Below are 72,089 nucleotides of genomic sequence, written 5' to 3'. Positions count from 1 at the left end.
AAACAAAAAAAGAAGACTTAATTAATGACTAAAGACTTATAGGGCAATAAAATTATTCTTCTTAATGTTACATATTTTACATGCTATTTTTGATAACCTTAACATATTCTAGAACTTTGTTTATTGATCTTAATTACTAGTTATTTTATTGCTACTCCCTTTTGTTTTCTCTAAGTAAAAAACACAGTGTCTTAGGTTGCCTTTCAATCACACACACAAAAAATAATTTAATTAGGAATTTTAGTTACTTTAGTACCAGTTAGCCAAGATTTTACCTTATTAAATTTCTGTGGCTATTGGAACTTTCTTATCCGTCTAGAAGAAAATTCCCATAGTCTGAAAAATTGGCTGCTTGCCTGGTGGGATTGCAAATAACATGCTAATTGTAGTATCTTCTCTAATACGCCAGGTGGCAGTATGTAAAGAAACCTCACAATGGTGTTCAGACTGGGGTATTAGGCTTGGCAAGAAAGAAAAATTAGTCTTCAATTATTACAGTATAAAAAAACAAACACAAAAGAGATAATAATTTCCATGAACCTCAAGTTTAAAGTACTACCTTCAAAGCATCAAGAAAAAAAGAAGCACAAAATGCCGTAGAACTATTAGAATGGGTAACCTGTCTTGTACAAATGCTGAAAAATCATTTTGATACAATTCATGTTTTGTTAAGTATTTCAGAAATGGCACCTTATCTGAGAATGCTATTAAGACTTCATTTATGGAAAATAAGACAAAGTAGACTGAGTCAATTTTTTTTTTTAAGAATTTGTTTTCTTGCAGTGGAAGGATTTAAGCATTGCCCAGAGTCTGGATGGATGTGACTACAAGGTTCCATGGTAAAAATAAAACAAAACACACATACACACACACACACACACACACACACACACACTTCCATGCTAGTTAACAGAAAGGATGAGAATTGGGACTGGCTTTATTTCTTCGGCTTGAACTATTCCAGATCTCCATTGATTGGGCATCAACAATTTTCCCATAGTCTTTGTCAGGTGAAAATAAAAGTCCACAGCACCTCAATATTTCTAGCACCTGTGGTCCCTTGATCTTTTGAAAATGGGCTACTAAAATTCTTCAGTGCCTATGTTGGCAAGCCTTATACTATTCCCAATCTCTAAACCTATTTTAACACTTAAATACTAGCAAATAATGAGTACAAAAGGCCTAATGTATCTATGAGGCAAAACTAAGACCTCTTTATTAAGGGTAGTATTCAGAAAGTTCAGTTCATCAGAAAAAAGTTACTTGCAAACACTAGGATACCTGGGCTCTAGTCTCACCATTAACCTGGGTGACTCCTTTGTTCTCTCTGGATCTCAGTTATTTCACCCCCCAGGCCCCTAAACACACTCATCTCATGTCTAACAGCCCTTCCCAGTTCTCCTTGGCAGTGTCTATAGAGTAGGCTCCGTACCTCACACCCCCCTCCCTTTGCCCCAATCACTCTTTAGGACCCTTTATCTATTGTTTTTCCATCATATCAATTAGCACCCTCTGAAATGATCTTATTTATTTGTTCACTTATTTATTTTCTATCTTCCCTTTGCAGGAGATGGAGGAAACCTCTGTCTTCACCCTCTTAGGTTCTACACCCAGGGTCCTGGAAATTTAAACTGACGAAAGGCAGATTAACAAGGGAAAATGGTTTGTTTCAAATGCTTATGAAAAGGCTTTAAGAAATGAAGCAAAAAATATCAAAAAGCAGTGAGACCATGGGGCTTATATACCGTGTTAACAAAGATTAATAAATATATGGAATACTGACAAAAAGGAAAAGGGGCTTCGGCGTTAAGGAGCAGTAAATTGTGGGAAGTAGATATATGGGGAAACTGGCAGAAAATAAGATTATTTTAGTGAAATTTGTTTGTTCAGATTCATCTTGGCTCAGTCTTTACTTCGAGAAGAAGGCTGGTTTGCTCCTCCTGGTACAGGTGAAGGGAGAGGGGATACCTTCACAAAGGAAATTTTATACTCTGCCTTTAGACAGAAGAGGGAGGGTAAAGAACTTTTATTTGCATCTGCTGTTTTTTAATTCAGTTCAAAATAATCTCTATGCCAAAGTGGCATATTTTCAGATAGCGTATTCTGATCCCCTTCGATTTCTAGAATACAACCTCTGGAACATCTTCTACAATGCACTCGGGAACCCATTTTGTTCACTGCTATATCCAGAGGACCTGTAACAGTGCCTGGTATGTGGGAAGACCCAGAAAGTAATGTTGAATACATGAAAGAATGAATTTACAATTTATGGTTTTTTGCTCTTCTAAAAAGAGTTTTCTCCAATATCTTTTGTTAGCAGATGAGTTGTGAGAAGAGGAGGCCATCCAGCATTTGTGCTCTGCAATAATGACATTCATTTTGTTCTGATTTCTGTTATATTTCCTTGCTTGGGTGATCAATGTCACATTCCACCATCCTTGAACTGGTGTAGACTTTCTTGTTTAAACTGGAACCAGCTCAGGCAAATTTTCTGAATAAAGTCTTTGCCTGCTTTTGGTGCTTGCCCTGATCGCCTGATACTCTTTTTATTTTCTTCTTTTTTTTTTCTGAAGTGAGAAGCAGGGAGGCAGAGTGACAGACTCCCTCATGCATCCCAACCGGGATCCACCTGGCAATGCTCTGCCCATCTGGGGCCATTATGCCATTGCTCAGCAACTGAGTATTTTTGTGCCTGAAATGAGGCCATGGAGCCATCCAAAACCCAGTTGCCCCAACCATGCCATGGCTGAGGGAGAAGAGAGAGCTAGAAAGAGAAGGGAGAGGAGGAGGAGTGCAGAAGCAGATGATCACTTTCCTCTGTGCCCTGACTTGGATTTGAACCTGGGACATTCATTCGCTGGGCCAACACTCTACCACTGAGCCATCCAGTGAGGGCCATCACCTGATATTCTTGATGCCTCCATTCTATTGGCTTTGAATCTTGTCTCAGGAGAAATTTTCAGGAGACTCTTGAGCTATTTAAACTCCAGGGAGAGTGAATTGATCAGTCCCTTCCTGAAATGAAGAATTAATTTGGAGCAGGAACAACACACAGTCCTTCGTATCTAGGGTTGAGTATACCCAAGACAATCTTTGCATGCATATTCTAATGGCAGAGCAGCCCCACCAATACCTCTCCACCCACAACGTAACTTAATTTGTTTCTATTTGATTCTTGTCTCCCCAATTTGGAAAGGAAAAGAAAAAGGTCTGGTGTTTTGAGCGATCATTTGATCAATCTTAGAGCTAAAAATATTTCTTACTGATCATCAAATGTAGTGTTTCCCAAACTTGTCAGAACATAGGAATCACCCAAGGTGCTGGTTAAAAACAATTCTCAGGCCTCACCCTGCTGATTTGAATTCAATAGGCTGGGGTGAGGCAAGGGATATCTGTATTTTTAACAAGTGCCCCAGGTGATCCTCATGTTCAGGCAACTTTGAAACACCAATCTGATACAACCCTTTCAATTATCAGATGAAGAAACTGAGGTTTAGTAAAGCCTGAATGATCAGGGGGGTCACAGAGCTCAAGAACTTTCATGTTCTTTGACTTTGATTCTTACTTTTATGCCAACCTGCCTGCACTAAATTTCCATTTCCCTAAAAAAAAATATTAAAACCCATGCAACAGGAGAACTGAGCACCCCAAAATGCTTAATCAGTCTTTCCAATGAAAATGTTGGCTGACTGACTTCTTTCAATATTCTCTCATTGTGAAACACCTTTCTTTCCCCAAAAACCTCTCTACTCAAAATGCATGTGTAGTCCAGATTTAGCATCCAGATTTTAAAAGCAAGTTCTGCAAATGACATCTCAGGATGTTCTCTGGACAGTCTGTGGAATTAGCTATCTCTGAATGGCTCTGTGGAGTTAGCCTAACCTGGATCTTTGTCAAGTATCACTTGGTTTATCTGGTGAGTAAAGAATCTAGTGAGGTAGGTGTTTAGAACAGTTATTTCATCATCAGGAACTTAAAACAATTACTAATCTGCTTTCACTAATGTAGTCCATCTGTGCATGAGCAATTCATGTGGTTTTTCCTAAGAAAGACATCATAGTCTCTATATACTTAAATGCTTAATACTCTCAATCAAAAATATCTAGCCAGCCCCACTTCTTATAAAACAGAGCTGGAAGCAGGTGACTCAGCTGACTTGAGATGACTCAGCCTGCCTTGATGGCCAGAGTTGTTGAGTCATCTGTCTACTGTCTGAGGAGATTCATTTCAGAAACCTCATTTCCAGAGACCTCCAAAAGCACACTAAATGCATTAGTAACTCATTGATTTTATTTGAATTATCCATCCCTTTTCTTTAAACCTCAGTTTTTAATCCTCCTTAAAGAAACACAAGATGAACTAAAAATATCAAGCAGTAGTTCCTACAAGAAACGTCCTACATCTAGGGTGAACTTGTACTTTCTTTTAATTTGATTTCCTTGGTAATCTGGACTTTCAGGGGAAACCCAAAGAATAGAGTGGCTTGGGGACAAATCCTTAGACTTGCTAAACCTCATGATAAGTGAAAAGTGAGTAGAAATAAATGTTTACTTAGAGTTTAGTGGGAGAGTACTCAATGTAAATTTTAGAACTTAAAATATTCTGGGACTGAAAATTTTTTATACTATTTGGGATAAAGAAGTTATGTTTTTTATGTGGATTCTCTTCAACCTTACTGACATATTTGAAAGTTTTTTCAGGCCCTAAACCTTATCTTAATTGGCTATTTCAAAATTGCTCATCTGGACTGATTTGGCAGTGGTGCAGTGAATAGAACATTGGACTGGGATGCAGAAGACCCAGGTTCAAAACCCCAAGGTCACCAGCTTGAGTTCAGGCTCATCAGCTTGAATGCAGGTTCGTTGGCTTTAGCATGGGAGCATAGACATGACCCCATGGTCTCTGACTTGAGCCCAAAGGTTGCTGGCTTGAAGCCCAAGGTTGCTGGCTTGACCAAGGGATCACTCACTCTGTTTTAGCCCCCCTGGTCAAGGCACATATGAGAAAGCAATCAATGAACTAAGGTGCCATAATGAAGAATTGATGGTTCTCATCTCTCTCCTTTCCTACCTGTCTGTCTCCCCCTCTGTCTCTGTCACACACACACACACACACACACACACACACACACACACACATTACTCATCTGTCATTATAATAATAACAGTTGTTTTAATATATTAATTACTGTATGTTATAAGTGAGAGATTTAAAAAGAGAAACCCAGAAAATGTCAATGGCTAATCTTTCTATACTAGACTTGAGGATACCAAGGCACCCATTTCAGTAAAATACTTTCTTGAAATCATATTCCAAGATGGAAAAGACCAAAGTTACTCAAACCATAGATACAACACTGATAAGCCATCATCCTTAATATTGCTCCTCACTAAGAAATATTCTGAGGGTTGAGTACAATAGAACATTGGCTCAAATTCTCCTGAAACTGATAAACATATGTCTGCAGTCAAATGACATGAAAAAATTATCTCCTGATATCTTACATTTCCTTCTCAGCACGCATCAGTGTTAATCTGGGCAAAGGATGGACTGCTCACCAACACAGCCCATTTTCAGAGAACCATGGCTTCCAGCTTTGACTGAAACTCACTCATGAACATTAAATAGTATTAGAAGCCCTAAGTTGCAAACAAATCACAGAAAACCATTCTAAAATATAATTTGAAGATTTTAAACACTTTCTCTTTACAGATGGGGAAGCTAAGATTAGACAAGGTGATTGGATAAAGATCACAGTGTATGTTTGTGACCAATCATGATGTGACTTTAGATCTCCCATTCTTCCTTCTATTTCAAATCTATTTTTTTAAGTGCCATCTTTGGATCTCAGTATCATTATTGGAGTCTCTATTTGCACTGGGTATTTTCTTTTTAAACAACAACATAAAGAACAAATGCTGAACAGAAAAGAAAAACTTAAACCTTTAGTTACAATGGCAAAAAGGAAAAATTATCAGATGGTTACTTTTATGAAATCTTTCTTAAAATATTACCCATTCTTACTTTATTCTTATATCCAGGAGCTCATTTTCTGTTTTGCTTTGTCCTTATCATTGAAAGATTATTTTGTTGCACATACCCTTTTACTTGGAACTTTATCATAGATATACACTCTCAAAAGTAATATATACTAGGATCTACATTGTGGCAATGATTAGAACCATCAAAGAAAAACAGAATATACCATCAGTTGAAGACTGGTTTAAAAATTACCTTAGAGATATACATAGACTACGTTGCTATTAAGAAAAGAAAAGAAAAGAAAAGAAAAAAGAAAAGAAAAGAAAAGAAAAGAAAAGAAAAGAAAAGAAAAGAAAGGATTCCTTTCAGGCTATATTGTAAAGTGAACCAAGAATGTATTTAGGATGACTCTATGTGGGTTGGTTTTTAAGTGTTCATATACAAATATATATCTTTGTTTCTAAATAGAATATTCTGGAAGGATATCAAAGAACAATACTGTTTTCACTATTCACACTATTACTTGGTAATAATTTCATAAGTAATAACAAAGAGCATGTTGGGGGAGGCAATTGTGTATTCCTAAATCTGGGGCCATTGGCCAAAATCAACAGAGTTGACCTATTTGTAAAAAGAAGTTAGTCCTCCCAGTCAGGGCGGCTAGAACTGCAACCAGGGAAACATGATAGACTTTTACCAACTGTTTTGGTTTTCCTCTTTGGCCAAACACATTAAGAGCCATTTAAAAGGGAAACTCTATAATTACACCTACAGGATAAATAAAAACTCAGTAAAATGATAGGATTACACTCTTAATCTTCATTACCACCTCCTTAGAAGACGGGTGTGACAGCCACTCATTCAGGAATACACCTGAGGCCACACCTTGTTTGTCAAATTACATCTTGTTTGTCAGATACCCTGTGCTTTGGTGTTACAGCAAAAAGAAAATAACCAAAGACATTCCTCCCAACAAGCTATCCAGGTTAGCTGAGTCCTTGCATAAGGCCTGGAACTTATGCCAATGTGTCTTTCTCCTTCCTGTTTCGGCAGCTTGTATTTTGGTGATGACTGATGAATGATCTTTTTTTTTTTTTTCTGAAGCTGGAAACGGGGAGAGACAGTCAGACAGACTCCTGCATGCGCCCAACCAGGATCCACCTGGCACGCCCACCAGGGGGCGATGCTCTACCCACCAGGGGGCGATGCTCTGCCCATCCGGGGCGTCGCTCTGTCGAGACCAGAGCCACTCTAGCACCTGGGGCAGAGGCCAAGGAGCCATCCCCAGCTCCCGGGCCATCTTTGCTCCAATGGAGCCTTGGCTGCAGGAGGGGAAGAGAGAGACAGAGAGGAAGGAGAGGGGGAGGGGTGGAGAAGCAGATGGGCGCCTCTCCTGTGTGCCCTGGCCGGGAATCGAACCCGGGACTTCTGCACGCCAGGCCGACGCTCTACCACTGAGCCAACCGGCCAGGGCCTGAATGATCTTTTATAAAGTGTCTCCTAACTATCATTTCCTATCTTCTCTATAGAGTTCTAGTTTTATGGCAAACAAAGCTTGAGATAAAAACTTTATATGGGTCCATTCCATTATATTTATATTACATTGTTAATCTTAAAATGAGGAGGGCTTTCACCCTCTTCTTTTTAGGAAGATGGGAATCCATGGAACTACTATCTTTTAAAACCTTTCTCAAAAGCAATTTCAGGTCTATAAAAACAAAAATCCTAAAAATGTCTTCACTTTTTAATCTAATAATTTTACATCTACAATTCCATTCTAACTACATAATCAAAGAGGTAGACAGATTTAGGTTCAAGGATGTTCTTCAAATTATTATTATCATAGTGGAACTATGTTTACCTTAAATAATAAGAGTTAATCAACTACACTACATTTATATGATAGCAGTGTCATTAAGAGTATTCATAACAAGATACCTGTAAACTATGCACATACAATATAACCTATTATTTATAATGTTAACTGTCACTCTTTCTGAGATTTGGGATGATTTTATGCTTTTCTGCATTTTCTGAGTTTCCTACAATGACTATTTCTTTCATTACCAGAAAAACATAAACATAAAAAATGTCACCAATCTTCACGAGAATTTGCTCAGTAACTACACCTGCCCATTGAGAATTGGTGATTGGCTCCAATCAGCCCTCACCTAGGAGTCAGCCCACATGTACCATAATATCAGAATCACCACCATCATCTTAAGCATGTCACCAGAATTGGAATTGAAACTGAGTAAGCTTTTATGGTAAGCAATGCTAGATATCAGAACTTGACTTTTTCCTAGTTCCCATCATAACTCTTAGTGGCAGGCAAGCATCTAGTTTCAGTTCATCTTAATCTCTGATAGGAAAAGAGAGACATCAACTACATCAGTAAGAAAGATGCTCATTTGTCCCCCTGACATTATAAGCCAGGTTGAAACTTCCTGAGAAGTTAGAAGAATGGCATGTTTCATGATATTATAGCTCCAGTAAGTTGAACTGTAGAAAGCTAAGATATGGACATCCAGAATTTATCCTGCAACACACACAGAGTTAAGAGTGATACATTGACCCCCAACTTGTTACCAAAAATTAGATAAATGTGTTCATCTTCTAGTTTATTTCAAAGGTCAACATCTAATTTTACATGGAGCTGAGACTAGTTCGCCAATTAAGCATTGTGTGAAGGGAGCACCAAACAGACACAGCAATTCTTAAGGAAGTTTATGTAAGCAATCTCTTTACATGGTAAATATGTTTATAACAATTCAGTTTTCAGTATAATAAAAGCCGCTTTGAGTTCCTCAAGACTAGGTACTAAATAGCAAAAAGTACTTATTTAGTTAGCACCAACAATATGTGGAACAAGATTCCTCAAATAGCCAAGACTGAGATTGAAATAGACTCTACAGGACATGCACACTAGGTGACAAGGGCCACTCCCACTTCTCACTCAGTGCATCCACTGGTTTCTGTGGAGGCTGGGAAGCTCCTGGGAGTGTTCATGACTAGAGTTGTCATGCATGGGCATTTCCAGCTGGAGGCAGAATCGATGACACAGGAAGATGGAGAACACTGGTGGTGGTACCCAGTTCTGCTGAAGAGAGCCCATTATGCGCCTCGCTTCCCAACTCCCTATTTAGTGGTCATGCATGGTAGCTTGAAAATGACCATAGTGTGAGCATTTACACCATGGAAAGCAACAAATCAGGGACTTTCCAACCCCACTCCCCAAGCCAGATAGTAAACATTTACTACACACCACTGTGAGAGCCCCTGAAAGAGAACACACCTAGAGAATGGAGTGTCTCATTCAGCAAGCAACATGATGTGGGACTATTACATGAATGAGTTTTACCCTACTAATCCAAGAGGCCACTGCAGGCCCTGAAGGTCCTTCTATGGGCCCCTCTGTTTTGGGCTGGAAAGACAGGGCATGATATACAGCATGTGTCTTTGAATGCATGTCTACATCCTGTGAGACCTTAAAAATCTAATCTTTCCAACCTCATAATAGTACTCTCAGTACTCTTGCTGAAGTGCTGGGTATAAGAGGCCTCATAATGTGAATATAATATCTATATCTATGTACTAACATGTTTACTCCTAGGTCCTGTCCTCCAGAAAGACCAAGCAGGGAATTAATAGAGCAAGCCAGGTGAGGGATGGTCTAAAGTTGGTTTTCTAAACCAGGAACTGCATTATTCCATACGTAGGTGGGACATAAAAGTGAAACTAAGAGACATTGATAAGAGTGTGGTGGTTACGGGGGGGAGGGGGGAATGGGAGAGGGAAAGGGGGAGGGGGAGGGGCACAAAGAAAACAAGATAGAAGGTGACAGAGGACAATCTGACTTTGGGTGACAGGTATGCATCATAATTGAACGACAAGATACCCTGGTCTTGTTATCTTTGAATATATGTATCCTGATTTATTGATGTCACCCCATTAAAAAAATAAAATTATTTAAAAAAAAAAAAAAAGAAAAAGAAAATATCAGAAAATTTAAAAAAAATAAATAAATAAAGTTGGTTTTCTGACTTAACCTATGATTGAAGCCTCAGAGTTCCTATACAACTTTTGCTTTTCCAGCATAGTGGCCACTGTGATGTTCAAATAGAGTGAATATGGAATTTACTGCATAATTACTCTCTCATGGCTCCTTCTCAGCAACAACGAAGACTGTTCTGCAAGAGGCAGGAAGCTCTGATTTACAGCACTGGCACCTACCACAACAACAGAACCAAAAAAGACCCCAGCACGGAAGCTGCCTTCCAGCATCTAGAAGAGTGTTAGCAGAGAGGGACAGGAGCCATTCCCTCCACATTTCAAAGAGTGGACATTAGCAAATGCAGGGTGATTAGCAGGGTCCAGCACTCCTCTGAGCTAACCCTGTGAAGTAATGCAAGTACACAATTACCAAGGCGGGAGAGAAAAGGAAAATTACGAAGTATAATGGGAGCACACAAGGGGGAAAGCTAATATTTGAACTGAGACTTAAAGGCTGAGTAGACTTTCAATAATAGATATGGAGGAAGCGTGTGTGTGTGTGTGTGTGTGTGTGTATGGGGGTGGGTGTTTGGCAAAAGGTATTCTAGTCATGAAAGCAGCACAGGCAGAGAAGTACTGTTGTGTTTATTTTGTGTGTATGATGTATAATGTTTTGACATCTTAAAAACGTTTCTGGCTGAAGAGAGACCACCGGTCCTGGAACTAACCAATTCTTAGAGATAACAAAGCAGGGAGCAAGCCGTCCCAGAGCCCTGTGTCCTCTGTCTGGCCCTTGCACCCCATGAAGCAATATTCCTTAAGCATCCCAGACGCAAGTCTAGGCTTTCTGCTAGCTCCTGTCATCTGCCCTCTAAGCCGAAACCTGGTATTCCTCACATGGCCCTGCAATGCGTGGCATGCCTCCATCTCTAGGACCTGCGATTGTAACACGTTTTGTTTTCCTGAGCTTCTCTGTGTCCCTGCTATTGTCCACATCTGACTCATCATCTTATAAGAGAACACAGAACAACCACAGAGGAAGAAAGTTCTGGATATGTTCAGGAGACTGGAACTTGGGATGTGCTTGTTTAGGAGAGGAAACTGGAGGGTGGTTGATAAGCTAGTGGAGGACCAGGACTGCAGTGATGAGGAATAGACCACAAAGGTTTCTAAACAGGAAGTGGCAGGTGCAAAGCTGAGGTTCCAGTTAGTGTGGCACTGGATGAGGCTGGAGGTGGGGAAACAAAAGGTGTTGTTCAAGTCATCCAGATGAGCTGTCATCTAGACACTGAGAAGGAGCAGGAAGAGTCAGGAACTAGAAGACAGTGATATTAATAGAGAAAGCAAACCACATAATCAGGTTCCAGGACAGAGATGAGGAGTTTGATTCTGGAGTTACAAGAATAAAACCTCTTGGTATGGGCTTTAGTATCATGGAAGGGGTTCACACATTTCCACGGACTGTTGACAAGTTACTATTACCAAGTCCAAATGAAAACCTGTTATAACATGGTTATTTTGACTTGCACTTCTTTAATTATAGACACTTTGAACATCTTTCTATTCATTTATTCATTCGACAGTTGCTTAATGAATTCCTATTATGTGCTAGATGGTAGTCTAAGTGGGAGGGATATAGCAGTAAGTACAAGAGACAGAAGTCCCAACCTCATGAATCTTGCCTTCTGACAGGTAGAAAGCAACAATAACCAAATAAATGAGAAAATATGTAGTATATCTGGTGGTGATAAATGCTATGAAGAAAAGTAAGTCACGGAAGGGCAATGGGAAATGCTGGCAGACAGGGTGCAATTTTAAATAGGACAGGCCTCATAAAAAAGGTGACATTTTAGCAAAAGTCATCACAGGTGAGGGTAAGACAAAAGTACACATGGGGAAAGGGCAACTTATGTGGAGGGAACATATGCATAAAGGCCTTTGGCTGGTCTGTATCTGGCTCCCTTTTTTAAAATATTTTTTGAGAATCTGTAGTTGGTACTCTGTGAACTGCTTGTTTATATGCACATTTTTCTCTTAGGCTGCCTATCTTTTTCTTACTGAATTATAAGAATTCTTTGCAGGTTAAAGAAATTAGTCCTTGCCTGACCAGGCAGTGGTGCAGTGGATAGAGCATCAGACTGGGATGTGGAGGACCCAGATTCGATACCCCGAGGTTGCCAGCTTGAGCGCGGGCTCATCTGGCTTGAGCAAAAGCTCACCAGCTGGGACTCAAGGTCGCTGGCTCGAGCAAGGAGTTACTTGGTCTGCTGAAGGCCCGTGGTCAAGGCACATATGAGAAAGCAATCAATGAATAACTAAGGTGTCAAAATGAAAAACTGATGATTGATGCTTCTCATCTCTCTCCATTCCTGACTATCTGTCCCTATCTATCCCTCTCTCTGACTCTATCTCTGTCCTTGTATTAAAAAAAAGAAAAGAAATTAGCTCTTGTCTAACATTACAAATATTTTCTTCACTTATATTGTGAGTATATTTTTATAGTGTGTGTCATATTTAGACGTAATTGCTGTAGAAAAGTATTAAATTTCATGTAACCTAGGTTTTGCATCTTATTTAGGAAGATTATCCTCATTCCAAAAATAAAGAACAGTGTATTCTTTCTTATTTATTTTAATTTTATGAATTAAAAATTCAATTCTAATAACATTTAGAATTCTGATCCTTCTGGAACTTACTTTATGATAAATAAGATAGGGCTTACTGTTTAAAAGACAAGGGACTCTTGAGACTGAAAAAACATCCAAGATGCAAAAGGATGGATTTCTAAACATGATATAGCAGGCAGGTTGAGTTGAAAGTAGTTGGAAAAGATCCTACTAAAGTCAACATTCACAGATGCCAACAGCCGTTCTCTGGAGTCTCATTTCCCAAAATGCTTCTGTGGCATTCTAGTTCTCCAGGATGACTACAGGTATTCAGCAACAAAGTTTTCCATGTTGCCTGACCTGTGGTGGCGCAGTGGATAAAGTGTTGACCTGGAAATGCTGAGGTCGCCGGTTCGAAACCCTGGGCTTCCCTGGTCAAGGCACATATGGGAGTTGATGCTTCCTGCTCCCCTCCCTTCTCTCTCTCTGTTTCTCTCTCTCTCTCCCTCTCTCTCTCCTTTCTAAAATGAATAAATAAAATTAAAAAAATAAAAAAGTTTTTCATGCTATAATGAGTTTGAAAAACTTAGGATAATTATTTTTTAATTATAGGACACGAGATCCTTTAATATGTTAATATCATTTGATAATATTAATATCTAATAAGAGCACTTTTGGCCAATAAAAACCTTATTTCATAAGGTATGTTGGGAACCAGTGTTTACATCTGGAGCTATGGTTCCTAGACTCGGTTACATCAGAAATACCTAGAGATATTTTTGTAACACAGACTGTTCAATCTTATTCCTGATAAATTGAACAAAAATCAGTGAGGATGATACGTGGAATTTTTTAAGCTTTCAGTGACTGGTGTTTTGAAATCAATAGTCCAGAGCAGCTTCTATCAAACAAATTTCCACTAGAGAAATTAGCTCTACAAATAATTATTTGAATGGTTATTTTCTTAGTTATCCCAAGGATAAGACATAGCTAGCACTGTTCTTGAAACATAGGAAGAAAGTTAATTCTTTGCATACAATGAATTCCTGAGGGCATTGTGATTTATTTCTCTCCCAAAACTCAGGTTGAGAAAAGCTGATCTATAATATCATGTAATAGCTGCAGTAGGACTAGATCTGGTGCTTGCAAATGTATGCATGTATACATACATACATACATATAAAATATCCTTATACTTTATCACCATTTCATCTCATATACCTTACAAACAGAACAATAAATGTTGAATTTGGTAGCAAGGATGGGTAATGGGATCAAAACTCACCCGTGAGCTTCTTAAATTAAAAGAGTTCTCAGAAATTTGACTTCATCAATCATTCTTGGTTCTTTCTACATATAATTATGTTTGAATGGTCTACAAAGCCTCATCAATAACACAAAGTCATTTGTAATAAGAGCTGGTTTTTCTTATCCTAACCTCATGCCCTTATCTTGTATACAACTCTTTCTTTCCACCAGCATCTCGAAAGAAAGTGTAATATACTTCAGACTCCATAAACTTCAATGCATTGTGAAAAACTAGATGCATTCAATTTTTAAATTAAGATTTATTTTAATAATTTGAATAACCTAATGTTTAATCATAGTGCCAACTATTATACTTATTATTATAATTATTTCTTTTTCCTGATCAACTGGTTGTAAGCTCGAAGAGTGCATTTCATTATATCCTAATTGGATTCACAGAGCTGTGATATCCTTGTAACCCTAATCCCTATTATAAACTGGAAAAATCATCATTAAATTTGATTTACACATTCCTTTTGGGTAGTGTCACCTACATTTCCCTAACGGCAAAGATTTCCTATTAAAATCTCCTCTGAACTGAGAATTCTAGTCATTTAGAATAACCAACATAAGCATAGCTTACATCCTAGTCAGTTAGTATAAAAATTAACACTTTCATTCCTAGCTATCAAAACTTATATTCTGTCAAAACCTGAATCATTAAAAACCACAATTTCCAATGCAGATTCTGAAAAGCACTACTTCTGTGCTCTTTGAAGAAGGGGCTCTTAGGGTCAGATAAGTTTAGGAAATGCCAGAATTCACAATATATATTAGCTCCTTTAGAAGTCTTGCAGTCTTCTTTTAGGTTTCTAGTCAAAACTTTTCAAACTCATTAGACATGAAATTCTTTTTGAGTATCTTATTTAGTGACATCCTGCCGAACACAATTTGAAAACTGAGCCCTGGTTGGCTGGCTCAGCAGTAGAGCATTGGCCCACTGTGTGGATGTCCTGTTTTCAATTCCCAATCAGGGCACACAGAAGAGGTGACCATCTGTTTCTCCACCCCTTTCCTTCTCCCTTCTCTCTGTCTCTGACTCTCTCTCTCTCTTCCCCTCCTGCAACCATGGCTGGATTGGTTTGAGTTCATCAGCCCTGGGTGCTGAGGATGGCTCCATGGAGCCTCCACCTCGGGTGCTAAGAATAGCTCTGTTGAGAATGGCCCCAGATGGACAGAGCATCAGCCCCAGATGGGTGTTTCTGGGTGGATTCCTGTTGGATTACATGAGGGGGTCTGTCTATCTCCCCTCCTCTCACTTGGAAAAGAAGAAAAGAAAAAATGAAAATTGTTGAGCTATATTACGATATATATTAGTCTTACAATAAATTTATCTAACAGCACAATAAGTCTCTTCCCGGCTGGTGCTTACATACTGTGTGAAGAAACCATTCAAGAACCAGGTCCAGATATTTCCTCATCAGACAAATAGTCACAGGGAACTTCTGAAGAAAACAGGGGTGTGAGTTGCGAGAGATGGCAACACCAGGTACAGGAGCCATGGTAGTCTCAGTAAGCTAGCTGTTCACACAACTTAATTTAGTCTTCAACATTTGCTGGACCTCAATTTCATAGACAACTCTTCCTCTTGTTATCATGGAGTGCTCTATGAACACCCAGTTTTGTAAGGAATGAAATAGTACCTAACTCATGATGTATGACTACATTGCATATTCCTATGGTGACCTGCTTTAGCATTTAATCTGAAGTAGGTCTCAGTAGAAAGTTAAAAATTATTTCATAAATGAAGAATGATTATTTTCAGATGAAGGCATGACTTTGCTTTGAAATCCTAGGAATCTGCATTCTGATTCTCTTGTTAGGGTATCTCAAAACTTTAAATAGCATCCCTACCTGCCAGCTCTGTTCAGGCATATGGCTTAAACAGCAATCGTTTCAAATTGCACAGTAGTCTGAACCAGCTTCAGAGCTTCTTTTATTCTAGGCCCATTCAAAACTGACAAACTTACAGATTGTCACCTGGTAATGGGTCAGAGCAACACACTCAAATGTGTGTACGATGGCCTTAAAATCCAAAGAAACCCGAATATACCTTCCTAGTTATAAGGGTGTGAGGTTTAACAATTTGTTACCCAATTCTTAGGAGACTGCACATTTCCCAGGCTACTGAACCCCAAGAAACTTTACCAAGATGACATGCCTTGAATTTTATGCAATGTTTCTCCCACCTCCAGCATGCAAATATTTTACCAAGGCATCTAAAGTACTTGTTACTTCCTACGCACCTGGTTCAATCAGCATGAATCCTATAGAGTGGTATGACAACCTTGGTCTCTGTGGACTAGATTATTGCTAAAAACCAGAATGTCGACATAGCTCTGAATGAAGCTAATGAAGGTATATGGCTGTCTTGGTAGATAAAAGCAAACTGATCCTCATGCTTTTGGCTATTCAGAACAGAGTAGGAAACAGAGTCCACACTTGTAGCATCTGTGGTTGTAACTGCAAACATCCGCTGTCATTATTCTAGAGTCATCTGCATTCTGCAAAAACCAAACAGATGAGTTAATGTTGGCATTCTGCAAAAACCAAACAGATGAGTTCATGTTGATGTGAAATGAATCAATAGCCCTGCAGCTTTCAAGAGTCAGTGGTGGCACTGATCTCTGCAATCACCTCAGGGATGTAGTATTCATTATTGTTACTATTTGGGGGAAGCAGTTCTAAGGACTTCTTGGCCTTTCCTGCCATGAAAGCCCTTGTTCCAAGGGCGTGGATGCCAATGTGGGGATGTTGCCAGTAGCTAATTAAATCTATTTCAATCATGCTTTCACAGATTAGCACAGTATGGTTTTGCAGATCTACTAGACCCCTGGTCAGCAAACTGTGGCTCTTTGGCCCCTTGAGTGTGGCTCTTCCACAAAATACTATGTGCGGGCGCTACCTCGATAAGGAATGTACCTACCTATTTAGTTTAAGTTTAAAAAATTTGGCTCTCAAAAGAAATTTCAATCGTTGTACTGTTGATGTTTGTCTCCATTGACTAATGAGTTTGCCGACCACTGTACTAGACCAACTATAATATTGATTTAGGTTAAAATTCCATTTTCTGTCTAAACTCCTAACCCCTACCCTAAGTGATAGACCTCAGGGGCCTTCTGGATCCTCAGGAATCTGCATCAGCTCAGACAAAGTGAGAAGTAATTCCTGAAATTTGGGGGATTTTACTTTACCTACTATGGATTAACTGGCAAATAGCCACAGATTCTTTTTTGAAAGGCTAGGTAACAGATTTACAGCACATAACTATGCTAAGGTTGAGGAAACCTTCATCACATTGACTAGATATCCCTTCATTCACAAGGCCCTGTGAGCTTGTTCGGGTTGAAAATCAGGGAAAAGACCATGATCATTGAGAACTTAAATCTTTGCTACCAAATAAAATGTCTACTGATCTATTTAAATGCAGAGGACATCATAATAAATTCGGTGCTACCAAAGATGTTGGTAGGTGTAACCATTCTGATTACTGCTCTGGCCCTACCACTCATTAAGGTAACCACATTTACTTTCTCTGCCACTTAACTACCATTTCAGGATCCTATTATCCTCACTACAAGTAAAAAGCCCCTTAGTGATAACACTTCCCACTACCATCTCTAAACTGCATAGGACACCTATAGCAGTGTTTCCAAGGATACTTAATTTTTTCCTCATTGCCTTGTCCAATTGTCATGTCCAATAGCTCCTCTGAGGGAATATAGTGAAAGAATGGGGAACAGGACACACATGATATATCCACCCCAATCAATAGTCCTTTCCTCTTTAAGATCCCTTCCTCTATGTTATATCACAAATCGTAGCACCTCAACTTTATTCAGTGTAGATCACCATTGATTCCAGCTGCTATCAACTAATAAAGTGTAAAGCTATCTCCAGTTGCTCAAGGTAACACAATTAATGCAGAGTACTTCCGGTTAAGTATCTCATGAGAAAATGTTGGCCTATTCCTAACTGGCCTAGTACTCTTACAATCCATTCCACACATAGTCTCCAAGTTTCTGCCAATACAGATCAGCCATATCATGCAAGTTTTGGGGTTTTTTTTTTTCTTTTTGGTGTTTAAACTACCCACTATGAGTTGCAGTTTGTAGTTGTTTGCCTAAAGCAGGGGTCAGGAACCTATGGCTCGTGAGCCAGATGTGGCTCTTTTGGTGGCTGCGTCTGGCTCGCAGACAAATTTTTAATAAAAAAAAATAATAACGTTAAAAATATAAAACATTCTCATATATTACAATCCATTCATTTCCTACCGCTCATGTTAAAGGTTGCAGGTGGCTGGAGCCAGTCACAGCTGTCCTCCGGGACAACACCAAATTTTTAATGGATAATGCATAACGTACACGAATCATTGTATGGCTCTCACAGAATTACATTTTTTTATTTATTTATATTTTTTATTTAATTAATTGTGTTTACATAGATTCTAGGGTCACCCCGAATGCATTCCCCCTCCCCCATATTCCCTTCAACATCTCTCTTTCCCTCCTCCCTACAGTGCCCTCCCCCCTTCCCTTCAGGTTTATCCCATCCTATCATCCCCTTTCCCTCTGTCCCCTTTTCCTCTGGTCCCTTTGATCTCTCCTCTGTCACAGCGTTACATTTTAAAATATGTGGCCTTCATGGCTCTCTCAGCCAAAAAGGTTCCCGACCTCTGCCCTAAAGCATGTTGAGGATCTCACTCTGGCAGAGACAGTGCAGGTGGGGGTGGGTCTTAAGAAAAAAACAGCAATTGCTATGTCACAGTAGAGTCTTTGAGCAAGGGGAAATCAGCGTCTTTTAAAAGGAAAGGAGGAAGTCTCAGTGGGATTTGAGGCATTTAAATTTATCCATACTCACCAAAATTTGCTTACTCCAGTTCTCAGGGTCTCAATCAATGTTCTTAATATCACAAAAGATACCTACATTTTGTAATTCAACAGCCTGCAGATTCAAACTTTGTAGTTTTAAGGCACATTAACATCATAATTATAAGAGGTAACATACTTTTAGCACAGTCATAATTACGATTTTCAACCATGTCTTAACTCAAAATTTTAAAACCCTAAGCTTGTAAATTTGGTTAGAATTTGCCATAGTCTTTTCATTATTATTCCTACCAGAACAATCAATTGTAGCAGCCACTTAGTTTTTTAAAGACTTTCTTTCAATAAGTATTCCATGCCAAGCAAAAACAAATAAAAATAGATAAATACATATTTTGCCACCAATCCTTTTAAACATAAGTAGGCCATATTCCCATCTTTGAGAGTTTCCCAGAACTGCTTCTGGTACAAAATGCTTTATCAGTTAGGGCTGAATGAGAAAAACAGAAACCACACTAAAAGGGACTGAGTGCTTACAAAACCTAATTAGGGGTGCTAGGTTCTCATAAAAACATTAAGGGCTCAAAGAGAGAAAGTCAGGAAAGGCACTCATTCGTTTCCAAGTTCGTGGTCAACTTGTGAAAATCAGGATATTACTTCTTCGCCTGACCAGACGGTGGCGCAGTGGATAGAGTACACTGAGGACCCAGGTTAGAAACTCTGAGCTCACCAGCTTGAGCATGAATTCATCAGCTTCAGTGTGAGGTCACCAGCTTGAGTATGGGATCACAGACATGACCCCTGGTTGCCAGCATAAGTCCAAGGTCACTGGCTTGAGCAAAGGGTCACTGGCACTGAAGCCGACCCCTTCCCCCCCACCAGTCAGGGCACGTATGAGAAGGCAATCAATGAACAACTAAGGTGCCACAACAAAGAACTGATGCTTATATCTCTCTTTTCCTGTCTCTCTCTCTTTAAAAAAATATATATATTATATATATATATAATATTTAGAAGTAATATACATATATATTACTTCTGTAGTCCAGAACTCAAAATCAAGAACTCAAAACCTGCCAGGTACAGAAAAGATTGCCAAATATTTTATATGCTTTCCTTTAGTTCTCATATTCCTTGCAGTTATGTGAAGCCAAGGAAATGGGAGAAGGTATGTGCATCGTTTCTGGCTTAAGAAAAAGAAATCCGTTCATGTCCTCTTTCAAGGTGATGGAGGACAATCTGACTTTGGATGATGGGTATGCAACATAATTGAATGACAAGATAACCTGGACATGTTTTCTTTGAATATATGTACCCTGATTTATTGATGTCACCCCATTAAAATTAATAAAAATTTATAAAAAAAAAAAGAAAAATAAAAAGAAATCCCATATGCAATTCCTTAGTCTCTTGATTTCTGTGCCATGGTTTTCTAGAAGGATGGCCAACTTCAGTTTGTGCAGTTACAAAGACAGTGGAAGTTCCCTCAGCCTGGATCCCTAATAACTATGGGAAGCGAGTCTCCTGTCAACCCGTGGTAGACATCAAATATTTAAAAGGGAAAAAAAATCATTTTTTGTGTTAAATCACTAATATCTCAGGGTTAATTCATTGCTGAAGAATAAGCTAGATATGCTGACTCTTCTGGATGCTGGTGGTCACAGCCCCCGGCAGCACTGAAGTGACAGTTTGTGGGGAATCTGGAGGATGTTGCATAATCCCACATCGGACAAAACTAATTATTGGCCTGTGGTTGCAAAAAGCCTGTGTTTCCCTCTGCCTTCAAAGTCACATGAGTGCTTCTCTCAGACAGATCTAAACTGGGACTTAATATAAAGAAATACAGCATCAGGGCTTCTAGACCTTGCTATATGGGGATAACAAGGAAGGTAGAAAACGATGCCACATTGTGGAGAGAAAGAAACCCTCATGTACTGTTAGCGGGACTGCAAGCTGGTGCAGCCACTATGGATAGAAGTATAGAGAATCCTGAAAAAGAAAATTAAATATAGAAATACCATATGACTCAGCAATCCCACTTCTGGGTATTTATCCAAAGAAATTGAAAACACTATTTCAAAAAGATATCTGTATCCTATGATCATTGCAGCATTATTTACAATAGTCAAGATATGGAAGCGACTTTTCTTTTACATTTTTAGATGCTAAAGGTACCCTTCCTATATACCAGGAGGGTAGAAGGCATCTTTATCACCAAAGAAAGGGAATTTAGGGCCACCAAGGCTGCATAAACAAGCTTTGTTACATCTTTACCATTTTACTACTCCTAGCCCAAACCCCTTAATCTTGTCAATTCTTCATAAATTTATTGTTTCTTTGTCTAAAAGGTGGGAAAACTTCCCGCTTTGGTTACTGCTTTGAGTCTCATATCTTTATGCAGTTCCCACCCACATGTATGTATGTGAATACTTCATTGAAACTGCTTTTATCTTGTTAATCTATCTTTTATTACAGCGGGTTCTTAGCCAAGAACCTAATAGAGTAGAAGGAAAATTATTTTTCCTCCCTAAAAATATCTGAGAAATATAAGCAAATGTCCCAAGGTTTTTAAGATAAACTTATTTTCATTTTTTTCTCACTTTCCATGCCAATGCTTTAGAGGTAAAGGCCTCAGGAAAGAAGTTCAGTTCAGTCAAACATAGCATTAGCAAAAAAATGAGAGGGGACATTTTGTTCATGTATAGAGCAGGTCCTATTTATGAAGGACTATTGAACGTTTTATCCACTGGAATCATTACTGGTATTTTAAAAAAATGACTACTGGGGCACAGAGTACTAAAATAATCTACTCCAAACACTTCAGACAGGATGCAAAGTAACAATCAGCATTAGGCTGATGTATGAATAAACATAATGACGCAAAATAAAGAGAAAGAATAGCATGTTTAAAGTAGATTCAAGGAGTCAATGACTAAGCTGGAAATTTTAAGGAGAAATATAAGCAGTCATTAGCTAAAAAAAGGAAAAGTACATTCATTGAGTCTTATTCTCTTGAATAAAAATATTTGAATATTATTTCCAATAACTCTTGCTCACAAAATAGGTCTATTAGATCCCAAATCTTCTGAAACTCTTTGTTTCTGAGCTACAGAGGGACACTGCCTTTGGAGAAGCACACCAAATCCAGCAATAACTTCATGCTATGTCACATGTCTGCTCAGTTTTCTGTCTCATAATATTTCAGTGTGAACAGAAAAAGCTTATTTTGAGTTGTAAGTTTCTCCCTAATGCTTCAGGATCCATGGCCTCTAAAAATATTTAATTCATTATTTTTCCTATATTCTGTAAACAAGAAATGAGAAGTAATAGGCTCTCTCATCAAGATGTCAGACATGTGTTGTTTTATATTCAGTATTAGAAAAACATGGAAATATGTCCAATGAAAAGAATTTTTTTTTTTTTTGTATTTTTCTGAAGCTGGAAACGGGGAGAGACAGTCAGACAGACTCCTGCATGCGCCCGACCGGGATCCACGCGGCACGCCCACCAGGGGCGACGCTCTGCCCACCAGGGGGCGATGCTCTGCCCCTCCGGGGTGTCGCTCTGCCGCGACCAGAGCCACTCTAGCGCCTGGGGCAGAGGCCAAGGAGCCATCCCCAGCGCCCGGGCCATCTTTGCTCCAATGGAGCCTTGGCTGCGGGAGGGGAAGAGAGAGACAGAGAGGAAGGAGGGGGTGGGGGTGGAGAAGCAAATGGGCGCTTCTCCTATGTGCCCTGGCCGGGAATCGAACCCGGGTCCCCCGCACGCCAGGCCAATGCTCTACCGCTGAGCCAACCGGCCAGGGCCGAAAAGAATTCTTTAAAGAATAAATACCTAGAGAAAATTCTTCCCTTTCTCTTGTTAGAAGAACATTACTTGAATACAGATAATCTTTCATCCATCACAAGTCACATTTTGCATTGGGCTTGCTCTTTGTTGAGCTTATATTATTTTAGTGCCATGCAGGTTTTTTTTCCTGGTAGTCTTCTATCTGACAAGTTGGAAGCCTAAGGCACTTGACCTGTATTGCAGACCTGTCCTAGGGGAGGCACCGAGAGATTTGCATGGTTCAGAGTGGACAGGAAGTCAAGAAATAGCATCTGGAGTGAAACCAAAATAAAAAAAAAAAAAAACCCAGAGAAATTATGTGATCAAAGTAGTAGACCAAAAGGCAGGATAAGAGAATCCAGTCCTGGGAAGAATGGAGTAATTTGAGGCTGACCAATGCTTCCTTCAAGGACTACAAACATCAAATAAGATATAGAATCACTTGAGACTCATGGACATGGATAAAAGTGAAATGATTACATGGGGGAGGACAAGAGTAAAGAGGGACAAATATACAGTGACAGGAAATGATTTGACTTTAAGTGATGGGCACACAACACAATCAACAGTTCAAATGCTATGGAGATGTCCATCTGTAACCTATGTACTCATTGACCAATGCCATCTCATTAAATTTAAATTTTTAAAAAAGATATAGTATCACTTGTATAAAGACATCCAGACAGCAGCTAAATCAATGAGAAGAATGGCTAAATTTCTCAAGAGGAGAGAACAGCTTTCAGGCAATCACATCCTCTTTCCCCTTGGGGCATATGCAGATTCTAAAAGATTGGAAATCTGAGATTTTCTCAGACTGCTGTGGGGAAGAAAAACCAACAGAAAATTTAATGGTCTTGCAAGGCTTTAGAAATGTAATTAAAGGCTTAAGGGACCTCAAATATACAACCTCTCAAGACGGGCCAATTTCTGAAGCTGTGAGGGCAGGTGATTAAAAGGCTAAGTAGAGCCTGACCAGGTGGTGGCGCAGTGGATAGAGCGTCGGACTGGGATGCAGAGGACCCAGGTTCGAGACCCCAAGGTCACCAGCTTGAGCGCGGGCTCATATAGCTTGAGCAAAAAGCTCACCAGCTTGAACCCAAGGTTGCTGGTTCAAGCAAGGGGTTACTCAGTCTGCTGAAGGCCCGTGGTCAAGGCACATATGAGAAAGCAATCAATGAACAACTAAGGTGTTGTAACGCGCAATGAAAAATTAATGATTGCCCTGGCCGGGTGGCACAGCAGTAGAGCGTCGGCCTGGCGTGCGGGGGACCCGGCTTCGATTCCCAGCCAGGGCACATAGGAGAAGCACCCATTTGCTTCTCCACCCCCCCCCTCCTTCCTCTCTGTCTCTCTCTTCCCCTCCCGCAGCCAAGGCTCCATTGGAGCAAAGATGGCGGGCGCTGGGGATGGCTCCTTGGCCTCTGCCCCAGGCACTAGAGTGGCTCTGGTCGCGGCAGAGCGATGCCCCGGAGGGGCAGAGCATCGCCCCCTGGTGGGCAGAGCGTCGCCCCTGGTGGGCGTGCCGGGTGGATCCCGGTCCAGCATATGCGGGAGTCTGTCTGACTGTCTCTCCCTGTTTCCAGCTTCAGAAAAAAAAAAAGTAAAAAAAGAAAAACTAATGATTGATGTTTCTCATCTCTCTCCATTCCTGTCTGTCTGTCCCTGTCTATCCCTCTCTCTGACTCTCTGTCTCTGTAAAAAATTTTAAAAAAAAAGGCTAAGTAAAAAACCTCTGAAATACAAAGTCTCATTTTTTTCACAGATGAATATTACTGGAGAAACAAAGAGTAGACTTTAGGACTTGCAAAGTATGGCAAAAACCTCTGAGAGAGATTTTTCACTGTTTCATAATGCTGATGAGACAATGATTAGATCCTTCCAGAAAGAGGGAGACCAATGAACATATCAGGCATTCAGTTGAAAACCCGGAAGGCCAATAATGCAGTACCAGAAACAAATCAGAGGTAGACTTAACCTTAACAAAAGAAAAGTGATCTCAACTCAGTTCATTCTATGATTGGTTGAAAATGACCAGTTTCAATTTTATCTGCCTAGCAAAGGAAAGGATAAAGCCACTATGAAGGGGAAAGAAAGTCATTTGAAGTTACATAATTTTTATACACAATGACCAGCATTTGATAAAAATTTTATAGGCATGCTGTGAGTCATCATATTGCTGAAAACCTCAAGAAAAAAAAATGCAATAGAAGTAGAACCACAGGTGACATGGATATTGGAGTTAGCAGACATGACTTTAAAATAACTGATTAAGTATACAATGGAGTAAAGACAGTCTCTTTAATAAATGGTGTTGGAAAAATTGGACAGGTACATGCAAAAAAAAAATGGAACTAGACCAACCAACTTATATCATTCACAAAAATAAACTTAAAATGGATAAAAGACTTAAATGTAAGTCATGAAACCATAAAAATCTTGGAAGAAAACATAGGCAGTACACTCTCTGATATCTCTCAAGCAATATTTTTGCTGATATATCTCCATGAAATATAATATATCAGTGAAATAAAGGACAAAATAAACAAATGGGACTATATCAAACTAAAAAGCTTTTGCACAGCAAAAAATACCATTAACTCAATAAAAAGACAACCCACTCAATGGGAGAATATATTTGCCAATATGTCTGATAAGGGGTTAATAACCAAAATTTATACAGAACTTCTAAAACTTAGCAGCAGGAAGATAAACAACTCGATTAAAAATGGGCAAATAGACACTTCTCCAAAGAGGACATACAGATGGCCAATAGGAGAAAGTGCTCAATGTCACTAATCATCAGAGAAATGCAAATTAAAACCACAATGAGATACCACATCATACCTGTCAGAATGGCACTCATTGACAAATTGGCACACAATAAGTGCTAATGAGGGTGTGGAGAAAAGGGAACCCTCCTGCACTGCTGGTGGGAATGCAGACTGGTGCAGCCTCTGTGGAAAACAGTATGGAGATTCCTCAAGAAATTAAAAATGGAACTGCATTTTGACCCAGTTATCCCACTTTTAGGAATATATCTTAAGAATCTCAAAACACTAATTCAAAAGAAGACATGCACCCCCATGTTTATTACAGTATGTTTACAATAGCCAAGATCTGGAAACAGTCCAAGTGTCCGACAGTGGACTAGTAGATAAAAGAGCTGTGGTACATATACACAATGGAATACTATGCGGCCGTAAAAGAAGAAGGACATTTTACCTGTTGTGATGGCATGAATGGACCTGGAGATTATTACGCTAAGTGAAATAAGCCAGGCAGAGAAAGACAAATATCATAAGATCTCATTTATACGTGGAATCTAATGAGCGTGGTAAACTTAGGAATGGAATAGAGGCAGAGGAGGGTCACTGAGAGCAAAGGAACAAGTGTCAGAAGGAAGAGGGATGAGGGGACAAGATCAGAGAAGGTGAAGGGATTAGCCAAAAGGACAGCAAATTCCAGAGGGAGGGGGGAAGGCAGATAAAGGGAGGGGGCAATGGGGTATAATGGGGGTGGTGGATGTTATATTGAGTGAGACACTTGAATCCATGTTAACACAATAAATTTAAAAATTTAATAAAAAACTGATTAATATATTCAAGAACAGAGAAAATCAACTTAAATTTTTTAATTCATTGATTGATTTTAGAGAGCAAAGAAGAAAGAGAAACATCAATTTGTTATTCCACTTATTTATGCATTCAATTTGTTGTTCCACTTATTTATGCATTCATTGGTTGATTCTTGCATCTGTAACCTTGGCATATCAGATGACACTCTAACCAACTGAGTTACCCGGCCAGGGAAGAAAATCATCTTTTAAATGGAGAATTATTCAGAGACTTATCATCTGTAAAAAGGACTCAAATGGAAATTTTAGAGTTTAATAATATAGTATCTGCTATTATGGATTTAATAGACATTAGACACAGAAGACAGGATTAACAGACTAGAAGAATGATCAATAGAAAATATCCACACTGAAGCACAGAGAAAATAGGAATGAAAAATATAGAAAAAAAAAGCACCAGAGACATATGGGACACAGTGAAAAGTTTAACATATATAGTTTGAGCCCACAAGGACAGGAGAGGAGGCAGAAGTAATATTTGAAGATATATAGCCAAGAATTTTTCAAATTTGAAGAGTGGTATTAACACATAAATTCCTAAAATTCTGCCACAGATTTAAGAAATAACCAGAAGCAACATAAATAAAAAGAAAACCACCCTTAGACACATCATGATTAAACTACTGGAAACCAAATGGCAAGGCAAGGGAGAGAGTCCAGACACATACTGAGAGACCAGAGACGAGGGAACGGCCCCATGAATAGAAAAGGAGAGGATGGACTACCTGGATGATCCACTGGGTGGTACCCTTGGCAGCACATTTCAGAGATGGAGGTGAAGGCTCTGAAGAATAAACACAGGAAAGCCTTGAGCTTCACTCTCAGTTCACTTGAATTAAGAGGCCTAATAAAAGATAAAATCCCAAGCAATTTTTGCACTAATTAATTTGAGTTCCTACCAGCTTTTTCTCTATATGTTATATTCAATACATTAATTTATATAATTTATTACTTGAGAAACACTAAATTTCAGAAAGGATTTGCTTTTTGCTGGGAATCCTGAGTCTGCAAGGACTGCAATCGTTACCCAGTCTTGGAAGAACTGAGCAAGGGACAGGAAGATCCAGAGAGTGTATGAGTTACCTAGCAGTTCTTTTTCTTCTTCTCACTTTTCACATGTCAATTAGAAATTCTCATAAGGGATAGTAAGCAGAAGGCAAGTAATTGTACACTGGGCAGCTCCCTATGTATTTCTGCACATCTGATTAAGAATCACTTCTCTGTATTGGTGAGAATGAATCATCCAGAAATCCTAGCAAAATGTAGATTCCAATTCAATAGCTCTGGGGTGAGACCCTCAATTCTGCATTTTGATCAAACTCCCTAGCGATGCTGGAAACTGCTGACCACAGACTATTTTGGGAAGCAAAGGTTTAGGTGAATTCCAAATCACCTAAAAAATGGGCTCTCTGGCTATTAACCATGACCTGCTTTACAATAGAGGGTCTTCAATTATCTTGAGAGAGATGCACCCACCCAGTGATCGCACTTTTGAAATGTTTACCAAAGTACATTTTGCACTCTAAGTACTATAGTTGCAAACGTTATGAATGCATGGTCAAGAAACAGTTCCACAGCCAAAGAGATGTAGGAAGCGTTTGTTCTGTTTTCCCATCTCTAGGAGATTCACAATTCACATTTGCATTTTAGTAATTCTGAACCACCTACAGTAGGGAAATACGTTTAATCTGATAATCATTTAGTTAAATATTGCCATTCCAAGGAACTAGTGTTCCACGGAACAAACTTCTGAAAATGCAGCCATACAGAGCATTAGTTTTCAAACTTTGGTGTGTGTTGAATTAGCTGGAAATCTAATAAAGAACACAGATGATAGAATTTGCTGAAGTAGGATAGGCCCTAGGCCAGGGGTCTCAAACTCGTGGCCCGCCCACCAATTTTGTGCGGCCGGCAGACTAATCAAACTTCGTAGATTAGTCTGCGGGTCGCACAAAATTGGTGGGTGGGCCGCATGCGGCCTGCGGGCCCGAGTTTGAGACCCCTGCCCTAGGCCTTTGTATTTTCATACAATTTCCCAAGTGATTATGATTCCCATCAAGGTTTGAGAATTACTGCCATTGAGTCCTCTCAGAGGTATTTCTGTTACCATCTGGAGAGACAGGGTTGTCTATGAGCTCAGCTTCCCTCTTACAGAAACCTATGCTGTCCCTGGAAGGACCAGCATCAGCTACAAACTCCCTTTGTTTAAGGAAGAACATTGAAACCACGTAAGATACCCGCAAACTCCTCTCTGTTCTACATACTGCAGGGATTCCAAATCTCTTCACTGTAATTCCCCAGTCAACAGTGGCTATCCTTAGCCCTGCTCCAACTCTTTCAAACCACTGGAAGCCCCACCTTCATTATAAAATATGATGAAGTCATGTTTTTTAGAGACAGAGAGTGAGAGAGAGAGGGACAGACATGGAGAGAGATGAGAAGCATCAACTCATAGTTGTGGCACCTTAGTTGTTCATTGATTGCTTTTGCATACATGCCTTGACCAGGGGATTATAGCCGAGCTAGTGACCACTTGCTCAAGCCAGCGATCTTGGACTCAAACCTGCAATCTTGGGCTTCAAGTCAGTGACTTTGGACTTCAAACCAGTGACTTTGGGCCCAAACCAGCGACCATGGGGTCATGTCTATGATCTCACGCTCTAGCCGGGTAAGCCCATGCTCAAGCTGGCGACCTCGGGGTTTCAAACCTGGGTCCTCAGCATCCCAGCCAATGCTCTATCCATTGAGCCACTGCCTGGTCAGGCAAAGTCACGTTCTTAGGTATCATCAGAAGAGAAGCAAAAGTTTATTATAATTAGTACTACCTGAAAAATGCCTGAGGAAAGCATGACACACCACATGCCATTGCTTACTAAGTCCAATGTTGCCAAGTTCTCTCCAGTGTTGGACAGAATTACTGTTGACTCAACTGAACACCAGATGAAATGGCTGGCTTGCACTCAGGAGGCTTGTTGTAACAAAAAATGCACTGTCTCTTTAAACACTAAAACTACATTCAAAGAGGTGAGATGCTTCCTGAGAAGCACATGGTCCTGAGGTAACAGTGCCAGACATACATTCCTCATTTCCCCACTGCTGTTCCTGCACCTGCTAGCAGATAATGATACCTCCTCATCCCTGCCCACCTGAAAAACATCTATAACTGTGGATGCATGTCATAGAACAATCCATAAAGTTCAAGTCAGTGAGTTAAAATCTCCAAAATCAGTTTGTCATGCCAACATTTACAATAATTTGCATCAGTACCTATGACAGAATCCCAGTTAACGTGTACTCTGAAGAATTTAGTCCAATTCCCCATGCAAATAGGGTCCCATCTACCACAAAGAAAAGAGCAGTGCAGAGACATGCAGCTCATCTTTCAACAAGGTCATCTTTTCCTTGTTGAACTTGAGACATTTTTTGCTCAATGAAAATAAACTCCTGCTATTAGTTTCTTTAGAACTTCCACTCGCTGACTTTAGTAATGTCTTTTGCAGTCACACAAAGTATTCTTGCATGTGACAGCCCTTCAGATATTTGAGGACAGCAATCATAACTCCTCTTCTCTCAGGACATGGGTACCAAGCCCTCAATCACCAGATACATGCCTCCACAGATAGAAAATTTACCTGTGTCCCCGTTACAGTGTGGGCAGGAGAAGAGGGCCTGCTTATCTGTTTTGACTCTTATGGAAAAACTCACTTTTTGTCTTAGAATAATGGCTGCAAATGCAGAGTAAATGTATCACAGGGCTACATTCAGTTATGTCCATTTTACTGATATAGAACATGCACACAAAAAAAGAGAAAGAAAAACTTTTTCACCACCTTAATACCACAAAAAAGGAATTGGTTTTTAAAGCTGACCATCATTTAAATATTTGAAATGAGTCCAGGGCTTGTGTTTGGGATCCTGCATACCTGTCATCTCTGGAGTTCATTTTTCTGAGCAGATTTGAGATAAGAAGATTTATTTATGTTTTCTAATGTTCAGAGACAATAAAAAATGTCACAGTTATTTCTCAAGAATAGTATGATCTGGTTAACCCATGAACTCTAATATAAATAAGTATAAGAACAGAATGAAATCATCTCCCTAACAGTTCTAATAGCTCCTTAAGAAATGGAATCTCCTGGCCCTGGCCAGTTGGCTCAGCGGTAGAGCATCAGCCTGGCGTGCGGGGGACCCGGCTTCGATTCCCGGCCAGGGCACATAGGAGAAGCGCCCATTTGCTTCTCCACACCCCCTCCTTCCTCTCTGTCTCTCTCTTCCCCTCCCGCAGCCAAGGCTCCATTGGAGCAAAGATGGCCCAGGCGCTGGGGATGGCTCCTTGGCCTCTGCCCCAGGCGCTAGAGTGGCTCTGGTCGTGGCAGAGCGACACCCCGGAGGGGCAGAGCATCGCCCCCTGGTGGGCAGAGTGTCACCCCTGGTGGGCGTGCCGGGTGGATCCCGGTCGGGCGCATGTGGGAGTCTGTCTGACTGTCTCTCCCCATTTCCAGCTTCAGAAAAATACAAAAGAAAAAAAAAAGAAATGGAAGCTCCTAAGTTTTCCTAATTCCATGGTTCTTAAAAGACCAATGGTTGAGTAATTCTACTAGTGATATACTTCTCTCTGTTATCTGTCCTGCTCACTCTCTGGGCCTTGCAATGACTAGGACATATAGAATATATAATAGGTTGGGATGTATGCTGTGAAATCTGTTCATGGTTTTTGCTAAGAGTTGACAAGTTTAAAAATACAGCAGAGGAAAATTACTCATAGTTACAGAGGCAGATGGGAGAAAAGTGCCAAATGGGCTCGTAATGAGGATTTCTCAGTGTGAACATATGTAAAAAGAACTTTGAGATATAGACATTATGATAAACAAAAATGATCAAGCTAAGTTCTCAAGGAAGCTTATAGGTACAAGATCATGGTGATCATATGTACAATGAATAGCTTATTCATAAAATACCATTTTGCTCACTGTTGACAGACCAGCATACTTGGCACCCCGGAAACATTTCAACTAGACAAAATATAGCAACACACTGGTCAGGAAATATAGCTTTATTATTATATATTTCATAATCTAAAAACTTTAATTCTTGGAAAAGAAAATTCCAACTTCCAGACAACTGACCAACCCTTGCAAAATACTGGAAAACAGTGTCTAAGAAATCTGAATTTTGCAGTTAAGAATCTGTAACCTAGTTCGGGGTGGGGGGGGATGAAAAAACAGTTCAAATAACGACATTTCCCCCCCTTACAAATCAGATCTGTTCTTCAGTTTAACCTTGAACATGTTTTCCCACGAACCTAAGGTTGACTTCCATGTGGACAAAAAATATAGATATGTTTAAAAATAAGACCCAGCTGGGCCACAGCACACGGCTCTGCCATGGCATATAAGTGGGGAATACCTCGGAGTGAGCCAGCTTCCACATTTCGGAAGCAAACTTATGTATCTAAAGAGGCACAACATACATAATGCATTTCCTTGTGTGAGGGTCAAACTTTAGTTGAAACGTTAAAAACATTTTTAATATAATCTTAAAATCATGGTCTTGTGTAATGTGTATAGAGTACATATGACATTATGGTGCTTTCTGAAAATTACTGGGTACCACTGTCAAAGAGAGCTGTTTTGTCCTCTAGGCATATTAAATGAAAACCGAAGATGTAGTTTACATTAAGTAAATTAGAAAAAAAGTCTGGTTATACTACCTTTAAAAACAAGTTGTGATTGCATACACGTTATGGGACAATTAGCATGCAAAACAACCAACAAGTCAGTTTTTTAGTATGAAAAGGCTAAAGTGCAGTTATGGTATAAACATCAATAATAAATAATTTTGGGGAGCATTAATTCTCCAAATAAACAATCATAGCATACAATTTTTACAATGTTAGCCAAAACAGTGATATTCACAGCAGTGTTTCTTCCCGCTTGCGAGTTGCCTATACACCACATGAATGACCCACCCCCATGAGCCAAAAGTCAAAGTGAGGATTTAAAAATCAACATTTTCACTATAACAGGTTTAAAATGTTTGTATAATCGATAAGTTACACTTTTCAATTTACTGTCATTTTAAATAATTGCTTTATTATCTATTGTTAATATACTGCTAATCTGATACTTATTGTAATAACAGTCATAATTCTACTAATGTTAAGCAGGTTACAGTTTTAATATTTAAAATGAGAGAATTCAATTTACATGGACTAACATATATAGTTTAAAAACCACCCACAACAAACACACACCTTTTCCATGAGTATTTAAAAATAAATTAATATACTTAACATATATACTTTGTATGTTTTATATCTATATATGTATATATACATATATGTGTGTGCATATGTATATATCTGTGGACATAATTATTTCCAGAAGGAATGTCAGCACTTGTAAACTCTGCAGGAGATCTGGTGATAATACTAAATTTAAAAAACATGAAAATTCATTCTTGAAGAAAATTCTAAAGCAGGAAATTCTAAAGCAGGAGATTCTTAACAGATGGGTCTTTGTGGAAACAAAGGCCATTTTAGGGCAGGGGAAGAGGACGGTGTCAGATTCTGGATCCCACGTGTACCGTTTATTTCAGAAACTACTTTAGAACGCAGGGTACAGCGAACACTTCAGAAACCTGGTTGAAAGGCAAGAACGTGTATTTTAGTCATGAAAGGGCACAACAGCCGCAGGAGGCGGACAAGGTAGGCCAGTGCGGAGAAAGCCACGCCTGCAGCTAACAGGGCGGCCTCTGACGCTGGCAGGGAAGGTCTTGGGAAAGGGCTGCAGTGTCTCCGGGATGGCTCCCAACGCATTGCTTGTGCAATCGTTGGCATCCAACCATTCAGACCCTGAATTCCTGGCGGGTGCTGATCAAAAGGCGTTTGTGTCCTCTCCCAACCGAAGCGACAGAAACAGCTACTAAGATAGAGGCCGGCAGCACCGTCCTAGGGTGCAGAACACCCAAGCAAAGATGCGAATCTGCGTCAACATGCAGCCGGGGAAACAAAAACCTGAAGCAAACTGAAAAACAGTCTGTTCAAATGAAAACTGAAGTTTAACGGATGTGTGCCTATAGCAATCCAAACACTGAAATCTTGATTAACCAGAATACTCTGGGAAACAGGAATTCTTGTTTTGGAGGCTTTCAAACTGTTTGAGGGGAAGGTTAAAAAAAACAAAACCATTTTTATTTTACTGCTATTAAGAGAATTTATATTCTCATTCCTTGTTTCATAATTTAGAGAGCAGTGGGTATAGATGAATCTTTTTCCAATATCTGACACCTTGTGTGGCCCTGGGTCTGAGAATTAATCACCACTACAGAAAACACAAGATGCAGAAAGTACTTGAGACTGGGCTAATTATTTTAGAAGCTGGAGCTTCATTTTACTAAAAGTTGGGGAAAGATTGCTTTCTTTTTTTAAAATTCTTTCTGCAATTTGCCTCTTGCTTCTACAAGGGACTTGTAATAAAATCCTGCTTCACCAAGATTCCCGTTTGTTCAATTCTGGTTAATGCACATGCTTGTGTAGACAGGAAGTAAATGTGTTATACGCCCTTCGTTTTCCCATTGTGTCTGACTACAGGATGTGTCCCAAAGGACATTATCGTTGGGCCCTAAAACAACAGTTCCCAAAGCCCAGCAGAGACGGTCCAGGCCACCCACCCTTTTAGATGATGTTCACGAGTGCTGTCGGCTTTTTTTTGGTCATTTTGGGCCTGATGTTGCCTTTCCGACTGAGCCCCAGAGGCTCCCCTTTCTTCAGTGGCCGGCAGAGCTCCCTCGGGGTGTCGGTCTGGTCGTGAATGGACTTAGCAGGCTGCATGCTGGCTCTGTCATCCTTGGCTTTTTTCAGGTAGCTCCTTCCCTTTGGATGAAAATGGGTCTTGAGATCAGGGTGGTTACACACCGAATGTGGGTGCCCTCGGCTTCTACAGATGATCAAGGAAGGAGGAGGGAGATGAGCAGAAAGAGTTCTTTAAAACCTTAAAAGAATAAAAACTACCCCAGGCACAATACCCCTGCATGCTAGAGCAGTGCTAATGCTGTCATACAACAAATATACACATCGGTCTTTTTCTTTCAAAACTTCCTGTGACCTTCATGAAGTGATCTCATAACTACATTCTCAGAGAGATACTACTAGTCCTATTTACCAGTGATAAAAACTGAGAAATAAAATTTTAAATGACTACCCTGGATAATGCAAACAATTAGTCTATGGAGAAGATGGGAGCAGAACCCATATACCTCACCAATCTTTAAATGACTACAGTAGCGCTAAGACAAATATGTAGGGTAGCTATTATAAAGGGTATCGTTCATGGTACAATGTATATATGTAATATAGTATCCATATCACATTAGTGGTACTATAGAGCTATTATGACTATACTATATCTCAATAAGAAAAAGTTATACTATATAACACTATATAAATATTCCTATAGTACTATCATACTGCCATATACTAACAGCTAGCAGAGCTAAAAGTCACATCCACAATTCAGAAAGTTAGGTACATAAGCAGCTAAATTTTTACATGAGACCCTCAAATGCATTTATACATAGATGTCATATAAAATGCAAAAGGAAAACATTATGCAAATATTATCAAATGGCCCAAGTATAAAAACATATACATACAGGCATTTGGGTTTCCTGTTTGAAGAGATATCTGTAAGCTGAAGGAAAACAAATAAGAAAAAAACATCACTTAACTTGAAAATTAAATTTGGTTTTTAAAATCTCACTTATGTTTTCAAGAAATGATTCCCGTTAAGGAACCGGTAAGTCTTGCAGCACTGCCCACGGCACCACCCATCACAGCGGTGAACAGGCACAGCTCACGCTCAGTCCTTGCCTACTCAGGCATCCTCTGTGGCTCCTTGTTCTGGGATTTCCAAGAAGCCAATATCAGCAGACCTCACAAATTTCAACAAGTCTAAGAGCCCCCCAATAAAGCAACATTTGAAGAAATATGTTTTTAAAAAACTGGAATGATGCACCATTATTTCTTGACTGACAGAAACTGTATTTGCAGCAAATATACAACAGCTGTGGATGGTCAAAGTGTATCAACTAAGGGGAAAATTGGCATAAAATGTTTATCGCCTAAAATACATCATTTCTAAAATGAAAGTACACGAAGACCAACCAACTCCACATTGTCCCTGAGGCCATCTATCATTGAAATTATTTTGCACTCTCATTAAAATATCTTCATGCACTTTTGTGGCTGAGCTAGGAATGTCATTTTCAGAATAAATTGATAATTACCACCTTTTGATCCAGATGTCACCAGCCATTTTATAGGCCAACCCGGTGTATTCCAAATCTTCTGTTCCCTGATCCCCTTCATGAAAAAAAGTGGCAGGCAGACTAACAAAAGATGAGAATGACAAAGAAAATGTGGACAAAGGGCCATCTTGGTGTAGGGGCCCAGTGTGACCCAGACATGTGTCCCTGCTAGACCCAATAACCTGGGAGACAAAGCTCGGTATAACAGGGTCATCTCCCCGGTTCTTCTGTCTGCATCTTGAACTTTAGTCAGGAGCAAACCAGAAAGAAGTTTTCTTAATTTCTGAGGTTTATGGCATTCTTGCCTTCTGCCTTTGACAATCAAAAGTCAGCATACTGACCCCATTCACACTGGCTGGCTTCGGCATGAGGTTAGTAAGTATGAGCAGAAAAGGGCACCTTTCTTGCAGGAGGGGCAGGAAACATACAAAAGAAGGTGGGCAGGTGTCAGCTGAACACCAGGCTGGCAGCTTCTGGAAACTCCAAAGGCATTAGCATGTCTCCCTTCTGCCCCTTCTACCCCATGACCACCAATAAAAGTTTCTTAGCTGGGCTCCTTAATAGTGTATGTGTAATTTATAAGAAAAGGTTCAGAGTCTTTCTCTCTTTAAATCCCTCACTTCTTCTTCTTCTTCTATTTTTCTTTTTTTTGCATTATTACTGAGGCATAACAAAATATTTCCACTTTACTATATGCATGTATACATACACTTGAATGACTTGTTGCTTATATATGTATATACAATATTCTCTGGAATTTTATGAGAGAGAAAGTGTGTATATGTGTATCTGTTCCTTGCTTCCCTCTTTGGGGATAAGGTCAACAGTGTTGTCAAATGTTCAAAGGGTCCCTGATTTCCAAAATATTTTAAGAACTACACCTTGGCACCTATGGATGTCACTAATGGTCCCTGCTGGGCCCTCAGGAATAATTTACTATGTGTTACAGAAAAGTAAATGCATAAATAAATATGGGTAAAGGTAAACCATAAGCCTCACATAGAGGTATCACAAATTGTGCATGTCTATACATCACACACTAGGTAAAATATTCACCATGTAATAAACACAGTTAACCCTCAAAACAACCCTACAAGGTAAGCCTTACAATCCCCATTTTACTGATATGAAAACAAAGGGAGAAAAGCTAAGTAACTGGTTCAAAGTCTCGATGCTTTACCAGTGTTAGGACTAGACTTCAAACCCAAGGTAATCCTTTCCAAGCCAGAGCAAGTCTTCCCTCTGTACAGCCTCCCTAAAAAGTTTGTGTTTGTACACATAAGTATAAGAGCAAGAAAGCGTATAGATATAAAGTTAAGTGGAATCCATGGCTGGATCAGAATTTCTCCCATGATCCTACAGATTATGCCATTTGGAGTGGAGGTGGGACAGGTTACTATACATCAAGTTTCACATGCTCTCCTCGTGAACACAAGAGGCCACTATTCCTTCGGGCTCCCAGAGATTCAGGCAGATAGAAAGGCTCTTGCCACTTAGCTCATCCACCTACCTCCATTTCTCCTAGACGCTCTGTCTTCTCTTTGTAAAAAGAAAAGAGCGTATGAAGATGGGGACCAAGAGTGCCCTTGATTGAGGCTCCAGGTTAGAAAAACAAAAATACCCTTGCACTGAGAGTCAGTCTAACTATTTCTAAATCACAAACATGGTATCTCAGGTTGTTATAAGCTTGGGGAAATGGACCCCAGCACCCCCCACTCCAACTTCCCCATTGTGTAAATAGTAGCACTTGCATACTCAACTGTTCAGGTCAAAACCTTACATTCATTCTGTATTCTTCTTTCCCTCACCTGCTAAATCTAATCATTCAGCAAAGCCAAGTGGTCTTATCAATTCTACTCATAGAACATACTCTATACCTATCACTTCTCTTTACCTCCACTCTACCCAAACTGCCACCTCTTCTCCTCTGCCAGACCATACAGACTTCCAACCCACCTCTCATTCTTGCACTCGGGTAGTCAGTTTCCCCCCAGAGCAGTCAGATGGATTCTGCTAAAACATAGAACACTTCTAAGCTTAAAACTTTCCAATGGCTTCCCTCTGGACTCTCGAATAGATGGCAACTCCTTATGTGAACTACAAGGCCTGGCATAGTCTGGATCCTTCCCTACTCTCTGACATCATCTCCTTCCATTCAAAAGTGCCAAGCTGGTTCCCTCTTAAAGCATTTGCAATTTTCATTCCTTTGCCTAGAACATTCCACTTCCAAATTTTCAGAGCTGGCCCCTTCTTGTTATTCAGGTCACGGTGCAAAGTTGCCTCGTCAGCAAAGCTTTTCCTGAGAGCGTTTCACTGAAGTGGACATCTTGAACATACCACCTTATTTTTTCCTTTATAGCAGTTATCACTATATATTATAAAGTCATCTTCGTGATGTGCTGACTTGCTTATTGGAAGCCCCTCCTCACCAAGAGCAGGGACCTCATCTATGTCATTCACAGCAGTTTCCTTAGCTCTCAGGAAGCGCTGTGTCTCCAATAAATAAGTGTTAAATGAATTACTGCTAGTCCTAATTTAGCAACCTGCAGGAAATAAATGTAACGCTTAAAATAAGATTATCCAAGCTGTTTCATGACCTTCAGGTGAGCAATGCTGCTAGCAATTTTGGCAGATGGAATACTGGGTCACTTTGTGTCTAATTTGACAGCATTTTTCAGAGCATAAAGACAAAACATCTGAGTAAGCATGGTACACTTTTAGAAACCAGCCCGGTGAACAAGAACAAAGATGCCCAAGGGGATTAAGGAAAAGATACAGATGCCGAAATGTTATTTCAAAAAAGGCACAAACGGGAAGGGGGGAAGGAAATTTTTCTAGAATACAAAAAAATCTTGAAGCTAGAAGACACCTTAGAAAGAATTTATACACCAATCTAGTCATTTCACTGCTGTGTGGACGTGGTGATGAGAAAAAGAGGAAAGAGGAGAGGAAGGGAACTGATGGATAGAAGGGAGGTAAGGCGGACCGACACATTTTGTAGTGTAGCAGTAGTGGGGATGGTGAGAGCCAGGCCAGGCTGCGCATGCTCCTAGGGAAAGGGGCTGACTGCGGGGGAGGTCAGACTGTGGGGGAGGCTCCTACGCTGGCTGGCGCAGGAGCTCTCCTCCGTGGGCGGGGCTGAGGCTCCAGAAGCCTGTGCTCAGTGCTCTGGGCCAGAGATTAATCAAGATACGCTCCCAAGCTTCTCTGGCTACAAGCATCCGAGTTCCTCTGTGTATCTAGGGCCACAGATACACTGGGAGGCCAGACTCGGCAGTTTCATTACATCAAAGACATGGCTTCTAATTTCATAGGTGAGTGTATATTACAGTATTATGATGAAATAGATTAAAAAGGAAGCATGGTCTCAGCATCTACATAGATTGTCTCAAAATGTGGTACATTATAGTCCACAGCAGAATTAGGGAATAACATGTGAAAACGGAAAACTACATCTGCTAAATCCTTTCACAAATCAAACACTTTGTTTTCCGTCTTTTCAGAGAGATGTACACTCCCTCCACTGGTCAGTTCACTTCCTGACAGCCTGATCACGCTTTACTCACAAACAGCTCTCACATCCAAATTCCCTGCTATAATCTTAACTGCACTTTATTTGAATTAATCAATTCTTCCCTAAGTAAATCAAGTCTGTTAAGGGCAGATGATGTCATTCACATTGGGAACACAGAGGGCATGAACATAAATACTTATTTAAATTTCCTATCATATTTGGTTATATGTATGCATGCAAGTGCACATACATGTGCATGTGTATATATGTGTATCTATGTGCATGTGTGTACATATATGTTGTATGTACATGTACATATAATGTTATATATACACATCTGACTGGAGAGCACAGATACTGTTAAAACATGATGAGAAATAATGACTGTCTTATAAAAGGTGTCACATTTTCAAGCTGGAAAAGTTGAGCACAGGAAGTGAGCACAGGAGTATAAATGAGAGAGAGAACTAACGGTCTTCCCGTCTTCCTCTTCACCTTCCATTTGTTTTCCCCCCAAAGTCCTCTTGGTTTAGAATAGTAGAATGTCATACATTTCTTAGCTTTGAGTTACTTATAAGCCTGCAGAATGAAAATATAAATGCTGCATTTCAATTTTAGAATTCCTAACCACCAAGGTCAGGTGATGAGCAGAGAATTTAAGAGGCCAAAAGATCATAGAGAGCATCTAGTCTGTTTCCTTTTCTAGAAGAATGAGAAGCCCAGAAAGGCAGACAGTCTTGTCCTGTCAGAAGGAGGGTAAGGATGATCCAGAATGGAAGGCAGACCTTTCCGCCTCCCATGTGAGCCCTGGGACCGCATGACACAACCTGCTCCTGAAATAGTGCAAGATGGAAGGAGGCAAGGAAGGTGCAGGGTGTCCCCCCAGCCATGAGTCATGACGGACACTCTCACAGTTTCCCAAGCAGGCAACAGAGGAACCGAGGAGGGGAGTAAAGGTTCCCTTCCAAAAGAGCTACATGTGGCAGACCACAAACACCCACCTGGAAAAGAATAAATATGTCACATAGCTGAAACCGCTTTGAATACAGAAACCTCACAGATGCCACAAAGCCACTTCCTCCCAGTCTACTGTTTCTGACTGGAAAGTTCTGGATCTTACATTATTGTCCTGCTCTGATGCTAGTGCATATTGCAGTACACACTGGGTAGATTTCTTCACTCCTTACCTGCCTTCCTCTCTCCTTTCTTTCCTGTTGTCTCCTCCTCCCCATCTTACTTCTTTGACACATCTGCCCTTCATTTATTTCTTCTTTTATTACTTAGCCATGTTTCTTTTTCATCCTGGCTTCCAGAATGCTCAAACTAAACCTTTCTTTCTTTTAGCAACCAATAGCAATTTTATTAAATGTTTGATTAGCATAAATGTTTCCTAGGTCCACAGATAAATATATATAGTCCATTTTGGGAGAAGTGAAGGGATCATTTAAAAATCTTTGAGAAGGAGGTAAATATAAATGAAATTCAATAGATAATGAAACTGTTATAAATAAACCACTCTGGGGTTTCAAAAAATCCTTTCTTTGGCTTTGCTGTTTATACCACCAAGGAAACTTGATAGACGGCAAAAATCACAACCCACCACCATCACCTCGAGCTTATCCGCACCTTCCCCCACCCTCCAAAGAGGCCAGGGACTCTTGATCAGGCTACTTTGAGAGTTTGCACCTTCATCCATATCCCAAGTTCTCATCTGGACCCTGGTGGTTTCTTAAGCCCCTGAAACTATCTGTAAAATTGTGTGTAAAACTTTATACCATAATAGAGCTCTCACCTGTGAATTTCCCTGTCTCTTTGAAAATATATTTAAAGAATATTTAACATTTAGAGACTACTGAATACTGTTTTCCTTCCTACTAAGGAAAGATAAAAAGTATGCAGTTAACCCTAGCTTTGCTGGGAAGAGCCAGAGTTTTCACTGGATTCCCATGAAGAGCTCTAAAACACAATACTATCCTCTGATCGACTTGAGCACCAAGGCTGAGACAGATGATTTCTTTAGATCAGGGCTCGGGAACCTATGGCTCATGAGCCAGTTGTGGCTCTTTTGATGGCTGCATCTGGCTCGCAGACAAATCTTTAACAAAAAAAATAATAACATTAAAAATATAAAACATTCTCATGTATTACAATCCATTCATTTCTTACCACTCATGTTCATGGTTGTGGGTGGCTGGAGCCAATCACAGCTGTCCTCCAGGACAACACCAAATTTTTATTGGATAATGTGTTACATACATGGGGTTGTATGGCTCTCACAGAATTACATTTTAAAATATGTGGCATTCATGGCTCTCTCAGCCAAAAAGGTTCCCCACCCCTGCTTTAGATACTTCAAATTCTGTTATTCTGAATATATAAAAATATTTCTATCAATTCAGCTTGGCATGGAGTGAGAGGGTCAAGAACTGGAGACTGTGCATCCAGAGCTGAGCTTACTTCTGGGGGCCTTGGGTTCACTTGTGTCGCTTCCCCAGCAGGGGCACAGCCGGGGCAGTGTTCTTACACGTCTAGAGTTCCTGCTAGTCACGCCTCAGCTTCCTTTTCCTCTGTCCTTGACCCGATCTCACCAAACCCAAGGAACTCACACTTGGTTGGGCCTGCATCACTTACCACGTGCTCGCTGATGTCTCGGCAGAGGCCGGCGGCCTGCTGGCGCTGATAGTATTCCAACTGCTTTTCCGCCAGTTCCACCCGTTGCAACAGATTCTCAATAAAGTCCTGGAGCCGAGCTTTCCCTTGAACTTCCTTCTCAGCTGCTGCTTCGAGGAAATGGTTGAATGTAACAACTTCTCTGAAAGGAAAAATGCCAGGAAACAAAATGGAGAAATGAGACAGGAATTCATTCATTCACCACATATTTACTGAGGGTCTTCTCTGTCGGGTACTGCCCTGGGCTATATGGTCACGGCAATGACAAAAGAGATAAAATTCCATTTTAGTGATTACTGTTAGTGATTATAATTTTACTAGGAGACAGCCACTATAAAATATACAAAAAATACATATGCCAGGTGGTGATAAGTCCTAAGAAAGCTGAAACTGGGTGCCAGGGGACAGAGAGTGACAGAGGAAGGGCAAGGGAAGACCTTTTGGATGAGGTAACACTTGAACGGAGTGAAGCAGGGAACAAGCCATGCGGAAACCTGGGAAGAGGTCAGTGGGAGCATGCAGATGGGTCAGAGGCACAGCACAAAGGCAGAGTGAGGAAAAGGAGATCAGTGGGAGCAGGGAGCCAGGCAGGCCCACAGGTCACCGTGATGATTCCTGATTCTATTGTAAATAAGATGGGAAAGCAATGGACACTATTGAGAAAAGTTCTGACTTTTATTGTAATGGCTATCAAGGGAGAAAAGACTATAGGTAGGAAAGGTATGAAACAAGAGACGACGCTGAATGCTTAAGTGTATAAAATGTGTCACCTTATACAATAGTAGGTTTCTGAGCCAAGAATCAAACAGTTCAAGAAATGCTATCTTGGTAGATCCAAGTTCCATTGGGAAAGGTGTTTTAGTTGACATAGGAGAGGAAATGGGCAAGTACCCTTCCCTAAAAGGTTGACCAGAATACCTCAAACAATACTCCTTTATCTATGCAATTCCTTGTGGATTCACAAATCCAGGGTGAAAAAGGTATTACTTCCTTACTATTTTATATTTTCTTTTTATTGCTCACATTTCTGGTAGCCATCCCTGGAACACACATATACACATACACTGGTGCTTGGCCTTTTTTTCAGGTCAAGTTCCAGGTAATCAACACTACCAATAGGTGTAGAGCATCACAATTCTCATCTGAATTGTCTCACTTCATAAGAAATCATAAAGATCTTTTCAACCATCTCCCCTGCATGTTCCGCCACCCCAATAGGGGGATAATTAATTCCATTAATGTTACTACTTATTAGATAAAGTACTTTCTTTTGGATCTTCAATATCACTCTCAGCCTTCAAGGAGTAACTCCTCATTCTTCTGGCTATGCTCAGTATATGCAGATGCAAGATTCTAAACAATATTCTACCACCCCCACTCTGCAGCACCTTTCATTGTAGATAAATAATTCTTATTTTTAAAATCTAACCTCATGCAGTTGTTCTAGAGTCAATTAAACTCACTGTCTTCTCTGAATCTTTTCAACCTCCACTTAATCTTTATTTTCCACTGAACTCCATAATTTCTTAAAAGCAGAAACTTCGCCCTGGCCGGTTTGCTCAGTGGTAGAGCGTCAGCCCAGCATGTGGATGTCCTGGGTTTGATCCCCATCAGGCACACAGAAGTGACCAACACAGAAGTGACCATCAGCTTCTCCATCTTTCCTCCTCCCTCTTCTCCCCCCCCCCCCACCGCCTGCAGCCATGGCTCTACTGGAGCGAGTTGGCCCTGGATGCTGAGGATGGCTCCATGGCCTCCATCTCAGGTGCTACAAGAGCTCAGCTGCTGAGCAACAGAGCAACAGAGCAACAGCCCCAGACGGGCAGAGCTTTGCCCCCTAGTGGGCTTGCAGGGTGGATCCTGGTGCATGCAGTAGTCTGTCTCTGCCTCCCCTCCTCTCACTGAATAAAAACAAACTAACAAAACTAAAAAAGGAGAAATTTCAGGGAAGGCCAACTCAGGAGTCACAGTTTCACAGAAAGTCTTTGCAAAAGAGCTGGTCCTGGCTTCCAGCTCCTTTCTGACTAGTCAGTAAGCTGCTTTTATAGTTAATGATTTTTCTCTCACAAATATATATATTATGTCACACTTAGCCATACTGAGAGTTCCTATAGAGTCAAACATATCTGTAAAACCCGGGGAATTATATTTATAAAAATAAAAAGGAAACTGGTAGTCAAAAATATTTCACTCAAAGAAGTACTCATTGTACCAACCATCATTTTTCTATTTTCCTATCAAGGATCAAACATAAACCTCAATCCCATAATAATCCATTATCTTTTAGTAGACAAGAAATAATCACATAAGAAGAATAAGAGTCCTTTTGGAAAGGAGTTTTCTTTCATCACCAAGTTTCAAGTTTATTTCCAAATGGTTCCGTACAAGCCCTGAATAGAAGACGTGCACTTTCCAAGCTGTTCAGGCCATGGACACAAACCAATCTTCAAGCTCTACAGTCATTCAGCTTTGACCCGCCTCCTAGGTGCGTCACAAACCTTAATGAGCAGCAAAACAGTGGAGGGTCTGTCTGCATGCTACATTTGGTCTTTTCATGGCTCCAAGTTACGGCTGAGATCCTTCGGAGAGAGCATCTTCACAGCTCAAATGCACCACTGAAAACAGAGCTCAGAAAATGGCTGCTACTTCCTCTTCCCAACATTAAGACTTTAATTCATTGGGTGTTAAGCCTCTTGCAGAGACTTTCTGGGGGATATTTCGGATAACTGAATCATGAAATAGTCTCCAAACTGTACATATAGGGAAAACAACCAAATCCCACAACCCTCTCCCCCACCAAAAACACAGAAAAACAGCCCTTGTATTTTTCAATTCATTTTGGTTTATAATATTGACTATATCTCGTTATAATGATATCTTATTATATTTCTCTATTATAATGGAAAATAGGAAAACTGACCTATCTGGAAGGTCTAAATGAGCAAGGGCTGAATCAGCTTTGTTCTTTGCTCTAAGCCCCTGAACACAATACATGACATATAATAAATAATCAATAAATACTTATAATTAATATGTCAAAAGGACAAGGAAGAAACAACAAACCCGCTGACCCATTGCTCCCATCAAACAGAGGTAACTACTGTCCACACTTTTTCTAGTCTTTTTTTCCCCCTCTATGCATATTTACTATTCTTGGGCTCTCTGGTTGTCCTGTTTAAAATTTAAGACAGAAAGAGTTGACAGCTTAATCCCACAGGATTAACATCTCAAAATCAAGAAAACAAATCCAAATGCGATATAATTTATGATTGTGGCTGTATGTTTAAATCATGTAATGTCTTGCTACTGGTTCTATATAAAACTTTTACGAATTAACCTTAATGCTTTCTAGCTGTTTGTGGAGTGTTATGTCATGTTGGAGAAGAGAAACATCTTTTTCTAACTCTCCCCTCATCCAATTATCTTGCACCCTGAAGCTGAGAACTTAATACTCTTTGTACTTATCAACCAACCTGGCACCAATGCTAACCTAATTTTAGTTTATGTATGTTTCAAATCAACTAAAAAAAGAAAAGAGAGACAGTTAAAACAAGCCTCATGATTTAATTTTAAACTCTTTATTTATTTATTTATTCATTTTAGAGAGGAGTGTGTGTGTGAGAGAGAGAGAGAAAGAGAGAGAGAGAGAGAGAGAGAGAGAGAGAGAGAGAAAGAGAAAGGGGGGAGGAGCAGGAAGCATCAACTCCCAAATGTGCCTTTACCAGACAAGTGCAGGGTTTTGAACTGGTGACCTCAGCATTCCAGGTCAACGTTTTTATCCACTGTGCCACCACAGGTCAGGTCTCACGATTTAATTTTTTTTCTGTATTTTTCCGAAGTTGGAAACCGGGAGGCAGTCAGACAGACTCTCGCATGTGCCCGACCGAGATCCACCTGGCATGCCCACGGGGGGGGGGGGGGGGGATGCTCCGCCCATCTGGGGCTTTGCTCTGTTACAACCAGAGCCATTCTAGCGCCTGAGGCAGAGGCCATGGAGCCATCCTCAGTACCCGGGCCAACCTTGCTCCAATGGAGCCTTGGCTGCGGGAGGGGAAGAGAGAGACAGAGAGGAAGGAGATGGGGAGGGGTGGAAAAGCAGATGGGCGCTTCTCCTGTGTGTCCTGGCTGGGAATCAAACCTGGAACTCCCGCACGCCAGGCTGGCGCTCTATCACTGAGCCAATTGGCCAGGGCCTCATGATTTAATTTTAAAAGAAAAGTTACACAAGACAAGGGCTAGAGAAATTCATCATACTGAGATTGTGTTCGGGTATCTGAATAAAATATTAAATAAAAACAGTAACAAACCCAGGGACTAATTGTGGAATAACAACTTTAGATTCCCCTTTCATATCCTACTTCATCTTAACAATATCCAGAAACACTTCTTATTTCCCCGAGGACTTGGGAAATTTCCTGAATGGAAAAGAAAGAATTTAACTACATTACATTTGTGACCTCTTTAATAATTATACTCCAAACAGTAACTTATTCATTGTAATGCCAGCGGCGAGGTCAGGCAGGTTCACACTGGATTCGGGCAGATGGTAGAAAAACGGTGGAGCCAGAAAGGATTGGGCCATTCTGTTTAATAGAGTCTCACAACGGCGGACCAGCACACAGGCAGGGAAAACCGCCTGTCAGGCACACAAACAGCAAAATGGCCCCTCACAGCGGCGGGCAGGCAACCCACCATCCACAATCCCCCATCTCTCTGGAGTGCAAGCACCTGTAGCCTTTTATAGACTATGCACAGGTGCCTCTGCCAGTTGCTTACGCACTAAGCAAGCAAGGTGCTTGCAGCTGGTACACGAGCAAGCAAGCCTAACGCAGCCACCCCACATTTGTTCCGAGGATGCCAATGCAAAGGAGAACAAAGTACTCATTGATATAATTTCCGATTCTGTTAACCTTTAAGAAACTACAACTTGTCACATTTTGGCATAGCATCAAAGCAGAATATTCACTATTCCCTGAAAACAGTATTAAAATACCTCTCCATTTTCCTACTCCATATCTGTGTGAGACTGTATTTGCTTCAGCTACCTCAAACAAAATAACAAATTTGCAACAGATTAAATGCAGAATAACTGACAAGGACCAGCTGCCTTCTATTAGGCCAAGTATTAAAAATATTTGCAAAACTTAGAAACAATGCACTCTTTTCACTAAACTGCTTTGGGAAAATTTTTATTTTTCACAGAAACATTATTTATGTTAGCAAGAATGGATTTCTTATTACTAGTTGTAAATAAATTAAACATAAATGTTGTGGGGCAGCTGTGTTAGGCTTGCTCACGGGTTCACCGGCTGCAAGCACTTTGATTAGTGTATTAGCACGTGGCAGACGCACATGTGCATCACCTGTGTAAGGCTATGGGTGCTTCCCCTGGGCTGTGATTCTCCCAGATCACTCTCCTGCAACCGTGAGGTGTGGCTTTCCTTGCTCCCTTGCCCTTACTGCAAATAGCAGATTTCTTTTATTTATTAGCTCTTCCCCTTTTATTTGCTCTCCTGTCCTTGCAAGCCTCCAATAAATGGGTATGGCCTGATGCTTTCTGGCTCCACAGTTCCTCTACCGTCTTACCTGAATCCAAAGTGGACCTGCCTGGCCTCGACCACGGGCATTACATCTGGTGTAGTGGGCAGGTTTCGGAGCAGATGGGTATGGAGCTGCCAACATCCTTAAAGAGTGAGGTAGAAAAATGATCACTATTCTCCAGTGATTGGTTCCCTGTGGCTGTCCCTTTGGGGTCCTAGACTGGGTGTTTCTTACAGCCCTGTGAGAGGAAACAAAGAGCTCTGTGCAAGAGGCAGCCCAAGGTCAAAAGCTCTAGGGCAGGGGTCCCCAAACTACGGCCCACGGGCTGCATGCGGCCCTCTGAGGCCATTTATCCGGCCCCCGCCGCACTTCCAGAAGGGGCACCTCTTTCATTGGTGGTCAGTGAGAGGAGCAAATTGACCATCTCATTAGCCAAAGGCAGGCCCATAGTTCCCATTGAAATACTGGTCAGTTTGATTTAAATTTACTTGTTCTTTATTTTAGATATTGTATTTGTTCCCATTTTGTTTTTTTACTTTAAAATAAGATATGTGCAGTGTGCATAGGGTTTTGTTCATAGTTTTTTTTTATAGTCTGGCCCTCCAATGGTCTGAGGGACAGTGAACTGGCCCCTGTGTAAAAAGTTTGGGGACCCCTGCTCTAGGGTGAGCTGCGGACCCAGAGGCAACAACAACATGAGCTGAAATGGTCACTGGAGAAAGAGCTACAGATCCAAGAATTGCAAGTCAGACTGCAGGTTAAGAACTAGCAATGGTGTGAACTGGAGCCAGCACTGGAGCAGGAGGCCTACTGGGTTTGAGAGTTGCAGTGTGAGGTGCAGGCTGAACACCAGCGGAGTCTGGAACTGGAGTGGTCTCTGGAGAAAGAATTGCAGGTTTGTGAGTTGCAGTTTGCCTTGGAAGCTGAACATTGGCAGCAACAGCTGTTGGAGAAATAACTGTGGGTTCAGAAGCTCGAGAGTCAGCTTCAGGCTGAGAGCCAGCAGGTGCAGGAGCCAAAGCAGATGCAGAAGACAGAGCTGCATTCCTGCCAGCAGAGTGACTCTGAGTTGGTGGGAGCAAGAGTTTCCAACTCCTCCTCTTCTGAAGAGGGAGACTCAGGCTGCAACTGCCATCCGCAGACTCAGAGCCTGGTGGGTGGTCATGAAGAAGGTAAAATCCTAGCAGCAAAGAGTCCTTCAGGGGCATCCACAGCCTCTTCCACAGATAGTGGAGCCCTCTGTGGTCCATCCCTATACCCAGGCACAGCTGATGGAGTTGGGGGTGCAATTCAGGCAGAAACCCATGAAGCCGTTGGCAGCCTAGCTACTGAGGTTGTGGGACATAGGGGTGGATGGCATCATGCTCTCCAGAACAGAGATGGAGGAACTGGCCACCATTACCACACACTCCTCTTTGAGGCAGCATCTTCAGGACTGCCATGACAACCCAGGAAACCATACCCTATTAGAATGGGTGATGGCTGCCATTCGTATGGTCTGGCAGAATGCTGGAGAATTGCCAGGGGAAGTGAGTTGGTGGCAGTGCTACAGTGAGTTAGTAAAGGTTCTTCGGGAACTAGATATGAAGAATACTGCTTTCAACCCAGGGTCTCGTGGACCAGACGAGGAAGTGTTTATGGCCAGGATGATGGATCTTATCCTTAGCAGTGCCCCATCAACCCTTCTTGGGTCACTAGTGGCTATCCTGGACTCCTATGTGGGACAGCCTATCAATGCGGTTACACAGATGGCAGATTTCGGGGAGCCGGAGGTAGTAAGGAATCACAAAGCTGTGAGAACTGCTGCCTGTGCTGCCCCTCTGACTAGCAAGAGGAATGGGCCAGTGAAAGTTACCCGAACACAGATGTGGGTAGATATAATTGTGGCTGGGCAGGTAGGGAGAAATTGAATGGCAAGCCTAATAAGGTTCTTTTGGAGCTTTGCAGCAGCTTAAACCGGGACAGAGATTGCACCCGCTGAGACAAATGGCCCCAGCAGCTACCAATAGAACGCGTGGTACACGGGCAACATGGTTACAAGATTATATGATAGAGACTGCTGAATGAGAGGAGGACCCCCAAGACCCGCTGTTACAGTTTGTATACGGGGAAGGCCAAGGGACCCATCTAACAGGGATGCACGGGGACTAGAGGCTGCATGTGGAACTGACTATCCACTGGCCCCCTTCTAATGTACAGCAGGTATTGGCCTTGGTGGATACAAGTGCAGAATGTTCCCTCCTCTATGGAAACCCAGAACTGTTTGCTGGGACACCAGTGGCCATTGACGGTTTTGGGAGCCAAACTGTTCAAGTTGAGCCAATAACTATTCCATTGGGGATAGGGAGACTGCCTCCTAATAGGAGTATATGTATCTCCTATTCCTGAATATATACTGCTCACAAAAATTAGGGGATATTTCAAAATAAATATGAAGCAATAAAAAAAGCATTTGATATTTTTTTATTAAACAAGAACATCAGAAAAGCAAAAGACAAGTTAAAGAAAGTTGTGCAATAATGTAAATGAGATGCAAAACCAACTTTTATTTCATTGGTGAAAATGCACTATACAAAAGGCTGAAAGTACTGGAGTATCTGCACATTCCTGATCCCCTAATTTTTGTGTATTTTGGGGGTAGATGTCTTACAAGGACTGTGGTTGGAAACTACAGCCACGGAGTTCCACCTGTGCATCGGGTCATGAAGGCAGTGTTGCAGGGCTATAAAAAACACCCAGACCACAGCCCCCAAAAGAAGAGCCTCAAGGAACTATATGCTGGAGAACAAGGGCCGCTCCTCTATCCCACCATTCAAGAGTGCCGTGGCCTCCACACTGATCTGATCCGAATCCTGCCCACTATGCCAGATGTAATGCTGGAAGGTAAGCCCAGGCAGGCTCACACTGAATTCAGGCAGATGGTACAGCTGGAAAACGTTGGGCCATTACCCGTTTATTGGAGGCTCGCAGAGACAGGAGAGCGAATAAACAAAGAAAAATCACTTTTGCAGTGGAGGGCAAGGCATCAGGAAAACTGCCCCTCATGGCGGCGGCTGAGGGAATCAGGGAACTGCACCTTGCAGTGGAGGGAGAGTGATCTGGGAGAATCGGCACAGAGGGAAAGCCCCATAGCTTTCACAGAGACACATATGTGGCTCTCTGCCATGTGCTCACGCACTAATCTTGCAAAGTGCTGCAGCCAGGAAACCAGCAAGCAAGCCGAACACAGCTGTTTTCCCAACACCAGGGGCCAGTCCCCTGTTTCCATAAAGAGCCAGGGAGTCAACACCTCAGGCTCTACAGGCTATATGATCTCTGTAACAACTACCCAATGTGCCTACTCCAACTGATGACATGTAAATAAATGACATGGCTCTGTAACAATAAAACTTTATTTTACAACTATTTCAGTTCATGGACACTGAATTTTGAATTTCCTATAATTTTCATATACCATGAGTTACTACTTTTGTTTAGATTTTTTGCATCCATTTAAACATGTAAAAAAAAAAAACCCATTCTTAGCTCTCCACAGAAACACAAAGCAGGCTGGATGTGGCCGCTGGGGGTGTGCTGAGCCCTGAAGTAGGGAGAGAAGCAGACCTTAAAAGCAACAAATACTGAAATAAACATGTGATTATAGAACTGAGCTCAATGTAATTAAGAAAAATAATAATATGATGATGCTGTCAGACAGAAAGGCAGAAAAAACATGGTTTTGTTTAAGGTTCTCAACCCTGTGATTCAGGATTCTATGTGAAAGCTAAAAGACCAGATAAGAAGATAAGGAAAAAACTGAGGGAAATTCAACCAGGGGGGTGGGTATAGACAGCTCTGGGGAAATTCACTAATTCTAGGCTACTTCTAGCCCCATCTTTGACTTCTTCTTCTTTTTTGTTTTTTTAAAAGGTTAAATACGATTATGGCTCTAACCAGTTGGCACATCGGTTGAGCATTCATCCAGTATGTGGATGTCCCAGGTCTGATTCCTGGTCAGGGCACACAGGAAAAGCGACCATCTGCTTCTCTACCCCTCCCTCTCACCCTTCTCTTTCTCACTCTCTTCTCCTCACATAGCCATGGCTTAACTGGTTCACATGCACTGCCCGGGGAGCTGAGGATGGATCCATGGAGCCTCCGCCTCAGGCACTAAAAATAAAAGTAGCTCTGCTGTGAGCTTCAGCCTAGAGAGGGGTTGTAGGGTGGATCCCGGTTGGGGCACATTGTGGCAGTTTGTCTATCTCCCCTCCTCTCACTTGGCAAAGAGGGAAAAAAAAGGTTAAATACCATTAAAATAAAGGTTTTAAGATTCAGGGTGAAACATGCTTATTTAAAGCAATATTTGGTACTAAGGGAAAAAACACTAGTATAGTACAGTGGTGCCTTGAGATAGGAGTTTATTTTGTTCTGTAACTGAGCTCATAAGTCAGTCAACTCATATATCAAACAAATTTCTCCTATTTAAAATAACTGAAATAGATTTAATCCATTCCAGCCCTGTGAAACATCCCCAAACCATCCTAAATTATGAAAAAAGACATTTTTAATTAAGAAACACACATACATGTATACTTCACCAATGCATAACAAAATATATGAAATAAAAGAAAAAAGTGTTATTTAGTACTGTATTCTTACCTTGGAGACAGACAAGTGCAGCTAACGGAGGTGAATGGCAGAGGAGGAGGGAGGGAGGAAGGGATGCAGGCACTGTAGACACGTGAACTAAAACTGCACTTTCTTAACACTAAATGTAAACTAAAACTGCACTTTCTTTACTTAAAATGAAACCACAAAAACTTAATTGTAAAAAAAAAAATGCACTTTCTTAACTTTAAACTTAACCTAAGCTTAACATTACATATTTTTCATTTAATCATTGCCTGTTTTTGCCTTTTTGGCTACACTTTCGGCACTTTCACTTGCAGGACTTTTGAATAAAAATCTATCCAAAGAGGTTGGTTTTTGCCTGCTTTTTAAAATGTTATGGAAATGTGACAAACAAGTATCATTAAAAAGTGCTGAAGCACAACCAGCTGAAATTTTTTCTGGGTGTTTCTTTTCAGTGAAACTTGAAAGCTGCTCCCACATTGCCAGCATGTCTTTAATTTCACTTGTAGAAATCACTTCCTCCAACTCTACCTCCTCCTCACTACTAATCTCTTGCAGAAGCTCCGTATGTTGCATCATCTGTAGCTCCTTCAACTCCTCAGTTGACAGTTCCTCCTCATGTTCCTTGACAAGCTCGTTTACGTCACCCTCATCTACCTCCAGACCAATCGACTTTCCGAGGGACACAATCTCCTCCAACGCTTCTACCTCGGTCTCGGTCTCTGGTTCGAATCCTTCGAAGTCCCTGTCTGCAACAACATCAGGCTATAACTTTTTCCATGCCGAGTTCAAGGTTCTTGTAACCTCTTGCTATGCCAAGTCAACAATGCATAAACATATCACGATGTTGTAGTGATCTTTCCAAAACTCTCGAAGGGTTAGAATTGTATTCTCAGTCACCTCAAAGCAGCGGCAGAACAAGTGCTTTGTGTAAAGCTTTTTAAAGTTGGAAATGACCTGCTGATCCATAGGTTGCAAGATTGAAGTCGTGTTGGGTGGGAGGTAGAGGACTTTCACAAATTTGAATTCATCGAGAATGCCATCTTCAAGACCAGGTGGGTGGGCTGGAGCATTTTCAAGGATTAGTAATGCTTTCATCGGGAGTTTATTTTCTTGAAGATATTTCTTCACTGCAGGACCAAAGATGAGATTTACTCATTCAATAAAAAACTGCCACGTAACCCATGCCCTAGCTTTGGCATGCCACATAACCTGCAGTTTTTCTTTAAGAATTGTGTGAGTCTTAAAGGCTTAAGGATTTTCGTAATGATACACTAGCAGTGGCTTTACTTTACAGTCACTGCTACTTTGCATTTGCACACAATGCAAGGGTCAGACTGTCCTTCATGGGTTTATAGCCTTCTCTTCTGCAGTGATGAAAGTCCTCCAGGGCATTTTTTTCCAAAACAATCCTGTTTTGTCACAATTGAGTGCTTGTTGAGAGATGTAGCCTTCCTTTGCGATAAGTGCAGCAAAACGTGCGATGTACTCCTCAGCTGCCTTAACGTCAGCACTCGCAGCTTCACCATGCCTCACCACCAAGTGGATGCCAGACCTCTTCTTGAAATTTTCAAACCAGCCGTGACTTGCCTTAAACGTATCTTCTGCTGCCTCTTTTGAGGTTGATGGTTCTTTCTTCTTCAAGTTGCCATAAATAATACATGCCTTTTCACATATTACAGTCTCCGTCACTGTATCTCCTGCCAGCTCTTTGTCTTTCACCCACACCAGCAGAAGCTTCTCCATTTCTTCATGGATATTTGTCCTTAATTGAGACAGAACTTTAGTTCCTTTCGCTGGATTTACGTTCTTGATGGCATCCTTTTGTTTAAGGATGGTACAAATTGTAAATGTATTGCAGTCGTACAGCCTTGCCAGTTCAATCACTCGTACACCACGCTTATGTTTTTCTATTATTTCTTGCTTTACTTCTATTGACATCATTCTCTTCTTCTCACCACTGCCCTTTACACTCATTTTTTTCGGCCCCATGATAGCACACAAAAAAGTTAGTAAAAAATGCAAAAATGATGCAAGAACAAGTATAGCTCACAAGATTCGACTTGATTCTGAGGGTAACATGTGAGAAAGAACGAGATGCTGGTGTTGTGCTGCTGATACTGGACCCATGTGCCAACGCGCCAACTAGTGGCAGCTTCCAGAATCACAACTCGTATCTTGGAATTTCGCTTGGATCTCGAACAAAAATACAGACCGAGTTGCAGCTCGTATCTTAAAAAATTTGTATGTTGGTCTGCTCATATCTCAAGGTAACACTGTATACAAAAGTGCCCTGCAGTTCATTATTTTGCCAAATGGCTTGCAGTCCTCAAAATCTGTCATTATCCTGAGATTTATAGACATTCAGAAACAAACATGGGATAAGTAAGCACTGAGTGAAAAAGCCCTTTCAGTACAACGCTTTATTTAGAAAAAATATTTGTTCACTCATGCATTCATTCATTTACAGGATGGCCACACAATATGAAACATAGATATTATTTCATTTCAATTCACTCGATTACTTATTCTGAGGTGGATTAAAGACAGATTCATTCAGAAAAATCCAAGACATACTATCATGTGAACAACACACATGAGAGCAGGCAAAGAGATCGAGGGAAATACACATTAACAGTGGTTTTCATTTTGACTTTATACAGGCATTGCACTCTGTATTGTTAATGAGGGTTAACATACCCATCATATCATATACTGTAATCTACATAAATATTATGTTTAAATATTCCCCCATATTTTCAGCTTTCATGGCCATCCTGTAGTTTTATGTTCCTTGGGCCTCATTAATGTATATCACATAGCTCTCTGCTCCAGCATCAGTGAACTCCATTCAGCCAGATAAATTTCTTTTGCACATGCTGTTCCTCCTTCAGGGTCCCGCCACCTGCTGTTCCCAAGCACCCACTCTTACTGGTCCCTCCAACATTAGGATTCTCCTTCTGAGCTTTCCCAGAAACAAGGCTAGGTGTGGCTTAGGTGACCTGCTGTGTAAAATCAGTGAGTAAAATTAGGGACCCAGCCTGACCAGGCAGTGGAGCAGTGGACAGAACATTCACCTGGGATGCTGAGGACCCAGGTTGGCTTGAGCGCAGGCTCACCAGCTTGAGCGAGGGGTCACTGGCTTGAGCGTGGGATCATAGACATGACCCCAAAGGTTGCAGGCTTGAGCGTGGGATCATGGACATGACCCCATGGTCACTGGCTTTAAGCCCAAGGTCACACACTAGTTTGAGCAAGAGGTCACTGGCTCAGCGGGAGCACCCCGCCCCCTATCAAGGCACATGAGAAAGCAATCAATGAACAACTAAGGTGCCCTTGATTCTTCTCATCTTTCTCTCTTCCTGTCTGTCCCTCTCTCTCTCTCTCTCAAAAATAAAATTAAATTAAATCAAATCAGGGACCCTGCCTGCTCCTTCACTGTCATACCCCCAGCACCTACTATGAGGCCAGCGCATAGTAGGGCCTCAAAAATTTCTGCTGAATGCATGAAATGCGCAACTACATCTCTAGTTGAAAATCTTGAACTGATGAAAAGATCTTTAGGTTTCTTTTTATCTTTTTTCAGACAAGTACTAAGGCATAAAACCAATAAGCAACCTACAATACAGGTACATCTTAATAGGAGGGAGGGTAGGATCTAAAATTGATGCCTTTCTTCTACTCTTAAACAACATTTTAATATCAGCTTCTCCTCCCAAAGGCAAAGCTCTACTAAGTTATTTAAATTTCATTTTACATTACTGATTTATGAACCTCTTCAGAGGTATATGGTAAAAATACCTCCGGCTAAAAATAGTCTAGCCATTGATCACAGAGCACTTCAGAAAGACTGTAATGCCAGCCACAAGGTAAACCCCAAAGTCAGACTCAACCGTCTCTGAGCACCAGGAAGCTGGCGGCAAACTTGCAGCCCGGGGTCCACTCCTGTGCACCCCAAGGGGCCCATGGGGTGGAATGTGCACCTGCCGCACATCTGGGGCCATAACATCTCTACTTTTGTCAGCCCTCTGCTTTGCCTAATCTTTCTTTCTTGGCTTCTTTGAATCAACCAAGAAGTATATATTCCTCATTAAGGATTTAAAAAATGAGAAAGTCAAATTATACTTATTGGTTCTAAATAGATCAACACTTACATTCTAAGCTTCTCGGGCTAAAAATCTGTGTGTGGGGGGGTTGTGGGGGGAGAAGAGGGAGAGAGTGAGAAAATGAGAAACAGAAAAACAGAAAAAAAAATTAGGTCTCCAAATTTCACCATGTGATATCCCTCAGAGGACATATCTGATATCAGATTTTCCTACGATAGTTTATGTCTTCATGGAACATACCCTGGAAAAAGAGGACCTCCCCCCATGATATAAATGCATTAAAATGTGCAGCAAATGACCCCTTCCTGTCCCACTGAACTCTATATCTAACATGATTTCTCTCGGCCTGCTTCGTAGCTCAGCATCAGCTTGGAGACCAAGTTGCTTACTCACTGCTTTAGCTCATCAAAAATGGGAAAGATGCATTTAAGTGGCAAGAGGGTTCGGCTCTGCAAAGCAAGTTATCAAATCAAACTTGCCTTTGAAAGGCCAGTGCTCCACAACCAGCTTTGGATTGAAACCCAAATGGACATCACCTAGGTCAGGCCACCCCTATAGGTCTCTTTTATCATACTCCTGATGATCTATCTGGTCAATGTCTATTTTACCTTCTGGTGCATTCCTGCCATGAAAGCCGGATCTGGACTCATTTGGTCGACCTCTTGTTTGACCAGATTCTAGAACACTACTGGCAGTCAGCGCCCCCTCAATAAAGATTTGTCTTCTGCTGTTGACTCCACTCTGGAGAACAGGGCAAATGATGAAGGAAGAAGGGAAAAGATTGTGTCATAACTCACAAGGAAGCAGGATGGAAACTGAAGATGGAATTACAAAGAGGCCCTTCAACTGCAACCACCGCTTGTTCCACCCCAACTGGGCAAGGACATGCATTAAAGCCCTCGTTTTAAGTTAAAAGTCCTGGGCTGGTACTCCAGAAGCTCAATATCATAACCGTACCTAATGACGCCACTATTTCCCCACTTCTCAACACCTATGATGCCAGCTGACATTTTCTTTAATCACATCTGAAAAATAAATGATGTCATCCTGGCAGCCCTTTCAAAATAGCAAAGAAGCAAGCCCATTCCAAAATAAGCCTTGATTCAGCATTACTTAAGTTTTGATGCTTTGGACAAAGAGCACATTTTCAAGTCTGGCTGAGACATATTGAATTAATAGAAAAAACACTCAGCAGAAAGACAGGGAGTTTGGGTTCCAATTTCAGCTTTGACACCAAATTTTTGTCTTTGAGTGAGTAGTAATTCCACTGCTTTGGGCCTTACTTTCCACATCTGTAAAATGAGGGTGTCATCCTGAAGGAGAGAGGGGATACTTTCCAGTACTAAAATTACAGTCCCCTCAGGGGTCATCTTTAAACTCCCTGCTCTCCTTCAAGGTGACTATCCTCTGGCTACCGATGCAAATTCTGCTCTTTGCTCTCACTCCTTCAGTGTGGCGTCTTAAGTAGAAAAGTCTGTTGTCTAACTTTTCATCAACTTTGAAACCATGGCTTATATTTAAGTACTTGCTCAACGCCCTGGGTTTGAACATGAAAGTGTTCATGAATATACTGATTTCTTCCCATGTAGAGTACAAGCCCCTTAGGGAAAAATCCCAAGAATTTTATGTTCCACACACCTCACACGGTGTACAGAGCTGGGCATATCACAGGTGCTCAGACAGGATTTTCCAAACTTACCATCAGAAAAACGTGCAAGTAAATTTAGGATTACTGTTATTACACTGATGTTCTCCAAACCCCAGGTGACCAACACGGCCAGGAATCAGCTACTCCCCACAGCCAGCCTTTCTTGTTAAGGGATACCTCACTGCAAGGTTGGCCAGGATTGATTTACCTGATTACAGGCAGCACTACCCTACAGCCCTGAATACTCTTGAATAAGTAAATACCTGTTTCCATAGGACTTTTTACATTGCACAGACTTTGTGATGACAATGAGAATTTTCTTTCTTGAATTGTCTCCAGAAGCATACAGGTAAGTCTCTACAAAAGTACATCAAGTTTCACCAGCACAGAGGTACAAAATAATGACAATTCAAGCAATCTCCTCTGTTACAAAGCATATACATGACTTCTACAACCTGAGGTGCTTCAGTCTACAGACGGCCTTGAGATAGAATCGACCCTCAGTCCTTTATTTCATTTTGAAAGAAATAATTTTAAAGTTAAGGGAAAAATCCATAGGCAAGAGAAACTCATGTGATTATTAAATACTAAATGTTTGCTTTTTTTTTTTTTTAACCAAATCTACCATCTGTGTCTCAAAGCGTTCCTGGAGTTTAAGTCAATTTCAAATGGTACTTTAACAGCCTACTTTCTCTCACAAATGGGCTATGAGAACTCCTTTAAGGAGGTTTCACAGGAGCACACAGCTCTTGGTAGGTTCCTCGGCCAAACAGCAGCTTCCCACATCTGTCAAGTCATGGGTTCGGTGGAAGGCTCAGCTCTGTGAGGAAGCGCTAAGGAGAGAAGGGGCATGACCCAGCCAGGTAGGTCTAGTCAAATCAACCCAGTTTCAGTGGTGTGGCAGCTGGGCAGCTGGCTCGCTCTGCCTCCCCATTCTAGGTGGCTGGGGGTGCAGTGGGGGCCGCAGGGAGGCTGGACATTGTAGAGAGGGCAAAGGCCATAATAGCTATCTCAAACCAAGACCTCCACTGTCCTTCCTGGAAACAAGACTCCTATTTTATGTAGAGAAAAAAAAATGATTATTTGAGGCTTGAATACAGAAACTGATGAAACGGGCCAATTGAAGGCTTAAAAAAATGAAGACTTTATGTTTAAAAAGTTAAGGCCGTTTCCCTTATTTTCATTTAAAGTGTTCTTTGTTTTTTAATGACATTGCTTTCTTTGTTCTGGTTGTCCAAAAATGTCATATTAAAAATCAACTCATAATCTACCCCCAGATATATTCACAAAAACGTGAACAAAGATATATGTACAAGGATGTCAACAGAGACACTATTTTTAAAATGGAACAAAACCAGTATTCATCAATAGCAAGCTGATTAAATCATCTGTGGTGCATCCACAGCATGGAACACCACCCAATAGCCAAAAGGAATGGCCGAATTCTATGTTTAGTGTATGAAAGATGCCTACAATATACTATAGTCAAACAAAAAACAAACTCCACACACAAGTGGCAGATAATATGTGTAATGATTCCATTTGGAAAAACACAGTAACTGTGTGTATAAAGTACACAGGGTTACATGCGCATAAGAAAGGTCTAGATTCTAGAAAACCATTAGACTAGAAGACCAAATTAGACTCTAGAAGGACCTTCACTGAACTAAACAGTGGCTATCTCCAGAGGATGGGGGAGGCTATGCTTAGAGAGGAGGGAGGACATTTAACACATACAATTCTACCATGTTAATTTTTTTACAAATATGTATTAGTTTTTCAACTGGTCCTCAAGTGATAGCATTGGATTAACCATAACATATTATCATTATTGACCTATGCATGACCCACTTTTACTCTTGTTAACCAGTTCTTTTTAATGATAAAGCATCTTGAATCCACTATTCAAAATATAAGTTAGATCCTTGAGCATGACCTACAGCTAACCATATGATCCTCCTGCCATCATATTGTCTTTCCATACTCTACACAACCACACCAAATACCACATCCATTATTACTTCTAGATATAATAAATAAAATACAACAAATAAATAAATGCAAACATTTGGTTACCTTTTAAATTCACGGCTCTTGAATCAAACAGAAATACCACAAAACTAATACTAAGCTTTTTTATATACACAGGGGAACCCTATCTGCCATTTTTCCAGTGGTGCGATGTTTGTTACCCTGGTGGCCATACGGGTTAAGGTGCTTAAATTCCCACCAGGAAACGCAATTAGTGAAAAACATTTTTTCATTAGATAGCATTTCCCTAAGATTAGAGCAAATCAGTGGCTGCTTCAATTCCATCCTCACTATGTAATTGGAAAAATGCCCAGTGGAGCTGAGCAGGCTTCCCTTCTACACAGAATGTAAGCATTGAGTGATAATGAGTGACGCTCTCTTTCATATACAGGGTTTCTCAGCCTCTTACCAAATGGAGGAAGTTCTAATTACTACATTTTGAAAGACGGCACTTACAGAAGAGTGTCACGGGGAAGAGAAAGAATGAAATTAAGCAAATCTCTATAACAGAACTTAAATTATTTGTAAACTTCCCTTCCAGGATGTTTTAGTTTACCAATTTTTATGTCCTTTCATTCTAAGAACTCCAAGCCTCCTTTTAAAATTAAATCATCATAGTTCTGGAAGTTCTAGCCAGTATAATTTGACTTCAAGTTATACTATAGAACCATGATAATCAAAACAGCAGGGTATTGGCAGAAAAACAGACAGACAGACCAATGGAACAAAATCAAGAGCCCAGAAATAAAACCACAATGAAGGAGCCATGAACACACAATGGAGAAAAGAAAGCTTCTTCAATAAATGGTACTGGGAAAAATTGGAAAGCCACATGCAAAACAATGAAACTTGACTACAGTTTGTCCCCCTGCACAAAAAATTAATTCAAAATGGACCAAAGACCTAAATATAAGATCTGAAACAATAAATTACATAGAAGAAAACATAGGTACTAAACTCATGGACCTTGGCCATAGAGAATCCTTTATGAATTTGACCCCAAATGTATGGGAAATAAAGACAAAAATAAGTGAATGGGACTATATCAAACTAAAAAACTTCTACACAGCAAAAGAAACTGATAATAAAACAAACAGCCAACTAAATAGTAGATGATATTTGCAAACAACAGCTCTGATCAGGGGTTAATATTCAAAATATATAAAGAACTCACAAAGCTCAGCAACAAACAAGCAAACAATCCAATTAAAAAATGAGGAGAGGACCTGAACAGACACTTCTGGAAGAAAACATACAAATGGCCAACAGATACATGAAAAGATGCTCATCTTCACTAACCATTAGAAAAATGCAAGTCAAAACTACAATGAGATACTACCTCACACCTGTTAGATTGGCTATTATCAACAAGACAGGTAATAATAAGTGTTGGGGATAAGGAGCCCTCATTCATTGCTGGTGAGAATGCAAACTAGTACAACCATTATGGAAGAAAGTATGGTGGTTCCTCAGAAAAGTAAGACTAGTTCTACCATATGACCCAGCAATCCCTCTGCTGGGTATCTACTCGAAAAACTCGAAAACACTGGTACATAAAGACACGTGCACCTCATGTTCACTGCAGCATTATTCACAGCAGCCAAGGCATGGAAACAACCAAAGTGCCCTTCAACAGAGGATTGGATAAAGAAGATGTGGTACATATATACAACAGAACACTACTCAGCCATAATAAATGATGTCATATTGCCATTTACGACAACATGGATCGATCTTGAGAACATTATACTGAGTGAAATAAGTAAATCAGAAAAAGCTAAGAACTGCATGATTTCACACACAGGTGGGATATAAAACTGAGACTCGCGGGCATAGATAAAAGTGAAGTGGTTACCAGGGGGAGGCTGATAGGGGGGAAGAAATGGCAGGGGGAAGAAGGGAGTAAAGAGGGACAAATATACATTGACAGAAAATGATTTGACTTTGGATGATGGGCACACAACATAATCAATAGTTCAAATGCTATAGAAATGTTTACCTGAAACCTATATACTCATATTGATCACTGTCACTCTGTTAAATTTAATTTTCTAAATAAAAAAAATTTTTTAATTAAATCATACATATGTGTGTGTATATATATATATAACATGTAGACACACAACAGTGTGGTGACAGCCATAGGGAAAGGGGGTGGGGGTATGCTGAAGTGGGCACAGGGGGTAAAATGGGGACAAAAGAGACTTTGGGGCAATAGGCACACAATGCAGTGTCCAGAAGATGATTTAATGAGTTTCACACCTGAAACTGAATAAATTCAATAAAAAATTAATTAAAACTAAATCCAACATTCTACACTTGGGAAATATACTATATTATTTTGTATACCTTTTTAGTTTGGGCTGAATCCATAACTACTGATAAGGAAATGCTTTTCCAAGTTTGATGATTGTTAAATTATTAGCTGATAACCTACAACTTATGAAAACCAGTGTCAACTCCTTGCAAGCAGTCATCATGACTTACTCTAGCATGACGGAACATCTTACCAAAAGAAAATCCTTACACTTCAATCCCAGAAGCACAGCAATATCAGAAAGTTTTCTCTCTGGGTTACCTACAGTCTATTTCTTCCAAATAAAAAATGTTCACTGAATGGATTCTCAGCAATTGGCATTTAACTACAGCAGGCAGCAGATAATCCAAAATGGCAAAGAAGCCAAAATTATTTGTATTCAGAGCATACTTTTATACTTGAATAATACAGCAAATCATGTTCTTGACATTATCACATGAAGATTGTCAAGAAGTAAGGCTCCCAGCACATCCCTTCTACCCTCCCAGTCAACGCCCCCGCTCACAGTGGGTGCTAGGAAGGCACCCACCACTAAAACAAGGCACTACTCCTCTCTTTCAAAACATTTTCTGTTCTTTACAGTTTCCAAGGTGACAAGGAATTAGACACCGACTTTCAGGTTGCTGAGCTGCAGACCAGACGCAAAGAGGGGTAAGTGATATTAAAAGCTCCGTGCCTCCCACATTCAACTATATATATCAATGAGATATGCAGTCAAGGTACCTGAAAGTAATAAAAACCAAACCTTGCTTAACATGTGCTTATAACCTGGGGGTGGGTGCCCAAAGCACAGGGGTTAGTGCCACTTACTCTTCTTTCCTGAGAAGCTCCTCCTCGGATTCCGTCAGACGTTGCCTCAGCCCCGCGATCATCTCCACGGCCACATCCACCTGTCTGTTCAGAGCCCGTTCTCGTCTCTGAACTTCCTGCTTTTTCTGAGTCAGCTGGACAAAAGCTGCCCGGACTTCCAACAGCTCTGCAGTTTTCTGGGCCAACTCTTTGGTGAGTTTATCAATTCTCTTCTCAATGGTCCTGTCCACGGCCTCGACCATCTGATTGAATTTTTCTCTGACATGGGCCTCGAAAGCAGCTTTGGTGTCTGGGGTGGGAAGTCCAGGACTGGACCGAGGCTCATCCAGAGAGTCAGCACGTAGGTCCACGGCAGTGTAGGTCTGCACGTAGGACACAGGTCTCTCTGCCACCACCTCAAATGGCTTCCTGTCCTTGGAGTGTTCGTGTGAAATGCTATACAAGTTAACATAGCTGGGTTTCTGCTTCACCACGTTGCCACAGCTCTGCAATTTTCCCTGTTTCAGGGGTTCTGAGGAAATGACTAGGTCTGTATCTTTGAGGGATGGAAAGAGGCTGCATTTTGTCAAGAGGGTTCTTTCCTGGTAGCTGTGACTGAATTCCAGATGGGCCCTCAACGACGACAGGCTTCTAAATCTGGTATGGTCTCCACACCTTGGGCAGCGGAATGGCAGACACACAGCAACATTCTCCAAAGACTCCTGCCAGGGGTATCTGCTTTCTTCAAAAGCCTTCTGTTGCATTACTCTAGAAGTCCTAAGCAGGGGAAAATAAAACAGGTAGTTTACATGTCTGCTTAAAAAATGCCACTGAAATGACTGCTGTTGCTCATCTCCATGAGGGCAGAGGTATTTCTTGGTTTCAAGTGACTTTTGCATATAATCTTATAAAATTCAAACATACAATCCTTGGGCCAAATCCAGCTACAGCCACTCAGTTCCGTATTGTCTACTGCTGCTTTTGCACTAAACTGACTCCCTGACCTGCAAAGACAAAAATACTTACTACCCGGACTTTACAGAAAAAGTCTGCCCATGCTTAGTGAAGATAAAAAGAGTGCGTCTTTTACAGATGAGGAAACTAGAGCACAGAGGTAAAGTAATTCATTCAAGGCCAGATGGAATAATGGCAGACCCAGAAGAGGATTCAAGTTTCCTGCCCTCCTGAATTTAGTATATTAACTGCAAAATCGTGCCTTACTTTACTAACAACCTGAAAAGCATAAATTCAAAAAATGAGGAAAACTCAGTATGAATTGTCAAAACAGGTCCCAAAGGAGCAAGCTCAGTGGTCTTTAGGAAAGATATTATTCAAACTAGGTGCTGTGGTATTTCAGCACATGATCAGCTGAAATTTTTTCAACCTGTGATTTTTCCCCTTAATTTTGTCCTTTAATTATTGCTGTGATGACATAAATCAAAGTGTTGTCATAAAGAACAATGGCTTTAAATACTGGATAAAATAAAATTTAGGAACCCAATGTGTCAAATATTATTTGATCTAAGTGAGGCCATGGCCAAGACTTTATTAAAATAGTGTTCTGAATGGATTTGTCTGATCCTATTTTAAGGATTAATCTCTAGACATCAAAGACAACCTCTAGAGATGGCCAGTGTTTGAACCAGGTAGGCATCATCAGCCTAACTCTATTAATAACAGGAAGTTCTTATTTCCTAGTAGGAATTTCTTATCTCAGGCCTAGCAACAGATGACTGCTAGCAAATTATTCTGCAAGTAGCACAATCTCTATTTTCTGCCAGGAATGATTTCTACTTAATGTAAGAAGCATTGGGCCTCCAAAAGAAGGAACTCAGCTAAGGGTCTAGGTTGAAACGTGTTGTTATTGGACCTTCAACCTCTTCAAAAGCAAAAGTGCACATGGTTGCCAGATAGGCAAAGATTCCAGGTGAATAAGCCTCTGGCAGCTCCCTCTTCCTGTGCTACACTGGGCTGTTTAACCGCCGGTTTTCTGGGACGGGATGCAAACCCTGGCGGAAAATGCAGCTGAGAGGTGAAGGAAGGGGAAGGCAGGGTTCTAGGGGGTAAGGGTACGTAAGGGGTGGCATTCTGGAAGCGGGAGTATACAAGCTTTTTAAGGGCCCAGTGGAAACCCCAGTCCACAGCGGTAGCAGAAAAGCTCAAATTTCCTTTACCTGAGATGGGAAGGCAAGGAGCCCCGCCTCTGGGGTCCCAGCTCTCCCCGCTCCCGCCTCGCAGCATGCCAGCCCCCGAGTGCCCAAGTGGAAATGTGCGCTCACGAGTTCCTGCAGGTGAGTGCCAAGAAGCCCAACTCCCCATCACGGTGAGGTGAGGGGACCTCGTTTCCAGCCTCGATCTGCCCCCTCTGCCGCGCCCCCGGGGCCCGGCGGCAGGCGCACACGCCCGGCGGCCGCCACTTACCCGACTTGTTGCTGCAGCTGCAGCTGCTTCTGCTGCTGCTGCGGCTGCCACTGCGGCCGGTGCTTCTGCTGCGGGAGCGAAGCGGTTTTCAGCAGAGCCGTAAATCAGGCTGAGCTGGGCCCGCTCCCACCCGCGCGCACCCCGGCGCCGGGACCAACGGCGTCCAGGGCGGAGCGTGGCGCGGGCTGGCGGGGGTGGCGCGCGTGGCTGCTGAGGACCTCGCGCGCCGCGGGAGTGGACACCCAGGGGATCTCGGAGCGACGTGGTCGCGCGGGTGACACCCCCGCTCTGCCCAGCTGTCTGGAGCGACGCGTCCCTTTCCCCAGCCGTGGAGCGGGCTCGGGCCCCAGAAACGCTGAGATCGCACCCCGGGATAGAGAAAGAGGAAAAGCGTGTTCGGAGGCGCTGCGCTTTCTCCAGGCCCTGGCAACCTATTTTGCACTTTACAGTTATTAGGAAACGGGAGAGCGTGGATGAGAACGAAGCATGATGCTGGGCATTCTCTTCGAAAACCTGCCAGCAGGAAGGTCCCGGTATTTATATTCGAGCCACTGCATCCTAAGCAACAGGGAGAGGATGTCCCAAAATAACTATCCTAGAGAGTCTGCTCTAGCCTTCCTAGCCCAGTGTCCTGGTGCTAAATTAACTAGCAGAACCAAATCTAGTAAACTATATGGATTGTGAATAAATAAAGCAACAAGACTCTTCTTACCCGCATCCCTGTCCCTGAGAGACACGCCCTTTGCCTCCTACTGAAGCTAAAATCTGTGATCCTAAGAGAGGTATCTTCCCTTCTGGAGGGCCCTAATGACTCAGCTTTTTTTTTTTTTCTTAGTCTGTTTTGGGATATTCCTAGTCTATCTCTTGAAATATGAAACCAGCATAAAAGTTATTGTTGGGCTTTCTTGTCAAAAGGAGAGATTGTTTATCTATAGACAATTATTTAAACACATCTCAGGGCATTCTGCTCTCAGGGGTTACTATTACATTTCAACACTGATTTTTCTCTTTTTTTTGGAAAAATGAATCATCACATCACTGTAATTAAGTACCCAAGCTCTGGAGTCAGCCTTGGTTTAAATAGTAGTTCTAGGACCTGTGTCAAATTACTAGAGTTTTCTGTTGCTTGGATTCCTCATCTATGAAATAGAAATAATCAAGATCAACCTGTTAACATGGTGGTGAGGATCAAATAAGGTGATTAGTATAAAGCACTCTCTGACTCAGGGATACACTGATAAAATAAGCTCTCGTTTTCATTTCAGTTATTATTATTACCACAAAAGAGGGGCCTACATATATTATAAATAAATAAATAGCCTGACCTGTGGTGTCACAATGGATAAAGTCTCTGCTGTGGTCGCCAGTTTGAAACCCTACGCATGCCCAGTCAAGGCACATACTACCAGTTGATGTTTCCCGCTCCTCCCTTTCTCTCTCTCTCTGTCCTCTCTCTAAAAATCAATAAATAAAATCTTTTTTTAAAAAGTCAAGATTAAAAAACTAAACAGTAAAAACAAGGGACATTAATATATCATATACACTCATTTCCACATAAAGCATAATATGCAATTGTGGTGGGGTATATTCTCTTTGAAAAGATTATACTTCATTGAATTTATCTCATGACTCAAAAATATGTTTATTCCAAGAATCAACTTACTCAGTAAGAAAATTTTACATGTTCAGGATACACGTAATGAGGGCTAGGTTGTCTTGGTCGTGAGAATACCCGGTAAGCCACTCTCAGGGGCAGCCTTTCATCTATCTGCTTTCCAACAAAGTGCTCCAAAAGTATGGTATGTTCTCCAGAAGAGAAGCTCTTGCATTCAGGCTGTTTCTTTCTTTGGTGGCATCCTCACCTTCTCTGGTCCTAGAATTTATCTCATATGATATAAATGAAAGGATGTAGATTTTCAAAGGCCTTTACTCACCTTGAAAATATAAACAATATGTATTATCAACCTGACCAGGCCGTGGCACAGTGGATAGAGCATCTGACTGGGACTCAGAGAAACCAGGTTCGAATCCCCGAGGTCGCCAGCTTGAGCAGGGCTCACCAGTTTGAGCCCAAGGTTGCTGGCTTAAGCAAGGGGTCACTTGGTCGGCTGTAACCACTCCCCCCCCCCCAATCAAGACACATAGGAGAAAGCAATCAATGAACAACTAAGGTGCCGCAACAAAGAACTGATGCTTCCCATCTCTCTCCCTTCCTGTCTGTCTGTCCCTATCTGTCCCTCTCTTTGTCTCTCTCTGTCTCTGTCACACACACACAAAAGAATACAGTTGTCCCTTGCCATATTGCATTTCACTTTTCGCGGTCTCACTGTATGACAGATTTTTAAATTGTATATATCTAATTTTGGATCTCAGATTTTTGGCTATATTGCGGGATTTTGCTGTATATAGGTATTTTAATATATTTATTATTTTAATTATTTTTGTGGTAAAATAAGCAAAATAAGTGTGGGAAAGGTTAATAACAGTGTGAGAAAGGTTCATAAGAGTGTGGGGAGGGATTATAACGCCTTAAAATATATATATAAATAATAAATATAAGGTCGCTACTACGCAGATTTTCACCTATCGCAGGCATTCTGGAACCTAAACCCCCCACGATAGATGAGGGACCGCTGTATGTATTATCAAATAATTATGGAGCGGTTGTTCTGTACAGGGTCTAGACCTGAGCATTGTGAGAGATTCAACCTAGATTGACAGGCATTTAGGACCTTATAATTTACACTAGTTGTTCTCAAATCCCAACCCCCCCCCCCACACACACACACATACACACATACACCAGCAGTTAGAGCAGGGGTCCCCAAACTTTTTAGACAGGGGGCCAGTTCACTGTCCCTCAGACCATTGGAGGGCCAGACTATAAAAAAAACTATGAACAAATAAATCCCTATGCACACTACACATATCTTATTTTAAAGTAAAACAAAAAGGGAACAAATACAATATTTAAAATAAAGAACAAGTAAATTTAAATCAACAAAATGACCAGTATTTCAATGGGAACTATGCTCCTCTCACTGACCACCAATGAAAGAGGTGCCCCTTCCGGAAGTGCATGGGGGGGGCGGATAAATGGCCTCAGGGGGCCACATGTGGCCTGCGAGCCGGCAGTAGTTTGGGGACCCCTGAGTTAGAGTGTAACCTGGTAACTTGTTAGAATAGAATTGCAGATTATCTACTTCAAGCTGGATCTACTGAATCAGAAACTCTTAAGGTGGGACCCAGCAATCTGGTTTGAAAAACCCTCCAGGTGATTCTGATGAATGCTAATTTGTGAATGTTTGGTTTACAAGTTGTTCATACATTGTCTACAATAAACCAGATGTGTCATCTCCTTCCTTGATTATTATGTTTCTCTGTGTTGAGCTCTGTGCTAAGCACTTTATTATCTCATTAATCCTTTCAGAAAACACCTGTGAGACAGGAGGGCGACCTTGTACACTCAGTTTTGGCCACATGGGTAACCCTTTACCTCTTTAAAAGAGTCCAGCTTCTTTCCATCCCAGGTCTCTCTTTTCCAGGTAATGACCACACATCTCTCAGGGCTCAGTATCCCCTACCCCAGGAGTCTTCTCTGACATCCCCAGGCTAGCTTAGCTCCTGCTATTTAAATGTATCACAACGGAATTGATCACAGTAGAATTGGTTAAACTGCTGACTGAGTCAGGGACCCTATCTGTCTTACTAATCGCCAGTGTATTCTTAGTACCTAGCACAGTGTTGGTCACGTAATAAGTGCTCAATAAATATTTATTGAAGGAATGAATGTTGAACAAATGAGTTCCCTTTCTATGTAAGAGGAAGGTGAGGCTTAAAGAACACAAGTTACTTTCCTAAGATCACACACTTATCATGAGAGTAAAGACTCCAAACTTTCAGACTTTTAACCACTATGCTCATTGCCTTTCCAATTTTTGATGAAGAAAATAAAGTTCTGAAAAATAAAATGACTTGTCTAAAGTTCTATAAATAATAAATAATAGAATCAGGATTAGAATTCATGTCTTCTAACATTTATGTCGTGCCCTCCAGAAACTTAAAGCTAGTGGGATGGGACAAGGCATACATCTAGGACAAATTAAATTCATAGTAAAAGAAATTAAGTAGGGCCTGACCAGGCAGTGGTGTAGTGGATAGAGCGTCAGTCTAGGATGCAGAAGACCGAGGTTCGAAACCCCAAGGTCGCTGGCTTGAGCATGGGCTCACCAGTTTGAGCGCAAGGTTTCTGGCTTGAGCATGGGATCATACGCATGACTCCATGGTCACTAGCTTGAGCCCACAGGTCTCTGGCTTGAAGCTCAAGGTCGCTGGCTTGAGCCCAAGGTCGCTGGCTTGAGCAAGGGTCACTGGCTTGGCTGTAGCCCCCTCTCCCAATCAAGGTACATATGAGAAAGCAATCAATGAACAACTAAGGTGTTGCAACAAATAATTGAGGCTTCTCATCTCTCTCCCTCTGTCTGTCCCTATCTGTCCCTTTCTCTGTTTTTCTCACTAATAAAATAAAATAAAATAAAAAGAATTAAGTGGGACACATCTACAGAGCCTGGTATCATACCTGGTACATAGTAGATGTTCAGTAAATGTTTACTGAATAAATAATGATCATAGCTCCCACCTTTTGAATATCTACAACAAATCTCATTCTACTAAGCATATGCAGTATTTCTCCAATTAGGACCCTTGAAGTCTGGGAACCTTGTTAAAATGCAGATACCTGGGCCTTTGACTAAGTAGATGGAGTCTATGTGTATGAGTCTTGAGAATCTGCATTTTTCCTACCTCTCTAGGTGACTGTCATGCTCACTAATGTTTGAGAAACACTCCGTTGTCACCATAACTATTCGAGACAGACAATGGTAGTCCCTTGTGCACAAGAAGAAATGCTGCTGGAGATGTAATTCAAAGTTGCGGAATGTCACACCACAAATAAGCAACAAAGACAGTAAGGACTTGAATCTAATTTTGGCTACAAAATACTGTGCTCTTTTCTCTGCCACTGGAAGGAAGGAGGGAGGAGAGAGGATAAGAGAATGGAAATGGGGGTGGAAGAGCAGGCAGGAAGGGAGGAAAACAACAGAGAGAGGAAGGGAGGAAGGGAAAGAGGAAAGCCAAATGATTAATAGAGAAAATAGATTTTATTGAGAAGGGAAAAAACCTGCCAGGTGAGGTTTTCAGAGAATACTTGCTGAAAGACCTGGGAACTGATGAGACTTTTGAGCTCCCCTGACCCTCTGCCTATCTGATAACATTTACTCACTGTGGCCAGAAGTTGGCCTTTCAAACACAGGTATCTTCAACCAGAGGGGCTATTTGAATGAATGCATTCATTAAATATGGTGATTCCAATTGCCGAAAAGCATCCTTAGAAGAACTGAGCACTGCCCCTCTCAGATGTGAATAAGCTCCCTGCCCCCCATAAACGGCCTGCAAGGGGTTCCCCATCAGATTCCTGCTACCTTTCCCATGTCTGCAGCAAGCAACTGTGTGCAGGCAGAGCCTCCTGGGTTACAGGGCTCAAAAGTGGCCTGGAGATCAGAGGCAGCCCTACGGAATCAGACAAATCATTTCACACACAGTGTCAGGTAATTATGGAAATCCAAAGAGGATATGAGTAAACTGCGCCAGTCTGACTTTAAATATTGACTTTAAGTAGCAGATCAGTTCTCTGCTGCTACATCTTCAGCTCCCTAATGCAACTAATTGCATTCATGTATTCATTCTGTTTTCCAGCAAGTATTAGGGGGCACCTCCTATATACCAGGACTAATCACTTGCATCGTTTAAGCTTCAGAGTTGGAGCTGTAATCTGGCTTTAAAGCTTCCACTAAAATAATCTACTAAAAAACTCAATTTCCGTTCAATTTTGTTGGCATGGCAACCACCAAGCAACATGGAAAGTGCCTTAAATCTCACAGCAGTCTGTTGGCCCCAGTGAGTCTGCAGGGAGCAGGCCATATATAGAGGCTAAATATAGGCAGTTTATAGCAGAGTGCCCCCACCTCCCACCTCCACCTATTAGGAGGAGTGTGACTGAGTTGCTCCCCTTGATGGTGTCAAACATGAGCCAGAGGAGAGAATGGGTCAGTCTTCCAGTTTGCAGAGTTTTCCAGCTCAGGGCCTGGACTAGGAATGAGCAGACCCAATGCCTAATACCAGCTTCACCCCTTAATGTATCTGTTTGAGATTCAGTTCAAGCTGGGCAATGTTTAGTGTCCTCAATTGTAAAAGGCAGGCTGGGAGGCCGTAAGGGCTTTTCAATGCCACAACCCTAGTTGCTAGTGCAGTTAATAAGTTTGTCATTTCCTTGCTAGCATGGATGGGTGGCAAAGGGAGAGAGCATGGCAGTCCCCATGGTGGTGAAGTTTGTCGATAGGCGATTTGGCAAATATTGTGTCACCTCTTCTAGTAATAACAGCTGATGTGTACCATGTGCCAAGGATGTTTCCCAGTAATTTTCATATAAGATGCCATTTAACCTTCCTAACAAGGTGAGAAGAAAGGCATTACTAGTATTTCTAGTTCATGAATGAATAAATTGATTCATAGGGAGGTAAACAGACAATTTTCAGGGAAAGTCAATTACATAGCTAGGATTTGAATCCAGGCTGCCTAAGTTCAGAACCTACATGCTTGACCATTATTCCATTGTCTCTCTGGTGCCTAGATCATTGCCTGGCACCCTAAGGGCACTCAAAAACTAATTGTGAATGTGCAGTGAATGACTGCTGTGCTAGAAGGTTCTAAATATCTCTTTTTACAAAGCTTCAAGCCCTCTCCTTTCTTGGTAGTTTATAATGTGAAAAACCTTTGCGACATCTCCTCTAAGAGAAATGATTGTGGGAGAGCTAGAAAGTCCGTTGCTATGGAGTAAAATATACAGAAAAAGATACAGTTAAATAGGAGGATTGGTAGATAATGAGTTTGAATTATGTAA

At 41.1% G+C, this 72,089-nt stretch overlaps 1 protein-coding gene across 1 annotated transcript; it reads right to left on the bottom strand.

Moving 5' to 3' along the window:
- Window positions 1-31,503: 31,503 nt before the first annotated feature.
- On the bottom strand, window positions 31,504-65,265 carry ZNF365 (zinc finger protein 365). The gene is made up of 6 exons (XM_066243593.1): window positions 65,132-65,265; window positions 62,732-63,487; window positions 41,629-41,809; window positions 34,830-34,867; window positions 33,849-34,114; window positions 31,504-32,816 (listed from the first exon to the last, which is right to left on the bottom strand). The coding sequence occupies exons 2-5, from the start codon at window positions 63,472-63,474 to the stop codon at window positions 33,853-33,855; spliced, it is 1,224 nt and encodes a 407-aa protein (XP_066099690.1). The 5' UTR covers window positions 63,475-63,487; window positions 65,132-65,265; the 3' UTR covers window positions 31,504-32,816; window positions 33,849-33,852.
- Window positions 65,266-72,089: the final 6,824 nt, after the last annotated feature.

This window comes from Saccopteryx bilineata, chromosome 9, assembly GCF_036850765.1.
Source record: "Saccopteryx bilineata isolate mSacBil1 chromosome 9, mSacBil1_pri_phased_curated, whole genome shotgun sequence".
NCBI classification, from domain to species: Eukaryota; Metazoa; Chordata; class Mammalia; order Chiroptera; family Emballonuridae; genus Saccopteryx; species Saccopteryx bilineata.
The sequence above is the reverse complement of the archived record's forward strand: the minus strand, read 5'-3'. Positions and strand labels throughout refer to the sequence as shown.

Coding starts and splice junctions, on each gene's coding strand:
- ZNF365 (XM_066243593.1), bottom strand. CDS start 63,474: ATGCAACAGAAGGCTTTTGAAGAAAGCAGATACCCCTGGCAGGAGTCT. Junction 41,810..62,731: donor GAGCTTCTCAGGAAAGAAGA/GTAAGTGGCACT, acceptor TTTTCCTTTCAG/AGAAGTTGTTACATTCAACC. Junction 34,868..41,628: donor GAGACATCAGCGAGCACGTG/GTAAGTGATGCA, acceptor GTTTTCCTTCAG/CTTACAGATATCTCTTCAAA.